The 72089-nt window shown below is 34.4% G+C and overlaps 4 protein-coding genes, 1 long non-coding RNA gene and 1 other non-coding gene across 9 annotated transcripts; 3 read left to right on the plus strand and 3 right to left on the minus strand.

Annotated features, from left to right (window-relative positions):
- Positions 1-14639: 14639 nt before the first annotated feature.
- On the minus strand, positions 14640-16091 carry LOC148576852 (protein FAR-RED IMPAIRED RESPONSE 1-like). Its single transcript, XM_088502800.1, has 3 exons — positions 15818-16091; positions 14787-15478; positions 14640-14693 (listed from the first exon to the last, which is right to left on the minus strand). The coding sequence occupies exons 1-3, from the start codon at positions 16089-16091 to the stop codon at positions 14640-14642; spliced, it is 1020 nt and encodes a 339-aa protein (XP_088358926.1).
- Positions 16092-36601: 20510 nt separating this feature from the next.
- LOC107618225 (uncharacterized) lies at positions 36602-38379 on the plus strand. Its single transcript, XR_015902732.1, has 3 exons — positions 36602-36728; positions 37425-37858; positions 38031-38379. It is a non-coding gene; the product is annotated as an uncharacterized LOC107618225 (long non-coding RNA).
- Positions 38380-39411: 1032 nt separating this feature from the next.
- Positions 39412-43121, plus strand: CP31B (chloroplast RNA-binding protein 31B). The gene is made up of 4 exons (XM_016334151.3): positions 39412-40036; positions 40194-40295; positions 41661-41942; positions 42753-43121. Exons 1-4 carry the CDS (start codon positions 39536-39538, stop codon positions 42813-42815), a joined length of 948 nt encoding a protein of 315 aa, XP_016189637.1. The 5' UTR covers positions 39412-39535; the 3' UTR covers positions 42816-43121.
- A 538-nt stretch (positions 43122-43659) lies between these two features.
- Positions 43660-47325, minus strand: LOC107630878 (protein-L-isoaspartate O-methyltransferase 1). Of its 4 annotated transcripts, none has more exons than XM_016334164.3 (4): positions 47116-47325; positions 45204-45474; positions 44538-44702; positions 43660-44187 (listed from the first exon to the last, which is right to left on the minus strand). In XM_016334164.3, exons 1-4 carry the CDS (start codon positions 47119-47121, stop codon positions 43940-43942), a joined length of 690 nt encoding a protein of 229 aa, XP_016189650.1. In that variant the 5' UTR covers positions 47122-47325; the 3' UTR covers positions 43660-43939. The 4 variants fall into 4 exon arrangements, with proteins under 4 accessions (XP_016189650.1, XP_016189643.1, XP_088357580.1 ...); XM_016334157.3 differs by having other exon boundaries at positions 45204-45533; positions 47116-47312; XM_088501454.1 differs by having other exon boundaries at positions 45204-45943; positions 46685-47312.
- Positions 47326-51617: 4292 nt separating this feature from the next.
- LOC107630891 (centromere protein X) lies at positions 51618-53425 on the minus strand. The gene is made up of 6 exons (XM_088503293.1): positions 53348-53425; positions 53152-53200; positions 53032-53072; positions 52257-52296; positions 52069-52122; positions 51618-51984 (listed from the first exon to the last, which is right to left on the minus strand). The coding sequence occupies exons 1-6, from the start codon at positions 53369-53371 to the stop codon at positions 51881-51883; spliced, it is 312 nt and encodes a 103-aa protein (XP_088359419.1). The 5' UTR covers positions 53372-53425; the 3' UTR covers positions 51618-51880.
- A 78-nt stretch (positions 53426-53503) lies between these two features.
- Positions 53504-53575, plus strand: TRNAT-UGU (transfer RNA threonine (anticodon UGU)). The gene has a single exon. It is a non-coding gene; the product is annotated as a tRNA-Thr (tRNA).
- The last annotated feature ends 18514 nt before the right edge of the window (positions 53576-72089 follow it).

Raw genomic sequence — 72089 nt, forward strand, 5'->3', positions numbered from 1 at the left:
TGATTGTTACTATCTTCAGTACTTCTTTTGCATGGAGGAATACTATTCTTGTTAATTAAAAGTTGATCATCATTTATTAACCACATGAACATTTTTCGGTTCGGTGGCCTTTATGATTTTGGTTTTGTGCATGAATGAGTTTCGGTTCGGTGGCCTTTGAGATTTTGATTCTGTGCATGAATGAGTTTCGGTTCTGTGGCTTGTGGCATTTTAATTGACTTGATTAAGATATACATGCTTGTGCTTGTTGATGTATTCAATGAAGTATTGACCAAAATTTTTCATTACAGCAAAACAGAAAAAGAAAATGGCAACAATGAAGGAGAAGCCACATTATAACGTAAGTAGATTAAATATATTTATCCGCTTTCATTCGAATAATATCTATTTTGTATTATAAATATATCCTCACATTCTGTTTCAAAATTTGCAGAAAACTCATTATTGCAGATGCCAAACAAAGCCAATAGCAACAGTATACAGGGAAATGAGTCAAGAAAAGAAAGACATAGTGGAAGAAATAAGATTTGGTGTCCTGACAAATGTCCCAGAAATGAATGTCTCTAATACCCTGTTGAAAGAATTGCTTGATCGCTTTGATGAAGAGAAAGGATGCCTGAAAACTCTCCAAGGCAGAATATACATAACTCCTTGGAAAGTAGCAGTTGCCCTGGGTATAACCAATGGAGGTAATACACTTTCCACTTACTGCTTATTTTCAGTTCATTGGTGTCCAAAAAATTAAACTCAGCGTTTTTGACTGATTTTTGCTATTAAAATATTGTAGGGAATCGTTTTCCTGATAAGGTTGATTATAACAACCTTAATCCAGTAGACAAGGAATGTGCTGGATATGAGCGTAGAAGGGGAGAAAAATCGAAAAAAAATTCAAGAGAACTTTTGTTGTCTTCATACAAAAGTGCTTCTTGCTCCTCACAACAGTAAGTGTGGCCTCCCCAATCCATAAGACACCGATCTTTTTTGTGGACTACATTCGAAAATGGGATTGGGTGAAGCATGTTCTCAACTTCTTGATGAAAGGAGTTGAAAACAAGAGAAACGGGAAGAAACAGTCTGTTGATGGTTGTGTTTTTGTATTAATGTTGATATACTTCCACGAAACCAAGTTTTCCCGCCCGTTTGCACCTGATACTCCCCCTGCACCGTGGGTGGCCTATTGGACAAGGCAAATGATGCTTGAACGGATTTCATCCGAAGCAACAGAATTATTGGTAAATACTCTACTAAAATTCCCCCAAAAATTTACTTTCAAATGCTTTTAAAATACTCTACTAACTAAATAAACTTCTGTTTTATGTTATAATTAATTTATTTGTCCTACTTGCAATTGTTAGTTTGTTCATTTGAATGTTTCTACATTAAGAAATATTTTCTTAATGATTAAATAGTTATCATGTACTATTCACCATATGAATATTTTTCGATTCGGTGGAATTGCTTCGTTTGGTTCACCGGATTGTTAATGTATTTTCTTGATGATTAAATAATTGAGTCCTTGTTTCTGTTGTAGGGACTTCTGTACAGAAAGGAAAAAAAAAGAAAAAAAAAAACAAGTAACTTGGACAAGAAATAAAAAGGAAAGAAAATAAAAAAAAAAACTGTCGAGATGGATTCTTCTTCGGAAGAAGAAAGATTCTCTGAATCTGAATCCGAAAGCCAGTAAGTTTAATTTTGATATTGATTTCATTTAACTTGTATTTGCTTAAATTTGTTCTTATGCTCTTGTTCATATGTATTGCAGAGAAGAAGAAATAAAAAAACCGAAAGAAAGAAAAGAAAACAACCACCGAAGGTGGTTAAAAAAGAAACAAAAAAAACAAAGCCTGTGCCGATAGATTCAGAGAGCACAAGCGAATCTGAAAGCCAGTAAGTATTGCGTAATTTCTGTGAGACGTTTTGTTGATTGCATATGTATCAATTTTTGTTCAGCAAATGAATTAATTTCAGTTCGGTGAGCTTCTAATTTTCGTTTTAGCACTTTAATTTAGTTTGGTTTGGTGGTGTCTGTCAGTTTGGTTGACTTCATTATTAGTGTCTTGTCTCCGGTATAAATTCGATGTGTTTGTATTCTAGAGAAAATGAAATCGAGAAAACACCCGTAATAAAAAGAAAACAACGCAAAGGGTGTCAAAACACAAGCCCAATCTGACAAGGAGTAAGTTTCTCGAATCACATTTTCTTTTATTGATACTTACATTTTAGGTTCCTTGATACTTATTTTATGAACTTTCAGAACTGAACAAGCAAAAGACAATGCTGCCGAAAGAAGAAAACGAGCATTGGAGATGATAAGGGAAAAAAGATCAAAGAAAAGAAATGATGGAGCTCAGTTAACAAACATTGCTCCGGATCACTTTAACTCAGCAGAGGCACAAAATGAATTCTCTCAGACATAAGATTCAGTTTATTATTCCCGAGTTCTTTTTCTTTCTTTGCTTACTTTTGCTACAACCTTTTCTAATTCCTCTAGATTGAATTACTAATATTTATTTATCTTGCTTAGAGTGCCGACTGTAAATCTGCATAGCGAGCAACTATTACAAACTCAAGGAAGCTCTACATCTTCTGTAAATGCCGCGAGCAATACCAAGTAAATTGGATCACTGCATATTGTATTTTCGGTTCAGTGGTTACCCAAAAATAAATTTAATGTGTTTCTAGATCTCTGCTTTGAATCTTGGTTTCTAATTTTAATTTTTTATCTTTTTTTTTTTAGAAAAAAATACGCTGGAAAGCCCGGTAAAATATTTTAGAAAAAAAATTTCCCAAGAAAGACTTCTAAAACTCCACCAGTGTAAGTTAAAAATATTTATGTTACTCTTTTAGATTTAGATAATAATTCTTGTTTAATCAAGAAAAATGTGTTTAAATGTCACTAGAGCTACACCTTATTCTGAGCTACAAATCATTGAGTTTCGACAAGAAACTCGTTCTCAACCATTGGAAGTGTGAGTTTTTCAATGTGCAAATTCCTATTTTTCAAAACAAATTCTAATTATTCAACATTAACTTTATCCTTGTTTACATTTCTTAGACCTCCTCTTGCATTGTCTCTTTCAAGTTCTGTTCAAGAAGAGTTGATCAGAGATGACTTCATCTATGTCCCTCCACAAAATGAAACACAACAAACTTCTAATAATGAGTAAGTTAATAAATATTTATTCACCACATGAATCTTGTTCAATGTTTACTGCTTATACATGGTTTAATTATGGTTTAGTTGAAACCAGAAAAAAATTAAATGTGTTCTTGTCTTTGGACTCTCTTTTGTTTATTACAGCTGCCCTCCAGAACCTAAAATGCAGGGTGTTACAGTGTCTCTTACGTGTTCTGTAATTGAAGACTTAATGAAAGATGACTATGTCTATCAAGTTTCTGATGAAGAATAAGTTTCACATGAAAATTCTTTTTATTAATTTTAATGGTATAGGATAATAATTCTGGGTTGTTATTGAACTATTTTCTGTTTAATGCAACAGCCCTACCAAAGAACAAGAGCAACAATCTAAAGAAACTCCGGTGGCACAGCAATCAGAACAAGAAGCACCTGTTAATATGTAAACATAAAATTCTTTAATATCACTTTTGTTTAATATAATTTCGGTTCACTATATGTTTGGATTTAGGTTCACTATTACTTTGAATTTTGGTTCACTATAATGATTAATGTCATTTCTGTTAAATATCATTATTACATATGATAATAGTTTGGGATAATGATAGAAATATTTACTGTTTAATGCAGCAGACCTCTGGAACAGCAACAACATCTCTGCGAAGAACCAACAGCGCAGCAATCCAAACAAGAAGCACCTGTTAATGTGTAAGTTTTACTGCTTATATAAATACCGATAATGCTTACTGCTTATACATGGTTTAATTATGGTTCAGTTGAAACCAGAAATGAATTTAATCTTTTGTTGTCTTTGGACTCTCTTCTGTTTCTTATAGATGCCCTCCAGAACCAAAAAAGCAGGGTGTTACGGGGTCTCTTACAAGTTCTGTTATTGAAGAGTTTTTCAAAGATGACAATGTCTATGAAGTTTCTAATGAAGAACAATCCCAAGAACCTCCAGTGGCATGGCAATCAGAATAAGAAACTCTAATCTTGTCATCATTTGATAGGTATGTTACTTGCTTTTCTTTAATATCATTTTTGTTTAATATCATTTCGGTTCACTGTATGTTTAGATTTAGGTTCACTATGTGTTTGAATTTCGTTTCACTATAATAATTAATATCATTTTTGTTTAATATCATTGTGAAATATCTATCATCTTGCAGTGTTGCTCAATCTAGGCAAAGGGAAAATGAAAGGCCTTCCTTTAGCCTTGGGATAAGTCAACCAGCATCTCAACCAACTCAGCCCTCTCAAGAGAGTGTTTCACAGCTTGAAATCCTCGCAGAGGCGGTGGTAGATGCTAGAGTGATAGCAGCATTAAAGTTTGCTAAAGCAACAACTTCAGACCCAACCTTACCAGCTGCTGAAGTTTTCAAAACCCCAGAGAAAAGATAAAAATCTCGAAGGACTTGATCGAAAAATGTTATCATTGGATGACACATGTGAAAAAGACAAATGACAGTAGCAACGAATATGAAGCAATATTCATCTTGAAACATGAGGTGCTTTATGAGGGGTTAAGAGAATATTTCATGTCTCTAATGCCCAAGGAACAAGTGCATGCCTCGATAAATTCTTTCCCAATTGCGTTAACAATAATAATTTTTCTAAACACTCTTATACAGCATATCTCATAACTTTTCTTCGTGTAGGTTGTCAGTATACATAGCATGATTCTCAACCAAATCAAAGTTTGGCGATATCAGGAACAAATATACATTGTGTCGCTGGATATTGTGGTAAGCTAAATTTTTTATTCACTGCTGATTCCTGTTCGGTTCAGTCAGAATGTTAATATTGGTTCACCTGATTCTTATGTGTTCTGTTGAGTCTTTTGCATGAAGAAAACTTTTCTCTTGATGATTGAATGTTTTTCACGTTCTTTTATCTTATTAAGAGATTCCTCTCATGTACAGAATAAATGTTTAAATATGAATTTTCACGAAAGACAATCCTTGTCCATTGTTCATTTTGCTGAATTTTATGTTGGGAATACATGGCGTGGAGTACACTGATAAGAGGACAAACAAGGCCTATAGGTTTGATATTGAGCAGTATGCCCACCACCGCCAGTTTCTTGACAAAAGGAAACTTGCATCGCATCCATTTGTAAGTTGTAATTTCTAAAAATTCTTTGATAATTCTCTTGTTTGCTATTTTTTCGACTGAAATATTCTATAATTTTCCGAAACTTCAGCTATTTGTCCCAATTTGCAATGGAGGGCATTGGTGATTGTGGATTGCTGATGTCAACAAAAAAATTCTATGTCCTTGACCCTATCAATAAGCTGCCAGAACATATACCTGATTCGAGGAAGAAACTGAACAAATTTGTTGTAAGTTATTTTCTTGTAAATTATTCAAATTATTCTGTACATGAGAGGAGTTCGGTTCACTGTTGTTGGTTCTCTTTATTTACTTTTTTTGTCTCTTTTAGGGTTTAATAATTTCCCAGATGAGGGTGTACGCTGGGGCGGAACTGAGTTAGGATTTATGGTGGTAAAGAATTTTATAAAAACAGTCGCGTTGTAGATATAGTCTCTAAACCAACAGAAATCCCTTCGTACAAACGTTTTGGTTGTCACAAGTAACAAACCCCTAAATAAATTGATAACCGAAGTATTCAAACCTCGGGTCGTCTTCTCAAGGAATTGCAGGGAGGTAAGTTCTTATTATTGGTTATGAGTTTGTAAATTGGGGTTTTGAGAATGAAGAACAAGTAATTTAAATGGCAATGGAAATAAATAAATAACTGTAAAATAAATAAATAACTGTAAAATAAACTTTTGGTAAGGTATGAGAAATTGGAAATCCTATCCTAGTTATCCTTATCAATGATGATGAAAATTGAATCTTAATTCCACTTTGTTAACCTTTACTAAGGCAAAGGAAGGTTAAGGGATTAATTGGTTTCATCTTCGGATCCTATTTATTTCCTAAGAAAAGATTGGGATTATTGAAGTTCAATTTAATTAACAAAGATAACAATTATCAATCATGTTTGAGTTTGATAACTCCTGAGTTACTGATTTCTTAACCAAGACCAAAAGAAGAAAAGTAAATCTACTGGAATAAAAATGTCTTCAGATGGGAATAACAATAATATAAATAAAAGAAAGCAATAATAAACTGAAAATACCTCAAATTGCATTAAGTAAAGAAAATCAATCTAAACATAAAGAGTTCATAAAATAAATTGATAAATTAAATAAAAGGAACATTGAACCTGAGAAGAAGTTGAAATAATCCTAAATCCTAAAACTAAATCCTAAGAGAGAGGAGATAACCTCTCTCTCTAAAAACTACATCTAATCCTAAAATTGTGAATATGAGAGCATGATTATGAATGGATGCATTCTCCCACTTTATAGCCTCTAATCTGTGTGTTCTAGGCTGAAAATTGGGTCAAAAATAGTCCAGAAATTGCTGGGAGCAATTTCTGTTACGTTCAGGTCGTGGGAAGGTGACGCGGAGGCGTCGTCCACGCGGTGGCGTGGATTGAAGTTCGCAGATGCGACGTGGGCGCGTCATTCACGCGTTCGCGTCGCCTAACGTTGGGGTAGCTTTGGCAAATTATATATCAAATCGAAGTCCCGGATGTTAGCTTTCCAAGGCAACTGGAACCGCATCAATTGGACCTCTGTAGCTCAAGTTATGACTATTTGAGTACAGAGAGGTCAGGCTGGACAGCTTTAGCAGTTCCTTCAGTTTCCTGTATTCCTTCCACTTTTGCATGCTTCCTTTCCATCCTCCAAGCCATTCCTGCCCTGTGATCTCTGAAAACACTTAACACACATATCAAGGCATCTAATGGTAATAAAAGAGGACTAATATTTGGTAATTTAAAGCTAAAGAAGCATGTTTTCAATCAAAGCACATAATTAGGAAGGCAAATGTAAAACCATGCAAATAGTATGAATAAGTGAGTAAAGAGTTGATAAAAACCACTCAATTGAGCACAAGATAAACCATAAAATAATGGTTTATCAACCTCCCCACACTTAAACATTAGCATGTCCTCATGCTAAGCTCAAGAGAAGCTATAAAGGAGTGAAGAGGACTGGTAGAATGTATGAAATGCAACCTATCTATATGAATGCAACTACATGCAAAATGTTTCTACCTACTTGGTTAAAAGTAAACAAATCTTTCAAGAAGAAATATGAACTGGATTTCACTAATTCAAATCATGAAAATGAAGTACAAATAGACTTGTAAGAAGAAAATAGCTCATGAAAGCAGGGAACAAGGAATTGAGCATCGAACCCTCACTGGTAGTGTATACACACTAATCACTCAAGTGTTTAAGGTTCGATTCTCTCAATTCTCTACTAACCTTGCTTTCTAAGGCTTGCTCTTCATCTAACAATCAACATAAATTTAATGCACAGATACACATATCAAGAGGTCTTTTAAGGGTTGTAATGGGGTTAGGGTCAAGGTAGGATTGTATTTGGCCAAGTGGACTAAAATCTGAATCCTTAATTAACTTAAACTTTCCACCTAACTTTAGACAATCCATGTAATCAAAATACAAAACCTAACTGTCCATTAACCATGTTTTCTACATATTCATGCATTCTAATTTCAAGTACAGTACATATGCATTGCTTTCACCACTTACTTTGGGGCATTTTGTCCTCTTTTTTATTATTTGCTCTTTTTCTTTTCTTTTTCTCCTTTATTTTTTTCTTTTTCTTTTTCTTCTTTTTTTTTTATTTTTCTCAATGCATATGATTAAATTATTGAATGCATGAACACGTCCTAAACATTTTTTTTTCATATTTTAATAAAGATATATAACACCCAATTCTTAAACCAAATGTTTCCAAACCCACTTTTCCCCACACTTAATTCATGAGCACTTTCACTAATCTAAGCTAACCAAAGATTCAAATTAAGGACATTATTGTTTTCCGCTTAGAGTTAATGATGTGCTAAAGTAAAGAACAAAGGGGTAAAATAAGCTCAAATTGGTTTGCAAAGGATAATGAAAGGTAAGGCCATATGGGTATGTAAGCTCAGTGAAACAAAGGCCTCAATCATGTAAGTGTATGCATACATCAAACCATGGAAATATAGAATTAAGCAAGACAAAGATCACAATTTTAGAGAGAAAAACACACTAAAAATAAAATATTGGTTGATAAAATGCAACCAATTCAAATAGGCTCAAAAATCTCACAGGTTTTGTGTGTTCGAGTTCTAAACCATGTTCTAGTATAATATTTCTTCAAACAAGTGTAACATTAAATTTTATTCAAATTAGTGAAATGCTCTAAAAGGTTTCTTGAAAAAGAAAATATTACTTCAACCAAGTGGTAAAATATGCAAAAAAAAAATCAAACAAACATGCAATTGCAACAACTAATTACAAAGAAAATTTAAACATTGGTGTTGAGACAAGAAAGTACTAACCCATGGAGATCGGTATCGACCTCTCCACATTTAAAGATTGCGCCGTCCTCGGTGCATGCTAAGATGTACAGGTGGATGGGGGTTGTGGTTCCTCAGCTGGGGCTATTTTTGTTCCTTTCCTTGCCGGTGGTTTGGGAGTAGCTTTCTCTTTACCCTTCTTGGTGGCCATCCTGAAAAAGGAAAAAGAAAGCAACTTTTAAAGCTAAGGGTTAGAGCAAGGAAGAGAGCGGGAAAGGTGGTAATCAATGCACAATAAAAGATGAATGATGTCAATACATGGTCATGACTACATGTGAAAAATCATCAACGGAAATATAGCAAGTGCATGTAATGACAATTGAATGCAAGATGTTTATTGGCATGCTGGCAAAGGCATGAGTAGCATAGATCAAGCATTCAATATCCACGTTAGGTTACCAAGTCTTTCAAACTAACAACATGTTTGTAATAACAATTATATTTAAGTAATAAAATATAAAAAGGGTTTTGTGAAAAGCAAGCATTTAGAGTAGTAGATAGAAAGAAATCGAAAAAATAGTGTACAATGACATACGGGCTTTTTCACAAACACATAGCAAGCATGGTAAATAAGCTATTGAAGGTATTAAATTGAACATGCAAGCAACCCTTTAAAAAGTAATATATAATTGTCAAACAATTTCATAATAACTCACAAGAAAATAATTACCCAATTAAAAATTTTTTTTTGAACACCAATATAAAAATAACAAATTTAGAAAAGAAAATAAAAATATGCACAAAATAAAAAAATGCAATGAATGAAAATATGCAAATAAACTAAATAAAATAGAATGTAAGTGAAAAAGGATGAGAAGTTAAAAAAATGAAGTAAAAAGAAAGTAAGAAAGGAGAGAGAAAGAAGAGAAGATAGAAGAAATTAGGAGTAGAGAAGAAAAGATAAGATAGTTGGCACGAATCTGGATAAGTTGTAGGACGCAGGCGACGCGGTCGCGTGGGTGACGCGGTCGCGTGGTGCGCGATAAGGTTGGGTGATGCGGACGCGTGGGGCACGCGATCGCGTGACTCGATTTGTGCTAGTGGCGCGAGTGCAGCCTCGCGGTCGCACAACTCTCTGTTCAAAACTTAGTATTGCCAAAATCCAGGGTGACGCGGTCGCGTGGTCGACGCGATCGCGTGAGTGGCCATCATGGGGATATGACGCGGACGCGTGAGCCATGTGACCGCGTGGTAAGGTGTGTGCGATCAGCACCAATCCAGCACCACTCTCGCACAACTTTCGGTCGTGCACCCTTTCTTACGTCGATTTCCAGGTCACGCGGCCGCGTGGGTGACGCGGTCGCGTGGGAGCCATTTTTTTCACATGATGCGGACGCGTCAGCGACGCTGCCGCGTCGCGTGCATGCTTCTCTCTCTTTTTTATATAATCTGAAAAAAATGCAGAATGCAGTGTTAATATGAATGTGATGCAAAACTCCAGGTTCAATATAACAAAATAAAATAAAACTCGAAAACAAATAAAACTAAATAATAATGAAAAAGGAACGATCATACCATGGTGGGTTGTCACCCACCTAGCACTTTTATTTAAAGTCCTTAAGTTGGACATTTGGTGAGCTCCCTGTTATGGTGACTTATGCTTGTACTGATCCAGGAATCTCCACCAGTGTTTGTACTTCCAGTGGCCTCCGGGATCCCAAACTAGGTGTAGAAAGCCTTCAAGTAAGTTAAAGCAAGTGACAAGACCCCAAGAGTGCTGATTTCTAGATTGAATTACGGGGTCCCAGACTTTGCTTTTATACCCATCTTTGTGTTGAGCATCATGATTCCTTCTGGGTGGTTCAGCTTTAGAATTCTCACTAAAGCGTCCAAACAACTTTCTAGACCCATTCAGTTGAGCTTTATACCAACCTTTGCGTTTAAACTTAAAGCTTCCAACCATAATGAACCTTGCAGGACAATTCTTACCACTGGCCATCTTCCTCTTACTCTTAATGCCACAAAGAGCTCTAAGTTGACCATCCGTCTCCAGTAGCCCATATTCAAGTGGAATTAGAAAGCTAAGGGATATGAATTTTACCCACTTGAATGTTGTGAAGGATGATGGCAACTTAGGGGGAGGGGTCTCCAATAACTTTGGCAAGGTGATTCCAAGCTCCACTCCCTTGTGCTCTTTGACAACTTCCACCTCTTTGCAAGCTTCTTCAATTTCAACCTCTTCCTCTTGGTAGCTTTCTTCCAATTCAATCTCTTCTTCATTGCTTACCGAGGGCATGGGAGGTTGTGCTTCTTCTTCTTGAATTTCCATCTCTTGATTAACCTCTTCAAAGTCCTTAGCCATGTTATGACTTAGAGGTTGTACACCCTCCTCAACATCAATTTCAAACGTCTTTGAAGGAGGCTCTGTGACTGGACTTTCCAATGGAGGTACAGCATCTCTTAAGTCTGCAACCACTTCTTCCTTTTTAATAATTGCTGCTTTGTCCAGTTGTTTAAGTAAAAAATAGTACTTATCCTCGATGATTTTCTTTTCATGACAACGCCTTTCAACTACTCTTTCATCTTCAAGGTCTCTCCTACCTTTACCCGTAGGGCCTCCTCTACCTCCTTATGAAGTATGGATTCACGAAGATGATTCCTTCTTTCCTGTTCCATATCAATAGCATAATTGGGATCATCTTACTCTTGGATTGATGGATGTGGGTGCTCTTCCATGGAGGGTGGTGATGGGATAAAAAGATCATTATGTGGTTGAAAAAAATTTAATGAGGAAAGAGAAAAAAAATTTTAATAACTAAAATAAAAACCAATAACCTCTTAATTTATGAAAAAGCAAAAATAAAAACAAAAATAAAAACAAATAAACAGGTAAAAAGCAAATATTTACAATAACCAATAATAAGGCACACGTTTGCAATTCCCTGGCAACGGCGCCATTTTGACGTTAGGATTTTATGGTGGTAAAGAATTTTATAAAAACAGTCACGTTGTAGATATAGTCTCTAAACCAACAGAAATCCCTTCGTACAAACGTTTTGGTTGTCACAAGTAACAAACCCCTAAATAAATTGATAACCGAAGTATTCAAACCTCAGGTCATCTTCTCAAGGAATTGCAGGGAGGTATGTTCTTATTATTAGTTATGAGTTTGTAAATTGGGGTTTTGAGAATGAAGAACAAGTAATTTAAATGGCAATGGAAATAAATAAATAACTGTAAAATAAATAAATAACTGTAAAATAAACTTTTGGTAAGGTATGAGAAATTGGAAATCATATCCTAGTTATCCTTATCAATGATGATGAAAATTGAATCTTAATTCCACTTTGTTAACCTTTACTAAGGCAAAGGAATGTCAAGGGATTAATTGGTTTGATCTTCGGATCCTATTTATTTCCTAAGAAAAGATTGGGATTATTGAAGTTCAATTTAATTAACAAAGATAACAATTATCAATCATGTTTGAGTTTGATAACTCCTGAGTTACTGATTTCTTAACCAAGACCAAAAGAAGAAAAGTAAATCTACTGGAATAAAAATGTCTTCAGATGGGAATAACAATAATATAAATAAAAGAAAGCAATAATAAACTGAAAATACCTCAAATTGCATTAAGTAAAGAAAATCAATCTAAACATAAAGAGTTCATAAACTAAATTGATAAATTAAATAAAAAGAACATTGAACCTGAGAAGAAGTTGAAATAATCCTAAATCCTAAAACTAAATCCTAAGAGAGAGAGGAGAGAACCTCTTTCTCTAAAAACTACATCTAATCCTAAAATTGTGAATATGAGAGCATGATTATGAATGGATGCGTTCCCCCACTTTATAGCCTCTAATCTGTGTGTTCTGGGCTGAAAACTGGGTTAAAAACAGCCTAAAAATCGCTCTCAGCGATTTCTGTTACGTTCAGGTCTCGGGAAGGTGACGCGGAGGCGTCGTCCACGCGGTGGCGTGGATTGAAGTTCACAAATACGATGCGGGCGCGTCATGCACGCGTTCGCGTTGCCTAACGTTGAGGCATCTATGGCAAATTATATATCAAATCGAAGCCCCGGACGTTAGCTTTCCAACGCAACTGAAACCGGATCAATTGGACCTCTGTAGCTCAAGTTATGACTATTTGAGTGCAGAGAGGTCAGGCTGGACAGCTTTAGCAGTTCCTTCAGTTTCCTGTATTCCTTCCACTTTTGCATGCTTCCTTTCCATCCTCCAAGCCATTCCTGCCCTGTGATCTCTGAGAAAACTTAACACACATATCAAGACATCTAATGGTAATAAGAGAGGACTAATATTTGGTAATTTAAAGCCAAAGAAGCATGTTTTCAATCAGAGCACATAATTAGGAAGGCAAATATAAAACCATGCAAATAGTATGAATAAGTGGGTAAAGAGTTGATAAAAATCACTCAATTGAGCACAAGATAAACCATAAAATAGTGGTTTATCAGGAATCCTTAATGGAGGATGGACTAGGAGAGGAAGCAGAGTATATCCAATTGAATGGTCAACGTACAAAGTAAGAATCTTTCTCTTCTATAGTGCTATTTTTAATGTGTTTTATTTTGTATACTATTGATCGTATTATACTCAATTCTTGCTAAGCTATGATTGTGGAATATACGTGATGAAATGGCTCGAAACAATTGATCCACAAAAAATCAAAAGTGGAAAGAGATATAAATATAAAGCTTGGATACAAGTAAGTACTTTCTTTAGTGATTGATTCACCACATAAACCATTTTCGGTTCAGTGGCCTTTACAATTTTGATTCACCAAGTGAATGTTTTTCGGTTCGGTGGCCTCTTTTTAATTTGTTCAGGGTTTAGGGTTACTGTGATTGCATTTTTACAGTATAACTAAGGCTTTGAATGAAATTTGTTGTTATTTAATGTGATTTTGATTTACTTGATATTTAATATGTTTAAGGTTTAGGGTTATTGTGATTGCATTTTTATAGTATGGTTAGGGCTTGAATGATATTGTTCTTATTTCATTTGGGTTCATTTCTTATGTAATTAATTCATTTCAATTGAAATGTAGAATGAGATTGATGACTTCAGATACCAATATGGTCCAAATCTTCTATTGCATGAAATGAACAAAATCAGAGACCAAGTGATTTGGGAATCTGAAGTAATAAGACTCTCCAAGTCATCTGCTATCATCTCCAATCCTTATTGTAAATTCACATCTGGGGATTTAGATAGCAAATAGCATATACTAGTTGTAATTAACAATATTTTGTTTAACTTGTTAAAAAAGCAAACAATGCTTTTTTCAAATGTATATATGTCAATGTTAATGTATATATCTATTCTTAATAACAATGTCTGTATCAAATGTTAATATTTATATTTGATTCAAAATGGATTACTCATCTGAGATGTTAATTTATATATCTATTGGAACTGTTTGGCTGTTGTTTTATTCCAGGTTCTCGATGAGTGCAATCAGTGTATTTACCAATACATTACGAATGCCAAAAGAACACAGCGAACCGAAATTAATACACTGGGTAAACCGAAAGTTGTAAACACACTGTACGAAAATTCGAAGACCTAAAACGTGAACCCTAAACCCTGAACCTTGAACCTTGAACCATAAACCCTAACCACTGAACCCTGAACCCATAAATCCTGAACCTCTAAACCCTAAACCCTAAACTCTAAACCCTGAACTCTAAATCCTAAACCCTAAACTCTAAACCCTAAACCCTAAACACTAAACCCTAAACCATAAACCATGAACTCCTAAAACCCTAAAACCCTAACCCCTAAAACCTTAAACCATGAACCCTGAACCCTAAACCCTAAACCCCTAAACCCTAAACTCCTAACCCTAAACCCTAAACCCTGAATCCTGAACCCTAAACCCTTGAACCCTAAACACAGTGAACCGAAATTAATACACTAGATGAATAAAAAAACTTCATATATCAATATAGAATTTCACAAAAAAAGTGACTATTCATTAAAGACTAACAACATCCAGAAAATTAACCCTGCTATAACCATGGTGAACCAAAATTTGCTCATGGGTGAACAAAATTGTACATTAATAAAACTAAAACTTATACAATCCTCTCTTGGATAATTCATATCTGGTGCATTGTAAATAGTGGAGCTTGACTGAATCGATGATCCGGAGTCTAAAAGGTTCAACTACAAAAGACATAATTAATTGTATATTAGCAAAATGAACAATTGAATTTTTAACTAATCAAAAAGCAAGTCAATTTTACCTCGCTTGGAACTGTCTTTTTCTTTTTCTTCATGGCATTTGAGATCCTTTTTTCCAAGTTTGATCCAAGTCTGTTCTTGGGCCGACCTCTTATTTTGACACGTGGTGGGCTTTGAAGGTCATTCACATTGCTTAATGTCGCTTCTTCGTGGGTTAACAAACTGTTTCCTTTGCTTCTCTCTTGATATTCTTCCATCTCTGCCATGACCTTGTCAAATGCTCGGTGCGAAATTCCGGTCAACTCTTCAGACTCGAATACAAATTCACATATATTATGCGAGTGAAACACCAATTCGTCAAATCTCTTACTTCTTGACTCCAGTAGAGGTTCATCTTGGCTGCTCTTGATGTGTGTATGCCTCCTCTTTATGTTCTTGCTCCAGCATTCCAATATGTATTTCGGTGCCACATTATCCACTCGCTCAAAGCTTAGGACGCTTAGGGAATGGCGGCACAATATGCCCCTAGACTCAAACAGCAAGCAATGGCACTTTACATCTCGTGATACTACATCGTAGGTGACGACAAACTTGTTGAATGTGGAGTTGGAAACCTGCTCTATGACTTCATATGTTATGAAACCTAAGGTGGAATGCATTGATCTTTTGATACAGTTCACTTTACCTCTGAATTGAGCTTGAACTTCCTTGAACTTCTCATGGGTATATACATGTTGAAACTGTGCCTCTATTGCTGATTTTGTTACGCATGGTATCACGGTGTGAAAATCTGTAACATCGAATTCTCTCTCTGCTTGCTAGGCAATTGTCGTATGGCTTCACGAATTGTCTCAAGGAGCTATTCCGTGTGATGAACTTGTTGAAAAATGAATGCATGCTCTCACTCCTTTGTGTGCTTCTCATCCCGGCCCAAAAGTGGTGATCCAAGTAAACTAGAATCCCTATATGCTGATCCTCGTACAACTCTGTAAACCAAACCCAACCCATAAGGTGTGGTGAACCGAAAATAGTGCATGCTTTGGGAAAAAAGATATATAAGCATGAAAATAATTTGAATTGAAATCTCAATTACCTGAAAGCCACTTGTTGCCTCCGAGGCCGTACTTTATGAGGAAATCGATCCAGTTTCTGTCAAATGCTTCTTTTGTGTACGAGTTCCAAACAACATGGCTCATCTCTTGTTCAATTTCATTGTGTCCCTTGTAGCCATTTAATTTGCTTGGGATCTTCTTCATAATGTGCCAGATGCACCAGCGGTAAATTGTTGTTGGCATACACAGCTCAATTGCCCTTTGAATCGATGCGCATTGATCGATAAGAATACCTTTTGGTGCCTTTCCTCCCATGCAACGTAGCCAACACTCAAATAACCATTTGAATGATTGGATGTCCTCATTTTTCATCAGTGCACATCCAAGAAGTGTCGACTGACCGTGGTGATTCAAGCCCATAAAAGAACCTAAACCAAATTGTATCTGCATAAAAAAACAAGCAGACCATGGTGAACCAAAATATATACATGAACTGAACATAAAAAACATATATGAATGAACCGAATACCTGTTTGTGTTATAGGTGGTGTCAAATGAAATCACGTCTCCTAAATAATCAAATGCAGCCCTGCTTCTTGCATCAGCCCAGAATGCATGTTTAATGCAGTGATCACCTTCAAGGTTGAGCTCAAAGAAGAAATTTTGGTTCTTCTCTTTCATTCTTACTAGGTACATCCCAAATTTTTTGGCATCGTCTTCTTCGGAAATATTCCGTACTTTCCTTATGATGTAATTCCTCACATCCTTTTCAATAAAATCTAGTTCACGGTGGATGCCAGCTGCTGTCACAAATGATTGGTAAGTTTTGCTCGGTCTGATTCTGGCTTCCTCATGGGTTTCGATGGTGTGACGCACAAACATGCTAAGCTCCCTGTGTTATTTGATTATCTTAGCCTGGTCTGGACAACAAGGATGTGAGTGATTCAAACAACTTTGGAAATTGTCCAAAGACTAACATCATTCATTATGTGTACGTAAATTCTGGCCGGACAATTTAACCCAGTTGAAGGGTTTGTCTTCAAAGTTGGAGATATCTTGGATTTCCACCTCCCCTCTCTGGTGCATACAATTAGTTGATTCTTAATCTTGTCTCCGTCCTGAGTCGTGTTCCTTATTTTTGTAGAAAAGCCGGCAAGTTTGGAATAATGGTTGTAGAACTTTCCAGCTTCTTCTAGTGTCTTGAAAATCATTCCCACCTTTGGGACAAATTTTTCATCCACAACACAGTTGGTTTGCACGATGAACTGAAATCTTAAATACGGTGAACCGAAATGTTAATTACGATGAAAGAATTATATAGTGCTTAGAGAATAAAACAGAATATATTCGTCTAATTTTTTTTACTCCTTTCTGCATACCGAACCGAACACATGCACATGGTGAATCAACTCTTTAGTACTTATCGAACCGAAAAGTTACTCACAATTACTCACAGTTACTCACACACAGTTATTCACAGTTATATATTATCAATTCAATTCAATTCAATTCAGATATAGATCACCTCAGACATTCAATTCACTTCAAATAAAATTACAATTTCATTCCATTAAATTAGATTCAAAATTCAATAAGTCAAACCTCATCAAATTGATACGTTTTGAAAGAATTATCCAAATCGCACTCATTCAACTGATTTGAAGTTGATTCATTCATTGTTTCAATTCAGAAGTGCAGATCGAAGAAGAAAACAAAGAAGAAGATGAACGACGAAGCTAATTACGTTGAAATCAATCCAGATCCATAATGCAGAGAATAAAAACGTGAATAAAAGAGAACAACGAATTTAATTATGAAGAAGAAGAAGAAGAAGAAGAAGAAGAAGAAGAAGAAGAAGAAGAAGAAGAAGAAGAAGGTACTTGGATTACGTTATATAAAAAGGTTTACATTGAGAAAGGTTTACGTTGAGAAAGGTTGATCACGCAAAAGAAGGATTACGTTATATACGTTATATGAGGCGCGTGTAAAACAAACGAGTGTGTGTATGGGGGAAAATGTGTGGAGTGGAAAGTACTTGGATACCATCCATGTAATTTTTACATGGATGTAGAGCTTTTTTGAAAAAATTTAGTTGAGTTGACTGACTTGATCTCATTTAATTATTTAAATAAAAATATAAAATATTAAAATTTTAAAATTAAATTTAAATTATATATAAGGTTTTAAAAATTTATCAGTAATTTTAAAAATTAGACCGATCATCAAACTTTCTAGTCACTAATTTATTGGTTTAACTAATTCAATTGTGATTTAATCGAAAAAAATTTTTATAATAAAATAATAAATAAATACTCTAAAACATAACTATAGTATAATACAAATCTTAAAATATCTTTCAAATTTAAAGCACTATATAAAATATCATCAACCAAAGTCTTATGATCTTATCAATGTACAAACTCAAAAGTAAAATAACAAAAAAAAATATCCAAATATAAAATATCAACATAAAAATTTGTCATCAACGATCAAAATTCACAAAAATTTGCTGCAGATTTGCTACGTTGGGCTCATCTTCACTTTCATTTCTACCCTCTTGAACAGAAGAATTTAAAGATGCAATATAAAAATCACTATTATCACTACCACTTTGATATAAATCAGCATCAATATCACCAAATAAAATATACTTAAACAACAATAAAGTCTCATTTTCTAAAATAACTAATATAAAAATAAACATAAAATTAGTCAATCGGCAGATTCACATAGTATCACACTATCACATAACCTATTAATTAATTATCTAAAAAATTCAACAATTCACATAACTTATAATCTAATTAATTCACAGAGCTTATCCAACTGCTGCATATCTCAATCAACCATGGTATAAATCAATATATATATATATATATATATATCTATTAAAAAAACATCAATCAATAATAAAAAATCAACCCTAAATAGCAATAACATAGGACAACATCAATCAATTTAACAGTAACAATAAAAAAAATACAGCAACAATTAGAGAAAAAATAACAAAATTCGGTCATTAAACTTGCATCAGAAGACAAACAGCAATAATCACCCAATTCATTAAAAATTAATATAGAATAACTAAAAAAAACTCACCTCCACCGTTCCATTGGAATTGACACTTTTACCGCACGCACTACACAGAGAAGATGGAGACAAAAAAGTGAGCCACGGTGAATATGGACGACAAAGAGCGCAGAGCCATAGATTAGCAGAGGCACGATGATACAGAGGAGCCGGCGAGAAGAACGACAATGAGACACCAACCGTACAATATTGATGTTGAACTCTACCTCTGGCCTCCGCCATTTGAGAGTGAGTGAGTAGGTTAGGGAGGGGCTCCTTGAAGAATTAGGAATTTCTTTAAAAAACAAAAAAGATCAAAACGACGCCGTTTTAGGGGAGTTAAAGAAAAATTCGAACCAGTCCAAATTTTACAAATTCGTCAGTTCACTGATTTTCATCAAAACTAGCTAGATCAAATCTGTTTCTACCAGTTCTTTTTCTTCGCCGATCCTATGTTTAGGCCAGACCGGTTCCAAAGTCGATTCACCAATTTTTTAGTCCGACTGCCTAGGTCGGTCCGATTTTTACAACAATGGCAGGTAGTTTCTTTTATGCTAGGTCAGGTTTATAATATTGATATAGGTCTGGGTAGTTTTTTTAATTAGACCTTGAAAAAATAAAATGGCGGGCCCTTTAGGCAAGCTCGCCTATTCCATCGAAACCGACCAAAATCTATAGGCTAGGCTGTGCAGGTTAGACGGATTTTTTTTATTATAGTAGTCTAAAATTTCTAATCCCACCCGTCTTTTTTGGTGAGTTATCTAAGTCGACTTGATGGATTTTGGCCTATTTTCTATCTTTAATTGGATGGTTTAGGATCGTTGATAACATCGCTCATAAATTGTTTGCCTCACTAATACCATATAAGTGATATTGAGAAATGAAAAAAGAATAAAAATAGAAAAAGTAAAGAATTGGAACAAATTGCAGAATTGATTTCTTATTATTGACTTGATGAATGGGCAGAGAGTTTAGCTATTTATATCTAATAGCTAACTAACTGATTTAGTTAGAAAATATTTACTAATCAAGATTCCTAACGACTATAATGAACAGTCATATAGCTAATAGATCTTTTTTAATAGAATTGTAATCTAGAATTACTTTTCTTTTTTGATATTCAAACTTTTAATACTTTTAGTAGAAGTATCACTATTTAAAAATTATGTTTAAACTTTTTATTCTTGTCCTAATGAATCATTGTTAGTTGATTAAACAATACAGTTATTTTTTAATTATTTTTTATCAATATTCATAACTTTAATGATGGTTTAACCTTTGAATTTGACATTATATGGTGTTGGTTTTTTTTTTTCAGAAACTTTTAAACAATATTTTTAAATAATCAATCTACCATAGATATCAAATTACTTTCAATGATAAAGTTGTCTTCTACTTTTTTTATTTTTTTAAAAATTAATATCTTTTCAAAAATGTCTGTTGTAAAATTTAATTATTGGTCAAGAGTACGATAGAAAAGCAAAAAAATCTCTACCATTATAATAGTAATTTTTTGAAGTTTCATGGAAAATATAAGATTTTTTTCAAAAATTTTAGCTTCCTGAAAGAGTTTATTGCAAAATTAAAATTTTGAGCAAAATTTTTTTGTATTAATTTAAGAAACTTTGTGTCATTGGAACTAATATTCGTAAAAGTTATTAGTTTTTGGCTTATTAGTTTAGATAATTTTAAATTTTTTTCTTTCATTATCTTTTAAGTTTACTTGATGATTTTATCGGTTTTTCAGCCAATGATTTAAAGTGTGGCCAGCTAATAACTTAGTAAAAAATAATATAGATAAATTCTTTTAAGTGGTTTCCTAAAAATAAGAGTAAATAGTCATTTTCTAATCATAAAAGATTGAGGCATTCACAAAACTAACTGCAAATAATTTAAATAAGAATAGTAACTGATGTCATGAAAACTGTCTTTCAACAATTTTCTATCGGTAAGTGCACCGAATTGTCGTCAAGTAAAAAGTCACTGTAGAGTGAAGTCGAATCCCACAGGGATTGGTTGGTTGATCAATGTTAATTGGAGAATTGTTCTAGTTGAACTAAATCCGATTTGAAATTGGGATCGCAGAATGTAAATTGGCGGGAAGCTTAAATTGCAAGAAATTAAATGAACAGAAATTAAATTACAGAATGTAAGAGCAAAAACTTAAATTGCAAGAAATTAAATGGAAATGGGAAAATTGAGCATCTAATTAAAGACAGAATGTAAAAGAATGGGTAGATCAGAGATGGGAAAGCTTATTGGGGTCAGGAGATGTTATAATTCTCCGGATCAAATTCATTTTCATCTCTTCCTCAATCAATGCATTCATTAATCTCCTTGGCAATCTTAGGTGATTGGATCCCAATTCCTTGGCAATCCAACCTCTCTAAGCATGAACAATTGTCCAATTCCTTGATTTAAGTGCTCATGGGAAGAGATGAGGTATGGTCACTGATTATACCACACATATTCATAGATCAAAGTGTTGGTAGGATTACATGTCACGATATCCATCCAAACCCCAATCTAATCCAATGTGAGAAAGCATTTCTAGCATGATCTCCTCATTCCTCTTCCAAGATTCAAAGGAGATCCAATTATGGATAGCTTCTTTTCCAAGACAACTATCCACTGGGATGAAGAACGAAAGCTTTCTAGCAAGATCAAGAGAAAAGAAAGAAGAATTATGAAAACTAATATTGATCCATTGAATTACACAAAGCTCCCTAACCCAATGAAAGGGGTTAGTTGTTCATAGCTCTAAAAATGGAAAATGAAAATAAAAAGTACATTGCAGAATTAAAAAATTGCCGAGAAAGTAAACTTGGGCAGAGTTTCAGTACTCAGTATGTCAGCCCCCAGTAAAAGAAAAGAAAGTACATAAGACTAAAAGGGAAAAGTGCAGAAAGAAATAAAGAAAGTACGAAAGAAACTAAAAGAAAAGTGTAGGAAATGAAATCAGAGAATTGAATTCCCAGAGCCCCATCAGGGCCTCCCAGAGAGCTCCTTTCAATCTTCAAAGTTCCTCTATTTATACTCCTCTTCTCATCCCAAAATGGGTCTTCAAGTACTTGGATGTGGGCCTTGGCCTTGGTTGAAGCAAGCTTGGAGTGGCTGTTAGTAACGTTGACAAGGACGTTGGCTAGCTAATGTTCATACTTGCATGGGTGCCAATTCGTATTGAAGTTGGCCTTAACGTTGGTGAGCAACGTTTGTGCAAAAACGTTGAGTCAAACGTTGCTTTTGAAAAGAGTGTGCGTTGCCGCCAAGATTTGACTCAACGTTGGTGCACCAACGTTTTTCTATCCACGCGTGCGCGTCGCCCACGCGTACGCGTCAAAACAGCATTTTGCGCGTGTGCGTCGCTCACGCATTTGCGAGTCTGGCCAAAATCTGCATCCACGCGTACGCGTCGCCCACGCGTACGCGTCGATGCAAGTTTTCCAACTCCAATTTTGGGCTTCTCGTCAAGAACGTTGGTCCCAACGTTGGATTGCCAACGTTGCCTCCAACGTTCGCTTGGTCACGCGTACGCGTGACCCACGCGTGCACGTAGCTCATGCATATACGTGAATTACACTTCCACGCGTACGCGTCGCCCAAAATTTCCAACTTAAATTTTAGAGATTTTATCACAGACGTTGGTGTGAAGACTATTGTCGATCTAGAATTTCTCAAAATAGAATATGTTCTCAAATCCAAAACATATAAACCAAGAGTAATTAAACCTCGGGTCGTTCTCCCTAGGATGCAATTAGAAGTGTCACTCTTTCGGTTGTGGAAGCAAAAAGGGTTTTGTAATCAAAGAACGAAAGATTAAAATAACTTAAGAAATAAAAGAACTAAGGAATGATCAAAATTGGCATCAATGCAAGTAAAGAGAAAATTAGGTCAAAACTAGTGAAAATGCTATAAATGCATAAAAGAGCCTTGACTTGGGAATAAGAGGATCTAAGGAATCCTATCATCGGCATAACCACAACTATGATAATTATGATGAGTCAATCTCACCTAGTTAACCCCTAACATCGAGGAGTAAGTCAAGCAAGCATAATTGACCTTAATCCATAAGTCCTAGCTAACTTACCAAACTAGTTGATAAAAAGCTAGCGTCAATGAAAAAAGGGTCAACTAACTACCCAAGAATTACCACTAAATATCGGACATTATGACTCTAGTATCCTAGGAACTCAATTCCCAAGCCAAGGTATAAAAATCTACTCAAAACTCATAATTGGCATTCTCACAAACACCTTGTGTGCATAAAAGTAAAACATGAAAAATTGCAAGGAAAAATAGAAAACTATAACCAACTATCAACAATATTAACAAGAGACAAGCAATCAAGTATAAAGAAAGCATAAGATATGAAATTCATTAATCAAAACTTCAAAAAACTCAAAATTGCAAATATGAACAAAGTAACTTGAACCATAGGAAAATAAAAGTAAAGACAATGTAATTAAAGAAGAAATTGAGAGTGCTTACAATTAAAGAAGCAAAATCCATAATCAAAGCTTGCTATAAAATGCTACATGAACCCTAATTAAAACCCTAAGAGAGCTCTCCCTAATCTACACTACTCCTACTCCTACTACTATTGAAAATGTAAAAAAATAAAGTTCTAAGTCCTAATTCTCCTAATGCCTTCATATGTGTTGATATCCCCTTCATATAGCACTTCAATTCAGCATTGGAGCTTCTAAAATTGGGCTAAAAGCCCTCAGAAATCGCGCAGCACGTGTTTCATTAATGAAACCACGTGCAAGGTCCTGTGCGTACGCACAGATGTGTGCGTACGCACACATGCTAAATCCTTTTTGTGCGTACGCACGCTTACTTGTGCGCACGCACACTTGTCTGTGTGTGCTTTTCCTTGTTTTCTTCATGTGTTCTCCCTTGTACATGCTTTCTTCCACTTTTGCCTAGCCAATCTTGTCAAAATAACCTGAAATCATTCACAAAACATATCACGGCATCGAATGGCATGAAAAGTGGAGTTAAAATCACTAATTTAGGCACAAAAACGCATGTTTTCACATTTAAGATCAATTTAGGGACAAAACACAAAGTATGCTATTTTGGTGCTTAAGTGTGAGTTTATGTGATGAAATCCATTCAAATTAAACTAAAATATATAAAAAAATATGGACTCATCAATTTTCCCACGCTTAAACAATAGCATGTCCTCATGCTAAACCAAACAAGGAGAATAATCAAAGGGGTAATCAACTTATTGAATGCAACTATCTATATGCATGCAAGTATGTATATACTATATATCTATCTATAATATAATATCCTATGAAATTGGTGAAAACAAACAACCAAATTTCCAAGTAAGAGTATAGACAAATAGGGCCAAGCAAAGAAATAATTCAATGCAAGCAAAATCCAAAGAATTGATTCAAGTTTCAAAATGAAGCAACTTGCAAGAATGCATGATAAGAGAGGTGTGGAAACATAGAATTGAGTAATTGAACCCTCACTAGGTGTGTCTACACTCTGATCACTCGGTGTCTAGGGTCAAATCACTTAAGTCTCCTCTAATCATACTTTCAAGGGATTGCTTTTCATCTAACAATCAACAACATGTGATGAATGAATGCAATTATCATGAGGACTTGTTAGTATTGTAATGGGGCTAGGGTTAAGGTGGGATAGATATGGCTAAGTGGACTAAAGAATTGGATCTTTGATTAGCTCAAGTATCTCACTCAACCTATATCAACCAAATCACAAAAATACATTATAATCACCCATTACTTCTTTTCATACACATTCATGCCTTAGTTTCTATTCAAAACACATATGCATTTCTTATTCATTTTTTTTCTTTTCTTTGGGAAAACCTTTGTCCTCTCTTATTATTTTTTCATTCCATTTTTTTTCTTTTCTATTTATTTTTTTCTTTTTCTATGACAAATGCATATGGTAAAAGCAAATTGACACATGAATGTGCACCCATTTTTTTCAAATTTTCAATAAGTACCCAAAACAAATTTTTGAATCACTACCAATGTTTCCCAACATTCCCCCACACTTAATTGAAACACACACCTCAACCTAAGCTAATCAAGGATGCAATTCAAGGTAGATCATGGGTTTTCGCTTAAGGTTGTGATGTGGTGATATTACAAACAATGGGGTGAATAAGGCTCAAATGGGGGTTAACAAAGGTAGATGCACAAGGTAGGCCATATGGGTTAAGTAAACTTTAATCAAAGATGGCCTCAATCATGCTCAATGCATTCAAACATCAATCATCAGAAATAAAGAATCAAGCAAAATCAAGATCACAATCATAGAAGAGATATAGCACACAATGAACAAAATTAGTGGTTAGAATATGTAACCACTCATTATAAGCCCAAAAACTCACAAGGCATTTTGTTCTTTCCTCTTCTATGTTCCATAAAAATCATTCAAGCAAGTTTAAAAATAATTTTCCAAATCAATTCAATAGAATGCCTTAAAAACAAAATTCTTGGAACTCTTTGTTGTTTTTCACCAAAATTATTTCCTATATGTATGTATGTATGATGTGATGGATGCAAATTTCAAAATTTCCTAGTTCTTTTTCCTAATTTTCAATATTGAAAAAAATTAACATGAACAATTAGGACAAAATTAAACTAGGTACTATACTATTCACATCATCCAATTACAACTTCTTTCTATAAAATATATACCAAGAAAAAGATGCAAAAATGCAACATGCAATAGCTAGATATAAACTATGATATATATACTAAAAAAAATGCAATGCAACAGTCAAACACTCCAAATATCTAAAAGAAACATAATAAAAAAAACAAAAATAAAGTGCAAAGTGTTTGGAAAAGAAAGTTTACACCCCAAAATGACGAAGCCTCCCCCACACTTAAGCGATTGCACGGTCCTCCATGCACGAACATGATTCGGGGGGAATGTCTCTCAAGAGATCCACCTTCATTTGGCGGATGCGGGGGCTTGGATTGTGTAGAAATTGCCAAGTCCAATGTATGCTCGGCATCTCCATCCACGGTGTCCTCCTCCTCTCCCGGCTCATCTCCTTTATGTCTCATCCTTAAAAAGAATGAATAAAGTATAATTAGAACTCATAGGGCAAGTAGCACCAAAAGGTAAAGGAGAGAGCAAATAAGCATCTAATTGAGGAAGTTGCATAGTGGTGTGGTATGATAAAAAAATTGAGCCGTGTGTGTATTCCAATTATACGCGCGGTTAGAATGCACACAACGGATGGTTAAAATGGCATCCACACAATAAAAAAGTAAGCATGAGTTCCTCAACTAAATGGCCTAAGATGCAAGCAATGAATGAGCATCAATTAAGCATATGCAAACTTAGGCAACTACAAGAGTGAATTGAATGTAGGAATTATTGGATATTGAGGTTGTGCAAGTGAAAGCGCAAAATTAATAAAATAGCATAACAAGCAATAACCTATTCAATGATAAAAAGAAAATTACTTATTCATCCTTAGGAAAAATCAAATAATCACATGGTTAAGGTGTTTGTTACAAAAGGTGACAAACTTGATAGAATCAAGTTAAGTCAACTCAAACAAATGCAAAGTATTAACAAGAAACAAGGACCTTGTGATGTGATTATATTGACTCAAAAACCATGATGAACAAGCAATTCAATTCAATTCACTAAATTCAATATTCACTTGTTAAAAATTTCACCAAAAAGAAGTCAAATGTCACTCTTGCATATCCATTTGGTGCTACCAACTTAAAGCAATAAACAACAAGTACATTATTGAAAATGTAACCATTCAAAGGTGCACAATTCTGAATTAGAATGCCAAACAAGGATATAGTCTAACACATATGGTAGCTACAACACATGCATTAAACAAAAAAGTTCATTTAGACATTTAAACAAACACATGGAGTACAGTGTACATGTTCATCAATTTCAAGCCAAAATTCAAGCATGAACAACCCACAAATCAGAAATTGAACACTTGCAATGCAACAAATAAACAATTAAGCAAAACTCAAGCTAGATTATCAAAACTAAAAAAAGAAGATAAAAATTAAGCAAGTAAATAAACAAAACAAAGAAGAGTAAAACAAGAAAATTGAAAAGATGAAGAATAGAAAAGAAAGGGATAGGCAACAGTGTCACTTGTGTTAGCCACTGCAAGATCACGGCGACGGAACTTCCCCGGAGAAGAGAAGAAAGCGAGAAGAAAAAGAAAGAATAAAGGAGAAATAAAAGAAAGAAGAAGGAAAAGAAGAGGAAGAAAAAAGAAGAAACAGAAAAAGAGAGAAATGTGGTGGTGGTGGTAGTGGCTCCGGCGGCTGCGGTCAGACGGCGATGGTGGTGGTCACCTGAAGGGGCTGGGGTGGACGAACAGCAGCAGCAAGGAGAAGAGAGAGGAAGACTGCTGGCTGAACAGGGCATCCTTTCTCATTAACGCCCATAAAGTGTGCGTATGCACACTAGCAAAAATTTGGGGGCGTTCATACGCACAGGGCGTGCGAGCGCTGCTGGCAGAGAGGGTCTCAAGATGTGTACGTGTGCACAGGTATGTGCGCATGTACAGAACACTTTTTTTTTTGAAATAGGGCAAAATGACCATGTGTGCGTACACACAAGGGGGCGTGCGAACGCACAGAATGAAAATGTGGTGGGGTGCGCGTGCATAGAGGGTGCAAGCGCGCGCTGTGAACAGAGCGTGTTACAACGGGTGTGCGTACGTACACTGCTGTGCGCATGTACACATGGGGAAAAACAGGGGAAGTGTGCGTATGCACAAGGCTGTGCGCATGCACAGAACTCTGTTTCTGCAACATTTTTAACGCCTCTAAGGCACCAACCATGATATTAATCAAGGGATTTCAAGCCCAAAACACATCATTCATCAAAAACACATGATCAAACATAAAATGCAACTAATTTAAACCTAGAATACAATCAAAGTATGCTAATCAAAGAGACAAAATTCAATAAACAAAACTAAAAGAAAGAAGGGTTGAAAGGATATTACTATGGTGGGGTGTCTCCCACCTAGCACTTTAGTTTTAAGTCCTCAAGTTAGAATTTTGGTTGGAGCTCACATCAAGGAGGCTTGTGCTTCCATCCATCCTTGAGTTGCCAACCATGCTTGCTCTTCAAAAATCCTCCGGGATCCCATACGAAGTACATTAAGCTCTCAAGCAACCTCAAGGAGGAATTTGGGATCCAAAATTGTTGGTTGTAGAGTTGTATGCTCAGATCCCACACTTTGGTTTCTCTATCATCCTCTTGTTGACTTTCACTTGTACCCTTGGATGAACAACCTCTCCAAGCACCTTCGAAGCACCCACTTGAATCTTGTAATCCTCCCAAGTGGACCTTGCACCGTTTATACTTTGAATTCCTTTGGTAACCAATACCCATTCCTTTACCATTCAACACTCCAAGAAGCACCTTAAGTTGGTGATTCGTCTCCAAGAGAGCTTATTGGTATGGGCCTATGAATCTCATGGAAGAAATTTTTACCCACTCAAATTGCCCTTGGATTGGAGTCACCCTCTTGGACTCTTGCATGAAGGCCTTCACTTCTTGGATGATCACCTCTTTCTCACTACTCCTTTCTAGCTCTTCCCTTTCTCTCTCAAACTCCAAGGGGAAAGCTTCCTCAAGATCATTGAGGGGGTTGACCAAGGTGGACAAAAAATCATTGATGATGCAATCCACTTCTTGATCAAACTCCCACAATTCTCCATTTACCCCTTCTGGTTCACTAGTTCTACCTTCCTCCTCTTGTGATTCAAGCCTTAGCTCCTCCTCCTTTTCTTGAGACTCCATGTTCTCTTCCTCTCTACACTCCTTACTTGATCATCCACCTTCTTCAAGGGGGATGTCTTGAGTGGTTGAGCGTAGTGAGGCCAAGCAGTTCACCACTTTGGCTATGGTAGCAATGAACTCTCCTTGCTTCTTTTGGAACTCTTCTTGCTCTTGGAAGAATGCTTGAAGGTCTTGTTGTTCATGGGGCAAGGGTTGGCAAACTTCATCTTTGGGTGGAAAAGAAGGTTCAAAGGTAGGGAGAAAGGTTGTAGAGTTGGGAGGTGTGTTATGTGGGTGAGGGTATTGAGGTGGTTTATAAGGGTGTGGTGGTTCATATGGTTGGTGGCAAGGTGCATAGACATTTTGATTTCATGGAGGTGGAGGGTGTGGTACTTGAAGGTTTGGTGGTTGGAGGTCATGTAGGGGGTATCTTTCATATCTTTGGATTTGGTATTCACATAGGGGAGAATTTGTCTCGTTGTAGTATGAGAGAGGTGTTTGCCATGAGTGTTGCTCATACACAATTGGTTCCTCCCTGAATTGATTCTCCCACTCCATGAAGCAATCCCAACTTGAATTCATCATACCCTACAAAATACTCACAACCAAGCTCCAAGCAACAAGGGTGATAGCTCATAGAGAAAGTAGAAAATAAAAGCAAACGACATTAATAAACAAGAAAAACAAACACATAGATATTAACAAAAACAAACAAACAACCAAAAAGTAAGATATTTACACTATCAACATATTTACAACAACCAAAAGATAGCACTCAATTGTATTCTCCGGCAACGGTGCCAAAAACTTTGTGTGAAGACTATTGTCGATCTAGAATTTCTCAAAATAGAATATGTTCATTGCAAGTATAGCCTAGACCAACAAACAATTCTCTCAATCAAAGTTTAATTTTCAAATCCAAAACATATAAACCGAGAGTAATTAAACCTCGGGTCGTTCTCCCTAGAATGCAATTGGAAGTGTCACTCTTTCGGTTGTCGAAGCAAAAAGGGTTTTGTAATCAAAGAACGAAAGATTAAAAGAACTTAAGAAATAAAAGAACTAAGGAATGATCAAAATTGGCATCAATGCAAGTAAAGAGAAAATGAGGTCAAAACTAGTGAAAATGCTATAAATGCATAAAAGAGCCTTGACTTGGGAAAAAGAGGATCTAAGGAATCCTATAATCGTCATAACTACAACTATGATAATTATGACGAGTCAATCTCGCCTTGTTAACCCCTAACATCGAGGAGTAAGTCAAGCAAGCATAATTGACCTTAATCCATAAGTCCTAGCTAACTTACCAAACTAGTTGATAAAAAGCTAGCATCAATGGAAACAAGAGTCAACTAACTACCCAAGAATTACCACTAAATGTCGAACATTATGACTCTAGTATCCTAGGAACTCAATTCCCAAGCCAAGGTGTGAAAATCTACTCAAAACTCATAATTGACATTCTCACAAACACCTTGTGTGCATAAAAGTAAAATATAGAAAATTACAAGGAAAAATAGAAAACTATAACCAACTATCAACAATATCAACAAGAGACAAGCAATCAAGTATAAAGAAAGCATAAGATATGAAATTCATTAATCAAAACTTCAAGAAACTCAAAATTTCAAATATGAACAAAGTAACTTGAACAATAGGAAAATAAAAGTAAAGACAATGTAATTAAAGAAGAAATTGAGAGTACTTACAATTAAAGAAGCAAAATTCAAAATCAAAGCTTGCTATAAAATGCTCATGAACCCTAATTAAAACCCTAAGAGAACTCTCCCTAATCTACACTACTCCTACTCCTACTACTATTGAAAATGTAAAAAAATAAAGTTCTAAGTCCTAATTCTCCTAATGCCTTCATATGTGTTGATATCCCCTTCATATAGCACTTCAATTCAGCATTGGAGCTTCCAAAATTGGGCCAAAAGCCCTCAGAAATCATGCAGCACATGTTTCATTAATGAAACCATGTGCAGGGTCCTGTGCGTACGCACACTTTGCTGTTTCGTCACTTGTGCGTACGCACAGAAGGTTGTGCGTACGTACACATGCTAAATCCTTTTTGTGTGTACGCATGCTTACTTGTGCGCATGCACACTTGTCTGTGTGTGCTTTTCCTTGTTTTCTTCATGTGTTCTCCCTTGTACATGCCTTCTTCCACTTTTTCCTAGCCAATCTTGCCAAAATGAGCTCAAATCACTCACAAAACATATCACGGCATCGAATAGCATGAAAAGTGGAATTAAAATCACTAATTTAGGCACAAAAACGCATGTTTTCACATTTAAGATCAATTTAGGGACAAAACACAAAAGTATGCTATTTTGGTGCTTAAGTGTGAGTTTATGTGATGAAATCCATTCAAATCAAGCTAAAATATATCGAAAAAAATGGACTCATCAATCGGTTCACAAATAAAGAACAACAACAGTTGGGGCAAATTTAGGGGAAATAGACTAACTTATTTACGAAATGAGAACTTCTGATTACAACAAATCACTAAAGTCCATTAATAGATAGGGTTAAATTAGGCTAGGGTCACTAGGAAGCTTCGTTTGGACCACCTAGAAGCAGATAGTGCTTCACGGTAGAGGAGATTGAGTAATTGAACAGCACTGAAGCATAGATCGGGATCCGTTCGCGTTGAGGTTCACCATAAGAGAGGCAATGGACCACATAGGGTAACCAGCGATTTAGATACATTGTGTCGATCACGTTGAGTTATTTACGGTTCGATAATGTTGATGGAGGTTGGTGGAGGTATGCTCCCGAAATTGGTTTCAACTGGGGGATCGTGCCTTCGGCGTGGCTCCGAACTGACGACAGTTTGATGTTGCAATGTTTATGGTGTGCGATGTGGGTATGAATATACAAAAGTTAAATTTTTGATTTTGTTATGCATTTAATGTGGGCAATTGCTGTTTTTAAGTTGTGGAGATTAAAATTAAAATGGAAAAATAAAAATTTTACGGAAAATTGTCTCCTTTAATGAAAAGTGTTCAGCTTTGAAACCTTTATTTGATATGAATGTAGTGATGAAATATTGGAAGAGTAGATTTAGACCCATTTGTAATCCTTCTCTACACAAGATGATGTGTGTAGTTTTTCTGCCTCTGTTGACAATAGTTATAAGTTTTTCATGTTGGATGCTGCCATTTAGAAAGGTACATAGAGGAATTGGAATTGGAAGTTATTAAAATTTGTATTGAAATTGCTGTGTATTTTTACTGATGCGTGAGCATCTTTTCTATATTTTCTTCGTATTTTAGATATAGATTTGTTAAGTTTTTATGAGATTTTAGTGTTTGAGGCCTGTTTGAATGCTACTTTGATGCGTATTGTGGTTTCATTAATTTTAGGAAAGATTCGGGCAAGTTTGACAGAGTTCGTGTAGAAGAAAAAGGAGAAAATTGGATGCTATCAAGCTGGCGCTAAACGCCGCTACTTGGCATTTGGCGCCAGGCACCTCCTCCTTCGTGTAAGCTTGTTGTCAAGTTGCCGCCAAATGCCACGACTCGGCGTTTAGTGCAGTTGTCTCGTAAATAGTTCCCCAAACCACACGCTAATGGTGCTAAACCCCAACCTTAGTGTTTAGCGCTAGGAAGACAGTAACTCACACAACATTCTCTGTCTCAGCGGCACTAAACGCCGAGACTAGCGTTTAGCGCCAGTAGCGCATTTTTGGAGTTCAAGGAAGGATTTGTGGCTTTAGTTTATTTTTAGTTTCTTTTTATTATTTATTTTTCTTTTCATTATGATTAAAACAAAACACAATCTTTTAGGTTTTAGAATTTATGATTTTATTTTATTTTCAAATCAATTAGGTTAGATATAAAAGGAGAAAAGATTCAGCCCTTTGGGCTCTCTTCTCTTCTTCTTCCTCATTCCTCACTTTACACAATTTGAGAATCCAAGTTTTCTCTAAGCCATGAGCAACTAAACCTCCTCTGTTAAGGTTAGGAGCTCTATTTATTTTGATGGATTAACACCATTGTCATTCTACTTTTAATTAATGCATTGGTTTAAATTCAAGGATTGCTTTCGTTCTTCATCCTAGGAATTAGAGTATATTGGAAGATAACTCTTTTTCTACTTGAATTCTTGTTGAATCTTGGAAAAGTTAACTTACTTGAATAACAGCTTGAAAGTAAATCCTCATCATTCTCTAATTACTTGGACTTAACATGATATGTGACATATAATCATCTTATCTTTGGGTATTTAGGGTTTGTGTGATTAATAAACTAGAATTGGACTTAAACATTTAATCTAAATTAAGTGACGAAGGAATTGGCAGTTGATTAGGTTAGAGGAGATTAAATTACTAAGGAATTTGGGTTTAATCAATTAAAGTTTGCCATGAATTGAATCTTGCATGATTAAAGTAGTTGGTAAGAATTGTTAATCTGGAAAGTAAATATCTCTAAAGCCTTAACTATTCTCTCATATAATTCTTACAACCAATTTACTGTTTGCTTTCTTAATTTCTTGAATTACTTTTTAATGCAATTGAACTCAACACTCCTTTTTGTTTGTCTAACTGAGTAAATCACTTAACTATTGTTGCTTGGTCCATTAATTCTCCTGGGATCGACCCTCACTCACCTGAGGTATTACTTGGTACAACCTAATGCATCTGCCGGTCAGTTTGTGGTTTTCAAAATTCGCACCAAGTTTTTGGCGCCGTTGCCAGGGATTGACTGTGATTGACAACTACCCGTTGTTTGATTACTTAGATTAGACATTTTCTTACTCTAAGAAGACGCCTACAACAGGCGAGAGCTTATAGAGCTATTGAGAATCTCAAGGATAACTTTGAGACAAAAGCTAAAGAAATCATTATAGAGGCAAACAACAACAATAATGTTACTATCCCTAATGCTCCCAATGCTCCTGAGCAACCTAAAAGGACACTTGGTCCTTACACTGCTCCTAATCCCACCTTCTATGGCAGTAGCATTATTGTGCCACCTGTGAATGCCAATAATTTTAAGTTAAAGCCTCAACTCATTACTTTGGTATAACAAAACTGTCAGTTTCATGGACTCCTGCAGGAAGACCCAAACTTATTCATCTCTAATTTCCTACAAATTTGTGATATGATGAAGACCAATAAAGTCCATCCTGATGTCTATAGGTTGCTGCTCTTTCCGTTTGCTATATGGGATAGAGCCAAATAGTGGCTTGACACACAGCCTTAGGAGAGCCTAAATACATTGGATAATATGGTCAGCAAGTTCCTGACTAAATTATTTTTACCTCAGAGGCTGACCAAGCTCATGATGTTCAGACTTTTAGATAGAGAGATGGTGAGTCTCTCTATGAATCTTGGGAGAGGTACAAGGTAATGCTCAGAAAGTGTCCTCCTGAAATATTTTGAATTGGATACAGTTACAAATATTCTATGATGGAGTTACAGAGGACGCCAGGATGTCTTTGGATAATTCTGCAGGAGGTTCTCTTCATATAAAGAAGACCATTGAAGAGGCTCTAGACTTGATTGAGATTGTTGCTAACAACTAATATTTTTATTCTTCTAAGAGGACCGTCGGGAGGAAAAGAGTCATGGAACTAGATATTTTAGACACACTTCTTGCTCAGAATAAATCCATGTCTCAACAAATAAATGCTATTACTCAACACTTGGGTGGATTGCAAGTCTCAGCTATTAATACCCAAGATGCTTCTTATGACATGAGTGGTGACTTTTCTCAATGTGAGAACTATGATTATGGTCAATTTTTTCCTGAACAAGTCAATTACATGGGCAATTCCTCTAGACCTCCCCCCCCCCCAATAATGATCTTTTTTCCAAGTCTTATAATCTGGGGTGGAGGAATCATCCAAATTTTGGGTGAAAAAATCAACCACAAAGGCAACCGAACTTCAACAACAACTCTTCTTCTCAGGGCAACTTTAATCAGAATAACTTCAATAACAACCATCAGTTTTAGCCCTCTCAATAATATCAAGAACCTTCTCATTCTCAGAAATTATCTGACTTAGAATCTATAATTGCAGAGCTCTCCAAGAGTACTCACAGTTTTATGTAGGAAACCAGAGCTTCACTCAGAAACTTGGAGATTCAAGTGGGTCAGTTGAGCAAGCAAGCACCTGAGAGGCCTCCTAATACCTTTTTCAGTGATACAGTGCCTAACCCATGGGAAGAGTCCAAGGCCATACATTTGAAAAGTGGTAAGATAGCAAGTTCAGAAGCAAAAGTTAGTGAGGAGCCGGTTGAAAAAGAAGCTCTAGAGGAGGCCAAGGGCCAAGAGGAACACGCCCCTCCAAGGCACCTGGATAACCCATTCCTGGTTGATCTTGAGCAATATCCAGTGAAGTCTCCAGCACCTGAGTACAAGCCAAAAATGCCATATCCTCAGAGGCTTTAGAAGGCATCCAAAGACAAGCAATTTTTAAGATTTTTAGAGGTCTTCAGAAAGCTTCAAATTAACATTTCTTTTGCAGAGGCTCTTGAGCAAATGCCTCTCTATACTATGTTTATGAAGGAATTATTGACCAACAAGAGGAATTGAAAGGAGAGTGAGACCGTGGTGCTCACAAAGGAATGTAGTGCTATTATTCAGAAGGATCTCCCTGAGAAGATTCAAGATCCGAGAAGCTTTTTTATTCCTTTCACCATTGATGATATCACTATTCAGAGGGCATTATGCGATCTTAGGGTTTAGGGTTCACTGTTTAGGGTTTTTGTGTTCTAGGATTTAGGATATACGGTTTATGATTTAGGGTTTACAATTTAGAGTTTTTTTTCTAGGGTATAGGGTTTAAGGTCTAGGGTTTATAGGTTTAGGGTTTGTGGTTTAGGATTCAAGGTTTAGGGATTAGGGATTATGGTTTATGCTTTAAGGTTTAGGGTTCAACTTCAGGTTCGAGGGTTTACGGTTTATAGTTTAGGTCATAAGGTTTACGACTTTACGTGGTTAGTATTTAGAGTTTATGGTTTAGGGTTGATGATTTTGGGTTTACGATTTAGTGTTTACGGTTCATGGTTTAGGATTTAGGATTTAGAATTTAGGATTTAAGGTTTTAGGGTTCAAGGTTTGGGATTTATGGTTCAAGGGTTATGGATTAGGGTTCATGGTTTAGGAGTTAGGGTTTATGGTTTAACTTCAGTGTTTATGGCTTACGGTTTACCCTTTAGTGTTTAGTGTTTAGGGTTTAGGATTTATGTTTTATACTTTAGAGTTTAGGGTTTAACTTCAGGTCCGAAGGTTTAGGGTTTAGGGTTTAGGTAATAGGGTTTATGCAATTACAATTTAGGGTTTATGGATTAGAATTTAGGATTTATGGTTTAGGGTTGAGGATTTAGGGTTTACGATTTATGGTTCATGATTTAGGGTTTAGAGTTTAGGGTTACAGAGAAAGGCAATGTTCATCTTGTTGTTGTTACTATTATTATTATTATTATTATTATTATTATTATTATTATTATTATTATTATTCTACCATATACAGGTAGAGACACGAGCAGGAAGACAAAGACAGACATAGAAACAGAAGGAGACATAGACCTAGAAAATACATATCGAACATGTGATGATCATAAATACTTTTGTTAATATTTTTTTTGTTGTCCTTATAGTTGATAAATATATTATAATTATCAATACTCCTATTATTATTATTATTATTATTATTATTATTATTATTATTGTTATTATTATTATTGTTACCATGTTACTACTATTATTGTTGTTTTCCTTTTATATCTTTTTCATGAACCATTAATAGTTTATTCTGCATGCTTCCTACTTAGGCCCTTTAGTATAAAAAGTTGCTCATCTAAGCAAAACAAAAAAACACACCTACCAAAGAATATTACCCGCCCTAAGCCCAAGACTTATGGTCGGGTCAGGTTTTCATTGTACCGCCTTGGCCCATGAGCAAACAAAAAAAAGGTTTAGTGAGATATCATTCACACACACTAAATGGCATTAGTTGTGGACTCCATTCTCCATCATCATATTACCAAGTTCACTTTGTCGTTTTGGCTCCAACTACCAAGACGTCTGTTAGAAGAATTCCTGATTCAATTTCGTTACTCCAGCCATGAAGACTAACGAGGTAATCCCCATTGCTTCCCTTGGCCGAATACTAATTAATCGTTGTTTGGATTTCGTGTCCATGTCCGTCTCATAAAAAATAGAAACAAATATATCCAACGACTACCTTCCTCAGTACATATCACTTGTTTTGTACATCATAAAAACACAATTTTCTGTTGCATCTTTGTTCTTGTTCCTTCGAATTTTTTTCCATGGATAGAAAAAATTCTAATTGGTCTGATTGTTCCTATTCCAGTGTTCATCTTGTCATAAACCCAAAAACTACACTGTTTGTAGAATATTTACTGGACATCCACTATCTTGCGTTTACTACCTTCTCTACATGTTTGTTCTAACTAATTGGTTTACGGTATTTTACCATTTCATAAAAACCTAATTGCACTGACTGTTTGCTTTCCTTTGTTCTTTTTGTTCTAAACTTGAAAGTTGCACTGACTGTAAATTGACTCAGTTAAGATCCACTATTCTACATTTCATACTTTTTTTGCATGTTTCTACCCTTTGCTTCCATTTTTTTCTCCTATCTGATGAAACCCTAACTGAACTAATGTTTAGGGTTTCTTGGTTCTTGTTACTCTGAACCCAAAAATTGTACTGTTTGAAATAAGATACCGGAGCTCAACTATTATATTTTTTTTACTATTTCAGTTGACCAATAGTTCCACCCTGAACCTTATTTTCTGTTCTGTATTAGGCACACATGTCCTCCTCCAGGGGCAAGGGTAAGCGACCGACAACGAGTGATCAAAACCTGGTGGTCCCTGATGGAAGGGATGTCCATATTCAGTGCTTTTGGAAAGAACGACAAAATGTCAGCATCGCATTGACGCGAGGTTGGCCACAGTTCTATCGAAGGTATCAAATCAATCTGGACTCCATGCTGTATTTCCAACACATAGGCAACTCTAATTTCCAAGTGCGTATCTTCGACTTTTGTGGCCGCGAAAACACCTACTATCCCCGCCATACCAACAACCACGGTATCAAAAGCAAGGCACTTACCAGCATGTCAGATGTATCAATAATCCTTCTTTCGACAAAGCTAAAGCCATAGCTGAAAAATTCTCCACCTAATGCCCCTTCTTCGTGATGGATCTTACTGGCCCCATCTTGTCTTCCCACTTGTTGGTAAGCCAAACTAATTGCAATCTATTCTTTTAATACTATTCTCCCAACATTGTTTACTTGCACTAATTAGTTTTCTTGTATGTGGCTTCATCAATAGTATCTATCTCTTAATGATCTTTTGCTATATTACAATTAGTCGAATGTTCCTCATCTAAATCATTTCACTGGTCAGAGGCACCCAGTTTTCCTTGCACACGGCTACATTGATGTTGAAGCAACCTACACTGGATTTAATGGCACATGAAACGTTAGCTTTGGAGTAATTTCTGGAGGTTGAAAAAACTTTGCAATTTTGTGCAACTTCAAACCTGGAGGTGTTAGGGCCTTCAAGGTCATCTTAGTTAAATCGGTCACAATCCTTCAGGTCCGATGCCACTAGGAATTTGCAAGCTGATGAATATCTATCCTTTTGTTATTAATTACACATGCATTATGTAGTTTATGTTGGTATTTAACTTTTTAAGAATTCTATTATTTAACCTACTTATTCCTGCCAAAACAATACATTTTGTTTTTTGCTACACTGTTACTATTATTTCACCTATGCAGGTGCTTTATTTACTAACAATTTTTATGGCTGCTACTACAGCCTAAATCGCGTTACAACTTTCATACTCATATTCACGTCCATCTTCAACCTTTTTCTTTGATTACACTAATTAACACTTCTTTAGTTCAATAATATTTTTCATTATTAATCTTCTGTAATGTCATGTCTTTATTCAATAAATTATTAACTTTGGTATAAATTCAAATTTAAAAAAAACTACAAATATTTTACATATACCAAGCCCCAAATTAAAATAATTCTTGAAATCACTTGAGGTTTATTATTAAATTTTTTTGGTTTCCTTCAAACTTTTCTAAAAATAATTCATATGTCAATGTAGAAGATGAACTTGTGCAGAAAAAATTGGGTAACGTCATTAAAATATGGAGTAGTGCTTGGGTGGGTTGTGGATAGTAATTCAAGCTGGTTTTTGGAGATATGAATTTGTATTAGAGTAATTTTTGGGTGGACTGTGAGCACAGGCCATGTGGCTAACTCTAAAAAAAAAAAAACATTAATCACGCATCAATACTTCCTTCCAACAAAAAAAAAAGTTCTGAAATCATGATCCAACCGATCATCTCATGTACCGGTTTGTAATTACGTTTAATGTTGGGTCAAATCTAACAATACTAACATCTTATATTCTACAGCAATCTATGCCATACATTAAAAATTTTTTTGCATAGTGCTTTAAAGACCACATTATATTTTTTCTACCAAAAACATCCCCTTAAATTATTTATAAATAGTTTTGTATTTTTCATAGTTAAAAATAGCTATTTACTCTTAAAAATAATTATAACAAGAATCAAATTATTTAAATACATTAATATACACAACAATTAAATAAATCTGTAGTCACAAAAAAAATTAAATAAATCTGTTTAAAAAATTGCATGTTATAATTAAATTAATAAAAGAAGAAATAACAATATTATCCGTTATTATTTAATCTGTCGGAGAATTTTCTTTTTTTGAAAAAATATTTATGATTTTGGTTGCCGCTGACACAGTGACGCATCTCTATTTGTCTCTGTCTTTAAACCTTTCATTTCAATTGATTATTCACCTTATCCTCAATCGTTGAGGAGTTGAGGTTCTTCTTCTTCTTCTAGCTCCTCTCCATGGCAACCATGCCTCTCTTCAAGTCCTTTACATTGGCATCACAATCATGGCTACTCTCTCCCCCGTCACTCTTTTACACCAAACCCAAACACTGCCCTTTTCACTCACTTCGTCATTCTTCTAGACCACTCAGATTTCAAGTTGCATCCTTCAATTCTTCTTCGTTCCTTTCACTTTCACGCTCTCTATGCCTCACCACGAGGACCATTCATCATTCTCCTATGCTCACCTTTGTCGCACAAGCATCAGATTGGCCTCAGCAACAAGAAGTTGATGGTGAAGAAGAAGAAGCAACGTGGGAGAACGAAGGCGAACCCAAATGGGTAAACCAAGATGATGAAACTGAGGCTGTGATTGATGGTAGTGAGGGAGAAGGGGAAGGTGGGTTTGATGAAACTTCTGAGGATGCAAAACTCTTTGTTGGTAACTTGCCTTTTGATGTTGATAGCCAGAGACTTGCCATGCTCTTCGAGCAGGCCGGAACGGTGGAGATAGCCGAGGTGAGACTCCTTTTGATGAATTCCCTTTTCTGATTTTTGTTTGATGGTGTTATTTTTGTGTTTATGCTTGTGTTTTTTGTTTTAATTTCATAGTTTCAACTTTCAAATTGTGACTGCTGTTTGGTTCTGAATTGTGGATCTTGCATTGTGATGTTAGGTAATTTACAATAGGGCAACCGATCGGAGTCGCGGGTTTGGATTTGTAACAATGAGTACAGTTGAGGAAGCTGACAGAGCTGTGGAGAAGTTCAGTGGCTATGTAAGTTATTATTTACATGTGTACGTGTTTTGAGGAGGATTGCTAGTACCATAGAATTACAGAAAGTATTGTTGCAGATAGTAGAGTTGTAAGTAGAGTAAACTACTATTTCTATCCATGAAAGTTCATAACATTGATAAATCTACGTATGAATAAAATTGTTGGAGTACTTTTGTCACATAGAAATCATCTTTTGTGGGTCCAAAACTAGTTTCGTTCATTCATGTAAATTTGTAAGCGTTGTAAAGTTTTATGGTTAGAAATGGGAGTTTACTCATTGTAAGTAAGAAGCACTGTCAATTATTGAGTACTAATTCATGGATTGGTTTTGAAAATTTTAGATACTAGGGTCAAGGACAATAGTAAAGAGTTTCACATAATTTTTTTATCTTGATGTTTAGTAAAGCTTATAAGATAATTGTTGCAAAGCATGCATCTATGTTGTATATTATAATGAGAAAAGTCTCAAAATTTACTTGGTGCATGCATGGTTATCAAACTCTGATGAGTTTACTAGTTTAGGCCCCCAAATCAAATTTACAAGTTGAGCTTTACAATTTGAAGTTTACATAAGCTATTTGAGTTTACGTGAACTCTTGGGGGCATATGCCCCCGCATAGATCTCAGCAAATTCCTCACAGGTTGCTTCTAGGTGTGCATCAATAACTGCAGAACATGGGAGATCAAGTGTAGCATGAAATCTCGTTTGATCTGTTTTGTTTTTTTCTCCAATGTAGTATATATTAGGTAACCAACTTCGATTTTATACCTGCCAACCTTTTCTTAGTAGTATGTTATTAGCTCCTTTTGAACCTCCAACACTCCTTTTACTCAAAGCATTTTGCCAATTTCTGAAGAATATTGGACAATTGTACAATTTACTGTATCAATGAGATGGGGGAAGTATTCTCACTTATTTTGATTATCTTCAAAGTAGTTAACCCTAGTCTTGCTAATCTTGCTAATCTTGCTTGTTGGTGTACATGCTTTATCTTTCATTTTGGTTGTTCTCTAATGATGCTCTAGTCTGTACTTTCTTGGAATTTATGATCACCATGAATTGGGAGGAATTTCAGAATAAAACTAGTTGACAGATTTTGCCGTACTCCTTACATTTACTGAACAAAATAAAACTGAAACTTTACAATTAAAGTAATGATTATGTGTGTGTAAGGCAGCATTTGTGCCTGTAGAAAGGTCTTTTGAAATTTCTCATTTTTCTGAGTTCAAATGTGTGTCTTACATGTGAAATGCCCAAATGCCCTTTAGTCCTTTACTGGAAGCATGACATGTCTTATTAATGTCTTCTTCCCTAATGCTGCTTGTTGCGGCTCGTTGAGACATGAGATCCTTCTTCTATGTCAGGAGTTAGATGGAAGAACGTTGACTGTTAATAAGGCTGCTCCAAGAGGATCGCAGCCGGAGCGGTCACCGCGCACCTTTGATTCCTCGTTAAGAGTATATGTTGGTAACTTGCCTTGGGATGTTGATAATATTCGACTAGAGCAAATTTTCAGTGAACATGGTAAGGTTGAGCAAGCTCGGATAGTGTATGACAGAGAGACTGGTAGATCACGTGGTTTTGGCTTTGTCACAATGTCCAGTGAGACTGATATGAATGATGCCATTGCTGCTCTTGATGGCCAGGTATCACAAAAAATTACATTCTTACTTTAACAATGTCATCGTGCCTTCATAATTAAACGGAACTTTTATGTTTTGGTCTGCAACTACAATTCCTATTTGCTAATGCAGTGTGCTTTGCAGTTGCAATTATGCATCACGGCAGTAATTGCATCTGTGATCACAACATCAATTTAAAACCGTTACACACTAATGTTCCTCTATATTGGTAGCACAACTTCTAAAGTTTCCTCCTTTGTTTTTTCAACAAATTACCCTCACTTTCTGTGATTATAGGTGAAGATTTTGGAACTTCCATTTATTCATAAAAGGGTTAAATTACTCTGTTACCTTTTATAGTTTCTCCAAATTTGTAATTAGGTCACTACATTTTAAAAGATTTTAATTAGTTCTCTATATTAGTTTTAAATTTGTAATTAGATGCTTTTTAATAGTAAATGTTAGAATGTTTTCATTCATCTCACACCAATAGCGAATATACCTCAACCTATTCTATTAAATTAAACATTTTTGAAACGACAAATATGTGATTATAAATTTAAAACTGGTGTAGAGACCAAATTAAAAAACTTTTAAAGTGTAGGGACTCGATTACAAATTTAGAAAATGAAATTATAAGAACTAACAGAGTAATTTAATCTTCCCTTGTCATTTAAATAATAATGAAGGTGATATCTTTGTATTTTGTTAGTAAATGATAATACTGAAGACCGTTGGAGATATAACGCTAACCTTTCTGAAATAAAGGTTTAACAAATAAAACTAAGCATTGTGAGGACTACTTGTTGCTTATGGTTGGTTCTGATATTGCAGAGCTTGGATGGGCGGTCACTCAGAGTGAGTGTTGCTGAGGATAGGCCCAGACGCAGCTTCTGAGTCATTATCCGAGTAATTATCCTGTGTGTGTATGTGCTGCTTGTTTATGGCTGAGGACATGTCAATCTTGTTTTTATTTTTCTTCTTTGGCGGCTGGTTTAAGGTTAGATTTAGTGATTTACAAAGTGTCAATCTTGTTTTTTAATGTCATTGTTAATTAAACGTCCAGAATCCAGATAATGATGATGATCAAGATGATTATAATTCCATCTCTGGAGATTTTGTAGAAACTCTTTGTTGTCTTTTATTTTTCATCATAATCAATGGTGAATGTAATCAATGAGTTGCGAATGAGTTCTTACGTTATCAGCATATCGTTCTGACATTACTCTTGCACAAAATCTTACAAGTGCTTAATTTCAAGAGGATGTCAACGATTTAAGTACCGGGATTTAGTGTTAAGCTGATCCTTTATCAACTTATCCATTCGTATCTGTTACAGATAAATCCATGAGTTTGGTTCTCGTTGCATTTGGTAGTTTTAGCATTTAGCATAAATGCTGCGAATTTTTTGTGAATAGTTGAATTACAAGTTGGTTGTAGCTTGACACACCTTGTCAGCAACAAGTAGTTAGATAGAAATAATTTGGAAAGTTGAAAGCTTTATCAAGCAAGCAAAAGCTTTGAACTTTGTAGATCCAATTAAGAGGTAGCACCACGAACCATGGAAGCGAGCTATAGATTGTCAGTTTGCTTACATTATTACATGAACTAACATTTCACAAATAATAACAGCTACAAAACCGGTATAAATAATTAACTATAACTTATTTCGAATAGTATATTTAACTACTAATGAACCGAAAGGAAACCATTAACAATTGACTAATGATGTAAAATAAAATTTGGAAAATCTATATCAACAGATTGAATATATAACATACGTTTTGGACACTTGAGACTATTTACATATAGAAAATACAATTTTGTTAATTTCATATATATATAGAGAGATAGATGGATAGATCAGAAAATAGATATTCATGAATTTATGACACCTCATCATCAGCATGAACTCATTCTTTTTTCAAGACAACAAACTCTAGCTATATAAATTCTGGACAATATACGGTACAGCCAACCACTTATCTCCACAATTAATTTGTTCCATCTATTTCACTCCATTAACCTTGCAGTTGAGCTTCTTTACTGGTTAGAGGCACATAACGAACAGAAGTCTCCGTCCGGATACTGATGGAACCATCAGAGTTCTTATCCACAACCTGCAAATCCTGAAATAGGACGCCAACAGGAATCACCATTCTACCTCCTGGCTTCAACTGGTCAATAAGTGGTTGTGGAATCTCCTTGGCCGCTGCCCCAACGTGAATGGCATCGTAAGGAGCAAACTCTGGCCAACCTTGCCTCCCATCTGTCAACGAAACGATTCCTCAAACATTCAAAATTACGGATGCAATTGAAGCAAAACTAATGTAAATTTATCACCATGGACAACGAAAATGCTCAACACACAGATACATCAAATAACAAGAAATAATTGCTTGCGCTCATCTGTACATTCTACTTTAGTTAGCTCAACCGCTTGAAACATACACATCTACTGACTCCAGGACTAGTTAAAATAAAACTATTCAACCGATGACCTAAAATTGCGTCTTCACCCACCAAATCATAAAAAGTAAATGCAGGCTATATCTTCAAATGCATAAAATGAAACTGTACTTTTGCTGTCCGAAAATTGAACAAGTTTAGAAAGCATACCACCAGAATGCACAGAAAGGGAACCATCTTTCAGTAGTGACGCAGCAGCACTCTTCTGAATATTCTCGGTTGAGGAGGAAACCAATTCAGGAATATGCTCCACACCAACAGCACGGCCTTGTGGTCCAACCATCATTGCAAAGCATGCCGTCAAGTACCCAGTTCCTATAAAGAGGCCCAAAGTATGGAAATATGAGCATAAATGTAGATAGAGTACACAGCAAAGAAGCAGTGAATTCAATATCAAAATAAACATTTAATTCTGCATAGAACATCTTGACGGATACAATATCTATACCCACCTAGAATTGGGACTAATGAAATCCATTTGAGATACCTTTTCCTTGTCAGTAAAGAAAGTCAATGATTTTACATCTTACAATTATGGTAACTAAATAAACTGTTTTCTGCTCAACCTTACAATTATGGTAGCTATCAATGACAATTATCATAAATCCATTAGTAATCAATCTCATCAAACTGGGACTGTAACTTCAACTTTTCATCCCATGCAGTCCATGACTTATCAAAAAAGTCCAGGAATGGCAATAGCAATGGAATAAAAATATAAAAGAAATTTAGGACCCGGTCTAATAAGCACTTTCTATTGCTGTTGAATACTTAAAACATTATGTTTAAATAATAATTATAGTTCATGGACTATACCAGAGCCAACATCCAGCGCATGCATCCCGGGTTGTAAATTCTCCTCAAGCAATTGAAGGCAGGTGGCATGCATGTGCGGCGCAGATATAGTGGCATTATAGCCTATTGGGATTGGGCTGTCAACATAAGGTGGGGTTCCATTGGGTACGAACAAACCTCTATCAATAGTTTCCATTACTTCAGCTACCTTTCTTGATTGGATTATTCCATAACGCTGCAAATTCTCCACCATCCCTTTGTTTTGATTTACGGCATTCCCAGACCAATATTGCTGTACTTTGTGCAATATCAAGTTTAGTTTGGACTTTGGATTCATCCTTGTGTATTTATCTATTTATTTTATCGAACATACAAAGTGAATAAGAAACATAAGCAAGTAACATTGCTGTTGTGTTCTTCCTTTTGTCTTAACTCACCATTTCCTTGAGAAAAGGGAAAAGAGAATCAAGGGCTTAATTCATGGTCTAAAAAAGGGGAAAACATACAAAGTAATAAAGTATTCATCAAAACTCAAAAGCAACCGCCACATAAACGTTATAAATCCAGACTGAAGAGTTGGTGTAGTGGTTAAGCCTCTATGGGAAGTTCTCGGAAATGAATAATGTTGATTACTTACTACTTGAGGAAAATGGTCAAACTCAAACCCGTTGAAGATCACCCAAAAATATTCCGTTTATAAAACATATTCAAAATAAATCAAGTTCACTCACTATGAATAACTGAGTGAAAGATTTTCTGCCCTATTTCAAGTAGGGGTGCACATGGGCCGGGTGAAGCCGGGTTTGATGTGACCCAGACCCGATCCGAAATATACATCGGGTTTATTTATTAGACTCGAACCCAACCCTAGACCCGATGAAACCAATACACTTTCGGGCCACAATTATACCGGGTGAAAACCGGGCCGTTAACATTACATTACGTTGATACCTTTTTGTAAGCTAGCATGTAAAAATATCTAAATTTTCAAGACTCCAACTATTATTTAACATGGTAAAATTCACTTAAAAAAATATAACAAGAACCAACCCTTCTTTAAAATTAAAGCATAACCACAATTAATACTAAAGCAAAATCACAATCAATACTAATATTGTCTAATAATACCAAATATTTAAATCAATACAAATAACACAATATTATGCATTAGTCTAAAGTCTTATGCATTCTAAACATAAAACATTAACTTATAGTTTTATAATGACTAATAAAACAAAATATTAAAGTTTACAATACTTAAATTCCATATAAGAATAGTTATGATCCATCACTAATAACACAAAATATTAATTGTGTATGATGACCTGGCCACCGGGCCGACTTCAGGTGACCCGAGCTATGGCCCGGACCCGACCCGAAATAATGACCGGGTCTATTTTTGAGACCCTTACCCGGCCCTAAACCCGATGAAATCACACCAAATTAGCCCCTAAAGTGTTCGGGACCGGGCCGGGCCTTCGGGCCGGGCCGGGTCTGTGCACCCCTAATTTCAAGGGAAATCAAATTAACAGTAAAGCACCATAACATACCTCAGAAAATAGGGAAAAGCAAAGCAGTGAAATGATGTTTTTTTCTTTTTAGGTGTCTCTCTGGCAAGGAAACTAAAAACAGAAAAGAAAAAAGAACCCCCCCCCCTCCCCAAAAAAACAAAAAGGAAAAAGGGAATAACAAAGCTAAGCTAAATCAAAATACAAAACATGCATAAGCTCAGTTCGAGGATCCAGGAGTGGAATGATGATTGAAATCAAATTAGTAACGAGTTTTCTATTTAGACGTTTAGTTAAAGAGTAAATATTGAAAGCAATGTTAAGGATTCCGTGACAACTCCAAAAAATAAAATAAAATTAAAGAACGATTACGATCAACAGAAACATTGAGAAAGACAGGGGGATAGATTAAGAGGTTACATTACCTCCATCCTATGGGAGAGAGTGTTTCCCGTCGCGAAATTAGGGTTTCTACTTACAACACACAACAGAGAGAAAGAGAGTGATCGAGCTGAGTAGCTAGCTAGCCGACTGACACACGGGAATATCGCAATCGCAGCTTCCTACAGGGATCAAATCAGAATAACTGTCTTTAGCGTTTAGCGTTTCGGCCTTCTTTTGAGAGGATGAGAAATAGGTCTTGGATTTTTTATGAAGAGTGTTATCGAGAATTTGAAAATATATTTAAGTGATCTAGTTGATATGGATGCATATATGAGAGAGTTTTTAAATTTAGACTCACTATGAATATGTTCAGATTTTGAAGAGTTCAAAAATAGAAATTTAAATACATTTTTAAATTCTCAAAAGCTTAAATATTTACAAACCAAAAAATCAGGAATTGATTTGTCTTTTTCTCTTAAATTTTTGTATTATACAAGATATCAAATATAAATGATTGAATTATATTTTAATATTTTATTTGATTTAAAATAAAAATAAAAATTTAAATAAATAAAATTATTAAAATATCCTTAATTATTTTAAAAAGAATAAAAAATTTTACCAGTTTTTTTTTTTAATTTCTATCTTTTCCTTTTTTTTTATAAATTATCGTATTATACTTTTTTTTGTTGTCATTATCTAGCTCTTCTGCCTCCATTATCTTTGCTGAAGTTCTGCTTTTTCTCGCTAGTGACTATGCAACACGGTAATGTCTTTTAGTTATTTCGTTTTATTTTTTGTACTCGTTGATGGTCTGTCGTGCCGTTTTTGTTCTATGTTCTCGCCACGTCGCCGTGTCGCCCTTGTGCCCAATTATTCTTCTCTTTTCTATTTTAATTTTGAAGTCCTCTTTTGAATTTAATTTTGTTTATGAAAATTTGACAGCACAATACACACTCGTCAGAGACTGCAGATACTCTTTTGAAAGTAATTCTGACTCAACTGTAAAAATAGGAGTAATACCCCAACGTGAAGGATCTAGTTTTTGAAAAAATGTATATATGCTTTGATGGATGCAAGAAAGACTACAAGATTAAATGTTGTCCACTGATAGAATTAGCTGGAGCCTTTTTAAGGACTCAATTTGAAGGATAAATTCTTCCGCAGTTGAACAAGATGCCAACAACCCCATATATGTCATTGCCTGCGCCATTATAGACGTAGAGAACAAAGAGAATTGGTGATGGTTTTTGGAGCTTCTATTAGATGATCTAGGTGACTATAAGCAAAATGGCTGGTGCTTTATGTCGAACATGCAAAAGGTAAAATTTAATGTTTAGCTCAATTTTATCTACTTTTTTATTACTATTTGTGACGGCTGATATGAGAATATAATGTCTAAGTTTTTGTCTAAATTTTTTTGTTCTTATAATCATTTGCTTCAAATAATTTGGACAAATTCTAATTCGATTGTAAACTGTTTTAGACATACCATGTGTCTATGCAGGTGCTATAATTGCTAAATTGAATGAGAATATTAAAGATTACTGTCACACTTGGTTGACCATAGTTTCTTATAGAGAAACATATATTCATTCTCTGAATTTTATTTATGGACAAATATTGTGGGAGAAGTCTCAATATAATAGGTCTCAAGCTCCAAAAATTTGGAGGAAGCTGAGTCCTTTGAAAGAGAAAAGACAAAAGGATGTAGATGAAGAGCCTTTAGAAAGTAAGATGAGTAAGACTGGAGCAACCAAATTGAATAGAAAGTACAAGGAGTTTACTTATAGTTATTGTGAGATAAAAGGTCACACCAAGAGAAACTACTCCTACAAAAAGGCTGATGATATTGCAGCCGCTCTTGCTACTGCAGTAGTTGTAATTTCTAAAAAAAAGGGCTTTTAATGCAAATCAAACCACAGAGAATGAGTTTGCACGAGAGACGATGACCCTACTCCAACTACTGATGTTACTACTTCTGAGGTTCTAACAAATATTGCTACTTATTCAAAGATTGTGCTATTCTAGCTACTTTTTTCACAACTAGAAGATGAAAAACAAGTAATCCACCCAAGTTGCTTTTACATTTGTGGAATTAAAGTTTATTTTAATTATTTATTTACTTTAATTATGTCTCAACCTGATTTGGACTTGTATTTCACTCATTAAATTATAGATAATTCCGAAAAGAAAGCCCAATAAACTGCAATATAAAAGAAAAGTATTTCCAATTTCAAATTCAGCAAGTTATGACCTAATACAAAGAGTAAATTCTAGAATATTTTTAGGAATAACTAATTTCATGAAGTTTGTCTTTACAATGAGTCTAGGATTTAAACTTCCTAAAAAGAAGTGATTTATGTCTAGAAGTGATGGATTATTCTAATTAGGATAGTTGTGTATTTTAATTATCTTGTATCATTGGAATATAGTTATGTTGTTTGTTACTTGTCTTTTCATGTTTTTTTTGGATTATATTTTGTTGCTACTCTATTATGTTTATTTTGGCCAATTTATAACAAACAATACCTTTGAATATTGGTTATGCATATCTTTTTTTGGATCTAAATGTAGATACTTGAATTAAAGTTTACGAATAGTACTAATAGCCTGATAGGTTTGATATTTAGTTTTACTTCTTGACAGTTGCATTAATATATATGTACGAGAGTAGCTAAAGCATGCTTCTTTTTAATATTTGCTTTTACAATGTTTTGGTTTATAGTACTCATATACACTATTAATTACACACTTCTAACCACATTTAGTCACATTTACACTAAACACAATACTCACAAACACACAAACAAATAGCCAAAGTTAAAATATTAATTTATAGTTTCAAACACCTCATTTCAGTTTTTATTGTATTAATTTTCATACTAAATTTATTTTTCAATTATCATCATTATTTTTCTTCTTCGTCATCTGACCACATTAAAAAAGGCCACACCACATCCTCCTAGAACTTTGTCAATCCCTCAACAATCAAGAAAAAGAAAATTTTTTTAAAATACTGATAAATAAAAGTACCAGTAGTAACACATTGAAGAAGAAGATATTAAACTTATATTATAATTTGGACATCTACAAAAGAGTTTCTTAACATTAACATCCGTCCTAGACCACCAAAACACTTGATGTATTTCGTAGTCACACCAATCAAAAATCTTTTCCAATCTTCGACATTTACAGTTCCTCACAGAAGTGCCATAGAAACGTGATCTTGTAAAGCTCCCTGAAACTTGGCTTCCTGAACTCATCATATTTCTAACAAAATTTCAAATGCTTTGGGAAAATAGGACTACAACTTAGAGTTTTAACATCTTTGGATGGATTAAATTGAGTAACATTAATTTTTGCTACATCATTTAACCATTACACTTTTATCATGGTAAATTGAGTCCCACGTAGATACACACTTTGGTAAGTCAACGTGCCACATCATATCCTCGTTAATAGAATTTTCATTAATGGTGTTACCAGAGATAACTCCAAGAACAAACATGAGTCACAATTCAATATTTCAGAGTCTTAATTCGATAAATTGAAATTTGGAGTCGAAATTGAGGCCAAATATAAATTTTAAGGGGCAAAATAAGTTTTAACTCTTCCCAAATTTTCCTTCACACACTCACTCCTATGCTCCTAACATGTGAGCCCATTCCTTAGATCCAATTTGTTCACAGTACTAAAAAATATAAGAAAAAAAAAATAAAGATCTTTTATCCATATCTTAAGTTAGGCTAGAATTAGACAAAAAAAAAATTATAATGTTTATAATTTGATATTTAATTTTTTAACTTATTTTTATAATAAATTTTAAATATTTAAAAATAATTTATTTATTTATTTTTAAATTAAATATTAATTTTTAATTTTTTTAATAAATTAAACACTACTTTTTAACCACCATAGCCATCATCAATTATTAAACAGCGAAAGAAGATACATCTAAATGTACCAGAAAAAAAAATATGATTTGGGAGACCAAAATACTCTTTAAAAAATAATAATTCTGTTAAATACATCATTAGGAACATTGCACTCCTTTTTTTTTTTTTTTAATTCGCATGTTAATTCAACTGTGTTAACATTTAATAAGGATAATACGGGGCGTATGTGCCACACCATGCATAGCACCACCTAAGAGGAAAATGTAACTTGCAGACTTCGTGTAATTTCTGCGTCATTTGATTAACAGAGCAGTCAGAGTTTAATTTATAGACAGATGTTCAATAAAGTTTAACTTCTAAATGTATTAATTTATTTTTAAATCTTTAAAGAACACTTATTCCCTGTATCCATTTTAAATACATTTGAGCTTAGTTGATCACTTATTTGGACAAATTTAGGTTACTTTTTAGAGAGTCTAATCCTTGACACCTAAGGCTTGACTCACAAGCTAACTTTATCGAGATATATTGATTTAAGCTGTTTCAATTATTTTAAGGACCCAACTTATTTTCGATATAATTTATGCATCGCATTCATATATAGATGTATAGTATTACATTTTAATATTTATCAAGTCAACTCATGAGCTACTAAGTCATTATTGTCAAAGATGAGCACAAGAAAATCGTCCCATCTCCATTGCTAACTATACATTCGTTAATCAAGCAGCAGAAGTTTAGCCCCCCCTGTGAAAAAAGTTGAAAATTCTCAACCCACGTTTTTTCACTCTTACATGTGGGGAATTAGATGGTATCAAATACATCTTCCATCAACAAAGCATAATTGGTTTTCTAATAGATAATGATAGGGGGCACCAGAAGTTACAAACAAGTATCTTAAAATGCTTTAGAAATCTAGAAGTAACTGAGGCAGAATAAACTCCAAATGAGAAGGTTCTATTTGAGTACTTCCCTCTGCCTCCGCAACTGCAGCAGCCCGCTGAACAGCCTCTGCATAAAAAAATGGCTTTTGTCAACATGATACACACTATATACAGTCATAACAAGCATGATTGTTTCTCTTTAAGTACGGACCTGTGACGAAAACCCGAACGAGTTCACAAGAAAGCTTTAGTGCATTGCCATTGACTGTATCAGAAAACACGGACGCATGTGTATCTTTCAAAATGTCCAGTTTGCCATAGTAATGTAACTATAGCATGACATGATAACAGAACTTCTACCAACTAAGAATGATATATATTGCAAATGGGTATCAGTACCAGAAGTTGGCCGACTCTTCTTGGAAGTTCCAGCTCCTGCCTGTAGCAATAAAAGACGCGCAGATTATTGACACATTTCCAATAGTAAATAGCTAACATGTTATAGATTGAAGAAGTTACTTTGAAAATGAAGTTATAGGTGAATAGTTCTACATAATCCTACTATCACAAATGTGATAGAACCTAAGTAATATAGAGGGAAAAAACAAAAGGACATGGAAACACTTGAAGCAAATATGGTCTATTCCTAAGTATATTAAGAAAGAAGCATTACATAGATCTCTCCTGAATTTAGGCGATATAACACATGAACACAAAACTAATTTTTTTTGTCATGCCTAAACTTACCACCCCATACATGTTTATATGGGAATTCAGTGTCACATTTTATAAAATATAGTATAGTATACTCGTACAAAAGATAAGGTATTGTGTGTAATATTACCTAATCTAACTATGGACTTTCTGAAACCTTATATTTTGTGTTTACTAAACGGATCTCTGATCTATAAGGAAAACTAACACAAACTTCATTGCAAACCATAGAAATGTCAAAGCCCATAGTTTCACATTATCATGGAAAACATAGAGAAAAAGATTAGCTTAACATTTTCAATTTAGTTTCGAAGAGAATACACAAGATCAAACACGAAATTTGTGCCAGTAACAATTAAACTGTTAATTTTGTTTAGTCTAACCACAAACACAAGTCAACAAAAGGAGAACTCAGAAATTGACAATAAAGTAAGAAACTGGAGATAATAGAGTTGCTAACCTCAGAATCCAACGCTTCGTTGGCTTCGATTCTTTCACGCTCTGCAAAACGGAAACCATGAATATTGAAGTTAATAATTCCGATAAACCAAAGAATGAAATGAAAGAAGAAGAGAGAGACCAAGGGTTCGCGCGGTCCAAACGCGCTTCAGAATGGCATGAATCAAAGGCTGCAACAAAAAAATGCAAGTAGAAACTAGAAAGTTAGGTCTTTGAAGTACAATTGAAATTTCGCCCCCCCCCCCCCCCCCTCCCAAAAATTGAAAGCGAAGAGAAACAGATATTAAACGGGAAACGAAGGATTTTCGAGTTTTTACACACTCAAAGGCTGCTTCCCCCATCGCAATGTGATTACAGTAATCAGATTCACTCGCATTGTTGCAGAGTTTGGAGGGATAATATAATTAAAAATAAAATACCGAATTTACCGATATATATCAAATACATTAGTTTTAAAAATATATTAAAAAGTGGCCCCTATAGCTCAGTGGTAGAGCGTCAGTCTTGTAAACTGAAGGTCTGTAGTTCGATCCTGCATGGGGGCAGTTTTTCAAATTTTAGTTTTAAAATTAAAATAATTTAAAAATTAAGAATAAAAAAAATTTATTTTTTATGTTGTTAGTATATGTAATAAAGATATTTAATTTTTAGTTAAGAATAAAAAATATTTAAAAATAAATATAAAATTTATTAAAATTAAAATAATTTAAAAAATATTTAAAAATAAATATAAAATTTATTTTTTAGTTTTAAAATTAAAATAATTTAAAAAATATTTAAAAATAAATATAAAATTTATTTTTTAGTTTTAAAATTAAAATAATTTAAAAATTAAGAATAAAAAATATTTAAAAACAAATATAAAATAAAAAATATTTAAAAATAAAATTAAAATAATTTAAAAATTAAGAATAAAAAATATTTAAAAACAAATATAAAAATTAATTATGTTGTTAGTATATGTAACAAAGATATTTAATTTTTAGTTTTAAAATTAAAATAATTTAAAAATTAAGAATAAAAAACAAATATAAATTTAATTTTTAGTTTTAAAATTAAAATAATTTAAAAATTAAGAATAAAAAATATTTAAAAATAAATATAAAAATAAAAAATATTTAAAAATAAAATTAAAATAAAAAATATTTAAAAATAAAATTAAAATAATTTAAAAATTAAGAATAAAAAATATTTAAAAACAAATATAAAAATTAATTATGTTGTTAGTATATGTAATAAAGATATTTAATTTTTAGTTTTAAAATTAAAATAATTTAAAAATTAAGAATAAAAAATATTTAAAAACAAATATAAAAATTAATTATGTTGTTAGTATATGTAACAAAGATAAATATTTACAGATCCCTAAAAAATGTTATCGACAAAACAGTCTCTGAATAATGTGAAAATACGACAAAAAGAAATAATATATATTATATTTTTTTGTAAGTAATAAAAAAAGTTTCACATTTAACGAACAACTTATCCATTAGATCTAAATTTATATTTGAATAAATATTTAGAAAGTGCTAAAAAAAATTGGAGTAAAATTTGATCTTAAAATTTTTCTTTTTACTTTTTAAAAAAATATGGTCATTCACAATATTTTTTTTTTAATTTACTTGACAAAAAATTACCAAATTTTAAGAATAAAAAGATCTTATTTTTCTAATAATGATGCAAAAAATTTGTATCAAAATTTGATTTCTAATTTTTTTAGAATATATATTTAATATCTAATTCTTTTTGTCGCGTTTTTAAATTTTTCAAGAACTTATTTGTCGTTAGTATCGGTTGGGATTCGTTTTGATAGTAATATAAATTTTTGGGTAGCATTTTGGTAGCTTATTCATATTTATAAATATTATTTACAAATAACTATTTATAAACAATATATAAATTTATTTATTTATTCTTTTAACAATATTTAATTTAAAACAAAGATAAAAATTTATATTCAAAACATTCTTTATCTTCATACATAATTTTAATAAACAAAAAATATTTTATTTTTTTAATTTTATATATTCAATTTATTAAATTATCTTTAATTTTAAATGATATAAGTTACTTTTTTAAGAAAATTAAAATAAAAAAGATAAAGGACTCCCGAAAAAGGATAATATTAAGCTTCATATTCTTATGTACGAGAATATTGTAGTTCATTATATTATATATTTCTTTATACCATAGAATAAAAAGTAGAATTCTATATATTTTTTTGTTATTTATTTTACTTTATTTTGATTGTCTAAATTAACTTATATATTGTTAATTTATTTTTTATTATTTATGTAATATTTTTTCTCTTTTGATAGTTGTCCATTAATAAATGTTAATAATTTTGTTTATTGTATTTTAATACATTTATTTCAATTACACTCAATAAATTGTTTAAAGACAAACCTATTTTTTTAAACCACTTCTTGATTATATGATTAGAATGGTTTAATCGGGAGATAATGATCTTAAAATTTTCAAAGTAAGGAAAAAATACAAAAAAAAAAAACTTAAAAACTTAATAAAATAAAATAGTTTAAAAAATAGGAGGTATATGAGAAAATAATAAATTAAAATTTACATTGCCCATGAGATAGAAGAAAAAACAGAAGGAAGTAATCATGAAGATTACAACAATAAAAAATATATAACACAAAGTTTAAATATTTATTGAGTTGTCAAGTTATTTAAAAAAATTAATTAATAAATATTCTTATGTTGTCATATCTTTAATATTATATGTCAATTTAATAATAAGTAAAAAATAATATTATTCAATATAAAATAGATTAAAAATTCAAAAAAGAATTAACAAAATATAAAAGAGACTTTTTCATTCTAGTGTTGGTAGGTGCAAATTTTTTGGCGTTCTTTATATGTCGATTATTTATCAAATAATCAGTAACATATGCTAAATGAATAATATTAAATTAATTATTTTTTACAATATAATATATTTATTTTAATTTAATTATAAATAAATTTACATATACTTAAATGTCAAATTTAGTACTTTACATAATTAATGATTTAAAAAATTAATATATTAATGTTTTATCTGTAACAATCCTCAATTTTAAAAAATATAAATATAAATAAGTTATAATTTATTTTATAAATTAAAATTTTTTATTTTTAAAAATTATTTTATTAAAAATAATTAAATTAATTTATAACTATTTGAATTGAATTAAATTCATATTCTTATATATTTTTGTTATTATAAAATATTTTACATAATTAAAACTATAATTTTAATAATTTATAAATAATAAAAATTATATATATTTTTTACTTTAAATAATTGATATTTTTAATTAAAAAAAAAAGAAAGTGGCCGAAGGTCATTATTATACATATATACCATTATATATATTCATTATATATATACGTATTAAAGAAGGAAAGAAAGCAAGCCGAATGTTTGCACATATTTGTTCGTGAGTGTGTTTTCTATGATTGTGTGTACTTGTGATTGGATTCTGTATTTTATAATTGATGAATTGGCTCGTACTTTGTTGACTGTTGTTGCTGACCAAGTATGTATAAAATGAATATAGTTATACACCCTGAACGATTAGGTTCTTGCTAGTAAAGAATTTTTATAAAAATATAATCGCGTTGCAAGTATAGTTTCTTAACCAACAGAGAATCCTTTTGTACAAAAGTTTGGTTGTCACAAGTAACGAAACCCAATAAAATTTATAACCGAAGTATTCAAACATCGGGTCGTCTTCTCAAGGAATTGCAGGGAAGTATGATTTATTATTGGTTATGGAAAAAGGTATATTTTTGGGTTTTTGAAATAATGAACAAGTAATTTAAATGGCAAGAAAAATAAATTAATAATTATAAAGAAAACTCTTGGCAAGGTATGAGAACTGGAAATCTTATCCTAGTTATCCTTATCAGGTGTGATGAGAATTGTTGTTGCTCCCACTTAGTTAACCCTTACTAAATAAAGGTAAGTCAAGTGGATTAATTAACTTGACTCCTCGGTCCTAGTCAACTCCTATGGAAAGACTAGCTTTAGAGGGATCCAAATCAATCCGCAATCCTAATTTCCAATCAACTACTGAGTTTGATAACTCAAACGTTACCAATTACTTAACCAAAATCAAAAGGGAAAATAAACCTAACTTAAATTGAAAGCATCATAAATAGAATAAAACAATCATTAATCTGAAATACCTCGAGTTATATTAAATAGAATATTCAAATATTAACATGAAAATGTTCAAAAGCTAAATTGGCAACATAAGTAATTAACAAATAAAAGTATTAGAGTATCTAAAAGTAGAAGAAAAACATAAAGTAAAGGAACATTGAACTTGGAACTTGAGAAGAAGTAATCCTAAAACTAAGAAAAATCCTAATCCTAAAACCTAAGAGAGAGGAGAGAGCCTCTCTCTCTCTCTAAAACTACATCTAAAACCTAAAATTGTCAATAATGAATGTTGTATATGTTGTCTATGTTGTTTTTTATGAATGAATAGATTCTCCTACTTTATAGTCTCTAATCTGTGTTTTCTGGGCCAAAAACTGCGTCGGAAACAGCCTAGAAATCGCTGATTGCGAAATCTGCCACGCTGGTTTTTCGTCACTACGATATGTCTGCGTGAATCACGCGTTCGCGTCACTTATCGTCAGAGCAACTATGGCATATTATATATCATTTCGAAGCCCCGGATGTTAGCTTTCCAACGCAACTAGAACCGCATCATTTGGACCTCTGTAGCTCAAGTTATGATCGTTTTAGTGAGAAGAGGTCAGGCTAGACAACTTTAGCAGTTCCTTCAGTTTTTTGTATTCCTTCCACTTTTGCATGCTTCCTTTCCATCTTCTAAGCCATTCCTGCCCTGTAATCTCTGAAAACACTTAACACACATATCAAGGCATCGAATGGTAATAAGAAAGAATTTAAACATAGCAAATTTAAGGCCAAAGAAGTATGTTTTCAATCATAGCACAAAATCAGGAAGGAAAACGTAAAATCATGCAAATCATATGAATAAGTGAGTAAAGAGTTGATATAAACCACTCAATTGAGCACAAGATAAATCATAAAATAGTGGTTTATCACACCCCAACCCTACTAAGAACTCCCAGTTCTTACCCCCTATCTTCACCCCTTTCAGCTACAGGTGCGAAGGCTTATTGCGAAGCAGCGAGAGCACAGAGGAATATGTTTACGAGTTGAGTTGTTAGAATTTGTTTTTCCCCCACCTCGTTAGTTAGAGTTTTATTTAGAGGGGTAGGTTCTGTAATTGCTTTTATATGTATCACTAAAATGTATTATGAATATTAAGTATGTGAAAATGTGTTGTTTGTTCTTGTTAGAAAGTTATAAGTTTTAGTAACAACCATCGACAGATTTAAGCGTAAAAGCTCAATATTACATAGATAATAAAATGTATTAGGTTAATAACGCCTTACTTTTAGTGCGATCATAAGGTACTAAAAGTTAAGGTGTTACATCATCAAACCATTAGTAGCTACAAACTTTTTTTTCTTTTATATTCTAATCAAATAACTAGATCATATGTTAAACAAGTGATATTATAGAATATAAAATTAATAAATTTTTTAAAAATAATATTCATGTAATTAAATTTTAAATACAATACTCTATAAAATCAATAATTTAAATATTAAAAAAATAATATTATCCCATACAAAGCAATTAAAAAAATAGACTAAATTTAAAAGTAAAAATTCATATACTCAAATTTTAAATAAAATATTTTATATAATCAATATTTAAAAATTAAAAAATAATATTATTTCATGCAAAATAATTTAAAAATAAAAATAAATTAACAAAATATTTATGAAGCTTCTTTGGTCTATTATTGATAAGTACGGACATATCAAAAAATAAAAAAATAATAATTTTTTTAAATTAAATTGATAAGAGAGAAAGATAGTGCACCATCTCCATATGTGAAAAAAATATAAAATATTAATTAGGTAAGTAAATTAAAGAGAAAGAAAAATAAAAGTAAAAAGTTATGGGTGAAATTAATAATTGTGCTATAACTAAATGAAATTTGTAACTGCAATGAATGGAGGCGAGAGAAAGATAGAGGCGATACAATTAGGATGTTGAAGGACGGAGAAGCGCGACAACAATAAAAATATAAAAAAAATGCATCTAGTGGTGAGAGGAGAGATAGCAAGAATAGAAGAAATTATAAAAAAAAGGAAAAACAATAAACTTTTTATCATGACAAAAAAAAACTAAGAAATAACAAGAATAGAATAATTAGAGTGAGAACAAATACAAACTAAGATTAATATAAAACTAAATAAAACATAATTTGAATAAATACATGAGAACATAATAAGATTGAGCAAAAACTATTTTTTATCGCGCATTAAATACTTTCTTACATCCTAATTATTCTTTCCTCCTTTCATACATGGCTTGAAAAACCAATCTTTGGAGTAAAGAATTGAAGAAGAGGTTATGCGTGATTTTAAATTATGTTGGTAAGGTCAAAATAAAAAAGAGAAAATTGGATACCAAACTCTATATATTGAAGTAGGGCCTTCTCATTGGCGAAAGTATCTGGCTTATCGCTCCGGCGACCCGAAGGACAAGGAAGAATTCCTCGAGGGGTCGAGGATGATGTAGTCGACTTTTTGCCTTTTCGGCACATCCTGAAAAAGATAAAAAGAATAGCATTTAGGCCCAGTTTGGATAAACAACTTAATTAAGTTACTTTTGAAGAAATAGCTTAAACAATAAATGTTTATATTAAAAGTAGCTTATAAATAAGTTATTTTGTGTTTGATTTTTTTAGTTCTAAAAGTACTTATTTTAAGAGAAAAGTAATAAAAAAACTTTTTATTATGAGAGAAGTCATTTTTTTAACTTCTCTTTAAGCACCAAAATAGTTTTTTAGAAAGTTGCAATTTTGCTTTGAAAATTGTACTAGACATTAATACTATACCTTTTCATAAGTTAAAAGTTAAAAAAAGTCACTTATGAACCTATCCAAACGGGCCCTTAAGATCACAAGATAAGTGGTATAAAAAGACAAACGAGGAAGCAAATACAATATCAACAAATAACAGACACTTAATTGAGGAAAAGTTCATAAAGGTGTGGTTTAGTAAAAGACAATGTGTGTATTCTAAATGTGCGCGTGATTAGAATACACACATTGTCCGGTTAAAACGGCGATCACATAATCAGAAATTAAAGCCCAAGCTTCTCAATTAAGTGACTTAAGTTGCAAATCGCATGATAAACAAAGATTGAAGCATAAGCAAGCTTAAGCAAACACAACAAAAAGGGAATTGAATTCTTTAAGAAAATTGATATTGAAGTTGTGCAAATGAATGTGCAAGGTTATATAAGGTAGCACAACAAACAATAACCACTTTAATCAAGGAAGAGACCATTTATTCATCCCAAATAATAAAATAATTACATGAGTAAAGTACTTGATTTGAAGCAAGTTAATTTTGGTTAAAACTGTGTCAAGCTGATTCAACAATTTCAAAACATCAAGAACAAGAACTTTGTTATGTGATTGTAATGATTTGAAAATCATGATAAACAAAGAAGTCAATTCAATTCATTAAGTTCAATACACTTATTAAAAATTCATCCATTATGCAACAAAGTATGAATGTTCAACCATTTGGGTGTTTGCAAGTCAAACCATTGAATAAATGCATTGCCAAATTCAATTTCAAACATCAACATCACCTCAAAATTACACAATTCACTAAAAATTTGCCAAATAAGAATAAAGTTTAAGACTTATGGTGGCCACGACATATGAATCAAACATAAATTTCACTCAGGCAATATGACAAACACTTGGCGTGTAGTGTGCATAATCAACAAATTTGAACCAAATTCATGTAACATAGAACCCAACAATCAACAAACAACACTCGCAAATCAAGTAACAAACAATCAACCAGTCTAAACCTAATATACTTACTAAAATAAAATACTAAGATGCAACTTAAACTAAGCAAAAGAAACAAAACGAACAAGAATAAAAACCTGAATAATTAAGAGATGAAGAATGGGGGGAGATATTGCAGTGGCACTTGGATACTGTGACTGCTAGAGTCACGGCGGGCTGGGCTTTGCCAGAAAAGAGCCATGCAAATCCAGTTGCTGAGGCTGGAATCAGAGCTCGAAGGTGAATGAAGGTGGAGGAAGAAAGAGAAGAAGAAAGAAAAGGAGGGAGAAAGCAACAGTGGTTGCCGGCGATAGTGGGGTCGTCAGACAGAGATGGTGGAAGGAGGTGGTGAATGGTGGTGCAAATTAGGTGATAAGGGTTGAAGAAGAAAGAAGAAGGGTAAGGGGGTATATGGCGCAGGAGAGTTTCTTTTCGAATTCATGCCTAATTCGATGTGTGTGTATACGCACACTAACCCGTGCGTACGCATAATAGGGGAAAAATGCAGGGTGGCACGTAAAAGCGTGTGCCCACGCACCCGGCAGGGAGGTTGAAAATGGTGTTGCATATGCAGAGCTGTGTGTGTATGCACACTAAAGAATTTTATTTTTTATTTTTTTTTGGGAAAAAGGTCATGCGTGCATGCGCACGGACGTGCACGTGGTAGGGAGGCCGTAGAGGGGGTCGCGTACGCAACTATGTACGTGTATGCGAAAATCAATGGAATGGGGGTATGTATGCATACGCACGTTTAAAGGCTCTAATGCCACCAAACAAGACATCCAACATAGTTTTTTAACCCTAAAACATATAGTAACTAAAAAACACATGATCAAAACTAAAATTCAATCAAACTAAGCTTAAAATCAACTAAACCTAAGCTAGCTAAGAGAAGCAAAATTCAATGAACCAAAGCTACAAACAAAGAGAAGTTAGAAAGATGTTACTATGGTGGGTGTCTCCTACCTAGCACTTTGGCTCAAAGTCCTTAAGTTGGACATGCATGATTTTAATGATCCCCTCTTGGGGCATCCCCAAGGAGGAAAATCTCCAACTCCTTGGTATGCTTTGCTTGTGTGTGGTAAGGCTTCACCCTATGACCATTGATCTTGAAAGTTGCTCAATTAAGAGGGTGAGCCACTTCAACTACACCATACGGTCTTGGTAGCACGAATCCCCACACCTTCGTACTAGTGTACCAGCAAGTGTACTAGGTCGTCCAAGAATACCTGAGCGAGTCAGGGTCGATCCCACGAGGATTATGGCTTGAATCAATCTATGGTTATCCTGCAGATCTTAGTCAGGAAGATCAGAAGGAGTTGGTTTAACTTTTTATAAATTACTTTTTATATCAAATATTTGGATGTTAAGTAGGAATAAGAAATTAGATGGAATAAAAAAAAGAGTAATTAGAACTCATAAGTTGTGTAAACTGTGAAAAGAGCGATAGGAATATAGTTGAGGATTGGAGTTGCTTTGTCTTTCTGAATTAACTCTGGTATTACTGCTTCCTTTGCTTGTGAGTGATTTCTTCAATGGAAAGCTATATGTGATTGACACTGGTTTGAGCAGCTGCCAATACTCCTCCCTCTAAACCCCAGGTTTAGTGTGGATCCATTCTGATTGAGGGTGAAGCTTCTGCAGTTCATTCTCCTTGATGATCCTACTCAAAATGCCACAGACAAGGTCAAATCTTTCGAATCGGAGGAATGCTATGCCTTTGGTTCTAGCCTCTACTACAGAGACCCTAATCTCCCTGGAAATTGGCTGAAGTGATGTTTCAAGAAGTCTCCAACGAAGTTGTGGATTAGCTGTCTGAGAGACGTATATTCAAGCTGGCGGTTCATCATTGTCCGATGAAAGATGCACTCTGAACCCATGTAGAATGTGATAACCTTATGCCAATTCAACGCATTCATAGTGATGAAGAAAAAATATACATCTTAGAATTAATCAAACACGGATCGAAGAGAAATAATAGTACTTTTATTAATTCATAGGACTCAGCAGGGCTCCTCCCCTCAACCTAGGAGGTTTAGAAACTCATACTGAAAGTAAAATACATTGGTGAAAATGAAAATAGGGCTGAATATCCTTAACAAAGAGTAATCTTCTACTTTAAATACTAAACTAGTGACTAGTAAGGGTAAAACAGTCTGTCTAGTGCTAAAATCTACTTCTGGGGCCCACTTTATGAGTGTTTGGGTTGAGCTTTGATGAAATCCACGTGCTTAGGCTTCCTTGGGCGTTGAACTCCAGTCCTGGCACCTTTTTGGACGTTGGACTCCAGCTTGGAACCCCTTTCTGGCGCTAGACGTTAGAACTGGTCAGATGGCTACGTTGAATGCCAGTTTTGGGCCTTCTAATTCAAAGCAAAGTATGGACTATTATATATTTCTAGAAATCTTTGGAAGTCATCTTTCCATAGTTGTTAAGAGCGTTCTATTTGGACTTTTGTAGCTCCAGAAAAACTCTTCCGAATGCAGGCAGGTCAGATTTGGACAGCATCTGCAGTGCTTTCTCTGTGTCTGAATCAGACTTCTGCTCCAACTCCTCAATTTTAGCCAGAAAATACCTGAAATTGTACAAAAACATAAAAACTCATAGTAGAATCCAAAAATGTGAATTTAACACTAAAACCTATAAAAACTTAATAAAAACTACTAAAAACTATATGAAAGTGATGCCAAAAAGCGTATAAAATATCCGCTCATCACAACCCCAAACTTAAACCGTTGCTTGTCCCCAAGCAACTAAAAACACAGTAGGATAAAAAAGAAAATTAAGATACAATAAATTTCTAAGTTTCAAATGAAGCTTAGTTACAATCAGACGAGCGGGACTTAGTAGCTTTTTTATTCTGAATAGTTTTGGCATCTCACTATCCATTGAAACCCAGAGATGTTGGCATCCTTAGGAACTTAGAATCCAGATGATATTATTGACTCTCTTAGTTAAGCTTATTTTGATTCTTGAACACAACTTTTAGAGTTTGGCCGTGACCCTAAGTACCTTGTTTTCCAGTATTTCCACCGGATACAATAATGCCACAAACACTTTAACTGGGTGAACCTTTTCAGATTGTGACTCAGCTTTGCTAGAGTCCCCAGATAGAGGTGTCCAGAGTTTTTAAGAACACTCTTTTGCTTTGGACCACAACTTTAACCAATCAGTCTCAAGCTTTTCACTTGACACCTTCACGCCACAAGCACATGGTTAGGGACAGCTTGGTTTAGCCGCTTAGGCCAGGATTTTATTCCTTTGGGCCCTCCTATTAATTAATGCTCAAAGCCTTGGGTTTTTTTACCCTTACCTTTTGGTTTCAAGGGTTACTGGCTTTTTCAATCTGCCCTCATTTTCCTGCATTTTTGGGCAGTAATGGTTTTTTCTGTTTTTTATTTTTATTTTTTTCTTTTCGCCATTTTTCTTTCTTATTTGCATGCATATAAATTTTTTTCTTTTGCAACATGCTTTTTCTTTTGATTTTTGCTGCTTTTTCTTGCTTCAAGAATCAATTTTCATATTTTTTAGATTATCAATAATATTTTTCCTTTTTCCTTGTTCTTTCAAGAGCCAACCTTCTTGAAATTTCAACTTTAAATATACACTGTTTATTTCATACATTCAGAAAACAAAAGCAAATGACACCACATCAAACTAATTAAACTAATCTTATTTTAAACTTGAAATTCATGCATCTCTCAATTCTTTTCAATAATTTTTTTATTTAAGCAAGGTGAGAGATATATGGAACATTTTACAACTTTAAGACATCAATGCAAATGATCATGCAACTAGAACTAGAGTACAGATAAATAAACAGATAGAAAATAGAAAAATAACAGGAAAGGGGTGTAAAGAGAACGAATCCACCTGAATGATGGTGGCTAGTGCTCCTCCTTGAGGATCCAATGTAGTGCTTGATCTCTTCAATGTCACTCTTTTGTCTTTGTTGAGGCGGCTGCACAGGCTCATGTGCATGCTTTCTAGTTTGCTTCATCCTCTTCTTCCATACTTAGGATTAGAAGTCAAAAAGCAAAGCTTTTGCAACACCAAACTTAAGAGTTTTGCTCGTCCTCGAGCAAAGTAGGGTAGAAGAAGGTGGGGTAGGTGGAGCTTCTGTGGGACCTACTGGTCTTGAGAGGTTAGGAATTCCAGATTTTCTGCTCTCTTTCACTGGCGTTTGGACGCCCAGGGGATGTTCCTTGGCTGGTGTTCAATGCCAGCAATGCTGCCCATGATGGGCATTGAACGCCTAGTGAGGGCTTCCTTACTGGCGTTCAACTTTGACACTCCCTCTAGAGTGCTCTGTTTTCACTGCTGTGAAATTCTGTCTCTTGACTGATGCACATGATCATGACTCTGACAACTGAAAGGAAAAACAACATGAAAGAAAATAAATATAGTTGAGTAAGGTTGGGTTGCCTCCCAACAAGCGCTTCTTTAGTGTCTTTAGCTGGACTTCACTGTACTTAATTTAGTAACAGTGTTGAGCCTTCTGGCTCTATATCTCCTTCAAGGTAATGTTTGACTCTCTGTCCATTGACAGTGAACCTGTTTTCAGGATTTTTTCCTTGAAGTTCTATGTATCCGTAAGGTGATACTCTTGTAATCACATACAGTCCCTTCCAGCGGAATTTGAGTTTCCAAGAGAATAGTCTGAGCCTTGAGTTGAAGAGCAGAACTTTCTGCCCTGGTTCAAAGACTCTGGAAGCTTATCTTCCTGTCATGCCACCTCTTTGCCTTTTCCTTATAGATCTTTGCATTTTCAAATGCATCTAAGCGGAATTCATCCAACTCATTTAGCTGGAGCAACCATTTTTCTCCTGCTGCTTTAGCATCGAGGTTGAGGAATCTAGTGGCCAATAGGCCTTGTGTTCTAGTTCCACTGGCAAATGACAGGACTTTTCACATACTAACTGATATGGTAAAGTTCCAATGGGGGTTTTGAAAGCTGTTCTGTATGCCCACAGAGCATCATCAAGATTTCTAGCCCAATCCTTTCTAGAGGCACTTACTGTCCTCTCTAGGATTTGATTTATTTCTCTATTTGAGACTTCGGCTTGTCCATTAGTTTGGGAATGATACGGTATTGCTACTTTATGGCAGACTCCATAACGGCTTAGGACAGAATCTAGCTGTCTGTTGCAGAAATGAGTTCCTCCATCACTGATTAGTGTCCTAGGGACACCAAATTTGCTGAAGATATTCTTCTGAAGGAACTTCATTACTACTCTTGTGTGATTAGTGGGTGTTGCTATTGCTTCAACCCATTTAGACACATAATCTACTGCCACAAGGATGTAGGTGTTTGAGTATGAAGGCGGGAATGGTCCCATAAAATCTATGTCCCATACGTCAAACAACTTAATCTCTAAGATTTCTTGCTGAGGCATGCTGTGATCATGAGGAAGGTTGCCAGTCCTCTGGCAACTATCACAGTTATGGGCGAACTCTCTAAAATCCTTAAAGAGAGTAGGCCAGTAAAAGCCACTTTGGAGTACCTTAGTGGCTGTCCGCTCACCTCTAAATTGTCCTTCATAGTCAGAGCCATGGCAATGCCATAGAATTCTCTGTGTCTCTTCTTCAGACACACAGTGTCGGATTATTCCATCCGAGCATCTCTTAAAGAGATATGGCTCATCCCATACGTAATATTTTGCATCATGCATGAATTTTCGGGCTTGCTGCCTGGTAAACTCCTTGGGAATGAACCATATAGCCTTGTAGTTTGAAATGTCTACAAACCAAGGTACTATCTGGATAGCATAGAATTGCTCATATGAAAATGATTCGGATATGTCAGTGGGGGGAGAAGAACTCCCTGCTACTGGCTCAATTCGGGACAAGTGATCAGCCACCTGATTTTCTGTCCATTTTTTATCTCTAATTTCTATATCAAACTCTTGCAGGAGTAAGACCATCTTATAAGTCTGGGTTTAGAATCATGATTAGTGAGTAGATACTTTAGAGCAGCATGGTCAGTATAAATAATGACCTTAGACTCTACTAGGTAGGATCTGAACTTGTTAATGGCATAAACCACTACAAGTAGCTCCTTTTCTTTAGTAGTGTAGTTTTTCTTCGCATCATTTAATACGTGACTAGCATAGTAAATGACATGCAGAAGCTTGTCATGTCTCTGACCTAGGACTGCGCCAATTGCATGATCACTTGCATCACACATTAGCTCAAATGGCAAGTCCCAGTTGGGTGTAGAGATGATAGAAGCAGTGACAAGCTTGGCTTTCAGAGTTTCATAGGCATGCAGGCATTCTTGGTCAAAGACGAATGGAACATCAGTGGCCAAGAGATTACACAGGGGTTTGGTGATTTTAGAAAAATCTTTTATGAACCGCCTGTAGAATCCTGCATGTCATAGGAAACTCCTGATTGCCTTGACACTAGTAGGTGGAGGCAAGCGTTCGATCACCTCCACCTTTGCTTGATCCACTTCTATCCCCTTATTTGAGATCCGATGCCCAAGAATAATGCCTTCAGTTACCATGAAGTGACATTTCTCCCAGTTTAGAACTAGGTTTGTTTCTTGGCATCTCTTCAGGACAGGTCAGATGATCAAGATAGGAGTCAAACGAGTTTCCATAGACAGAAAACTCATCCATGAATACTTCAAGGAACTTCTCTACCATGTCAGAGAAAATGGATAACATGCATCTCTGAAAAGTGGCAGGTGCAGTGCACAGGCCAAATGGCATTTGTCTGTAGGCGAATACGCCTGATGGACATGTGAATGCCATCTTCTCTTGATCCTGTGGATCTACTGTTATTTGATTGTACTCGGAGTATCCATCCAAGAAGCAATAAAAAGTATGACATGCTAGTCTTTCTAGCATTTGGTCAATGAAGGGTAAAGGAAAGTGATATTTCCTGGTGGCGTCATTGAGTCTTCTATAGTCAATGCACATACGCCACCCTGTAACTGTCCTTTTTGGGATCAGCTCATTCTTTTCACTGTGAACCAATGTCATTCCTCCCTTCTTAGGAACAACCTGGATAGGACTCACCCATGGGCTGTCAGAAATGGGATAAATAATCCCAGCCTCATAGAGCTTAGTGACTTCCTTCTGCACTACTTCCTTCATAGCTGGATTCAATCGCCTCTGTGGTTGCATCACTGGTTTGGCATTATCCTCCAGCAGGATTTTATGCATGCATCAGGCTGGGCTAATGTCCTTAAGGTCACTTATAGTCCATCCAAGGGTGGTCCTATGTGTTTTAAGCACCTGAATTAGTGCTTCTTCTTCCTGTGGCTCTAGTGTAGAGCTTATGATCACAGGATAGGTCTCTCCCTTTCCTAGAAATACATATTTTAGGGAGGAGGATAGTGGCTTAAGCTCAAGCTTAGAAGGCTTCTCCTTTTCCTCGTTTCTAGAGGTTCCTCTGACTTAGGCTGAGTATCATCAAGGATATCTTCTAGCCCTTCCTTGAGGCTTTTGGCCATGTTGACCTCTTCCACCAGAGAATCAATGAGGTCAATGTTCATACATTCCTCATGAATGTCTGGGTGCTGCATAGCTTTGACAGTATTCAGGACAAACTTTTTCTCATTGACTCTTAGGGTTACTTCTCCTTTTTCAACACCAATGAGGCTCTATCCTGTAACTAGAAAAGGTCTTTCTAGGAAAAGGGATGCACTTTTGTGCCCCTCCATGTCCAATATCAGAAAGTCAGTGGGAAAGGCAAAGGGTCCAACCCTGACAATCATGTCTTCAACTACTCCTGATGGTATCTTAATAGAACCATCAGCAAGTTAAAGGCACATTCGGGTTAGTTTGACTTCATTAGTCAAACTAAGCTTCTTTATTAGTGAAGCAGGTATTAGGTTGATGCTTGCTCCAAGGTCACATAGAGCTATCCTTGTACAAGCATCACCTAGAGTGCATGGTATCATAAAGCTTCCAGGGTTTTTAAGCTTTTCTGGTAAGCTGTTCTGAATGATTCCATTACATTTTTCAGTGAGGAGGACTGTTTGTGTCTCTCTCTAATCCTTCTTATGACTTAAAATGTCCTTCATGAACTTTGCATAAGAAGGTATCTGTTCAAGAGCTTCTGAAAAAGGGATCTTTATCTCAAATGTTCTGAGATACTCCGCAAAGCGGGCAAACTGTTTATCCCTTTCCTCTTGACAGAGTTTCTAATGATATGGCATCTTAGCCTTATAATCATCAACCTTGGTTAAAGGAGGCCGAATGCCTTGTATGCTAGAATAGGGGTTATTAGCTTGCTTAGGTGGGTTGTTATCACTGAATTAATGACCTCCCTTGCTTGGGCATTCAACGCCCATGCTGCTACCACCCGGGGCATTTGAACGCCCAGTCTCTTCCCATTCCTGGTATTCAATGCCAAGAGGGATACCTCTCTGGGCATTTGAACACCCAGTCTCTGCCCTTTCCTGGCATTCAATGCCAAGAGGGATACCTCTCTGAGCGTTTGAATGCCCAGTCTCTGCCCTTTCCTGGCGTTCAATGCCAGGGGTGGTACTTCTCTGGGCGTTTGAACTCCCAGAACCCTCTTGTGCAGAGATCTGGTTATCCTCTATGGGATTTTCATTTTTATTGGGCTGAGGTTGGGAGCTTAAGGTTTTCCCACTCCTCAGTTGAATGGTCTGGCATTCATCTGTTATCTGCTTAGATAACTGCTGCCTTGTTTGGCTCAACTGGGCTTCTACATTTCTGTTAGAAGCCTGAGTTTCTCGCAGAGCCTCTTGCGGTTCCATTATTTGCTGGGCAAGAGCTTGCAGTTGCTGAGTCAATGGGCCATCCTGCTATGGAGGGTTAGGTTCAGCAACTACTGCCTTAACCTCTCTTTTTATAGAGGCCTCAGGAGATGAGTACAGATGCTGATTAATGGCAACTGTCTCAATAAGCTCTTAGGCTTCTTGAATGGTCTTTCTCATGTGTATGGAGCCACCAGCAGAGTGGTCCAAAGACATTCTAGCCATGTCTGAAAGTCCATAGTAGAAGATGTCTAACTGTACCCATTCTGGAAACATTTTAGTGGGACATTTTCTTAGCATCCTCTTATACCTCTCTCAGGCATCATAAAGAGATTCACCATCTCCTTGTTTGAAGCCTTGGATGTCCAGCCTCAGTTGGGTCACCTTTCTTGGGGGAAAGTATTGGTTTAAAAACTTGTTCACTAATTGTTTTCAAGTTTTTAAACTAGTTTTAGGCTGATTATCCAACCACCTTTTTGCTGGTTATCCAAGCACCTTTTTGCTTGATCCTTTAAAGCAAAAGGAAAGAGCAATAACCTGTAGACCCCTTGGTCCACTCCATCACTGTGTACTGTGTCAGCAATCCTTAAGAAATCTACAAGGAATTCTGTAGATTCTTCCTGAAGAAGTCCAGAATACTGGCAGTTCTACTGCACCAGAGCAATAAGTTGAGGGTTTAATTCAAAACTACTAGCTCTGATTTGAGATATGTTGATGCTTCTTCCATAGAAGTCAGCATTGGGATTTGTATAAGATCCTAGAGTTCTTCTGAACTCTTCATTTCCACTTGGGTTCATGATTAAGAAAGGTAGAGGGTGAAGAATGAAGAAGATAGAAGGAGTAGAAGAAGAGATAAGATAAACAATAATTTAAATTTTTTTTACCGAAATTAAAATTAATTAACTAAAAGGAAAAATATTCGAAAAAGAATAAAGAGATGTAGAAGAGAAGTTTACAAAAATTGAGAGATAGAAGAGTTAGTTAGGAAGTTTTAAAAAAGAGAAAAGAGAAGATAAGTAGCTAATTAAAAAGAGATTTGAATTTAAGATTTGAAATTTGAAAATTAAAATTAAAATTTTGAAAAAGTCAGTAAGATAAGATAGATATTTGGAAAAGTTTTGATTTTTGAAAAAGTCAAATTTTGAAAATTGAAATTTAAAAATTAAAAATTGAATTTTGAATTTTAAATTTTGAGAATAGAAATTTGAAATTTAAATTTTGAAATTTTAAAAATTAAAATTTTAAATTTTGAAATAAGATAATATAAGATTTTGAAAAAGATATGATTTTTGATTTTGAAAAGATTTGATTTTTGAATATTAAAATTAAGATAAGATAAGATAAAAAAGTTTTAAAATTAAAATCTGAATTTTTAACTTAAAATTTTGAAAATTACTTAAAATAAAAATAAAAAAAGATATTTTTTTTAATTTTTGAATTTTATGATGAAAGAGAAAAACAAAAAAAGACACAAGACTTAAAATTTTTAGATCTACTGCACCCAAATTTTTGAAAATTTGGAGGAAAACACAAGGGGATACCAAACTTAAAAATTTTAAGATCAAAACACATATAAGACTCAAGAACACTTTGAAGACTCACACGAACACAAAGAACAAAATTTAAAGACTCAAAGAACTCAAGAACATAAAAAGAACACCAAACTTAAAATTTTTAGAAAACCAAGACAAAATTTTCGAAAAACACAAGAAAATTAACAAGAAAACACCAAACATAAAAATTGAAACAAGATTTAAACAAAGAAAAATTATTTTTGAAAAATTTTTAGAAAGAAAGACTTGGAGAAAACAAAAATTCAAGCAAGAACAAATATAAAAGACTCAAACAAAGAACAAGGATTAAACAAATAAAATAAAAATTATTTTTGAAAAGCTTTTAATGTTTTCGAAAATTTAAAGAAGAAGAAAATAAAATTAAAGGACTCAAATCAAAGTTATACTCTTGCAAAAATCAAAGACTCAACAAGAACATAAACAAAGTATCTCAAATAGAAAGCTAAGGATGTTTGAAAATAAACTGCATGAAAAAGGTTTTAAAATTTTTATAATTGAAAAACAGAAAACAAGAACATGCAAGACTCAATACCACGAACAAATATTGAACAAAGAAAAGAAAAATATTTTTGAAATTTTTTTTTAAATTTTTCAAAAATTAGAGAAGAAGAAAATAAAAATAAAGGATTCAAATAAAATAAAAACTCAATTAAAAATGATAAAAAAATAAAGTACCTGATCTAAGGAGCAAGACAATCCTTCAGTTTATCCAAACTCAATAATCTTTGACAACGGCGCCAAAAACTTGGTAGCACGAATCCCCACACCTTCGTACTAGTGTACCAGCAAGTGCACTGGGTCATCCAAGTAATACCTGAGC

This window comes from Arachis ipaensis, chromosome B1 (assembly GCF_059453495.1).
Source record: "Arachis ipaensis isolate K30076 ecotype BB chromosome B1, ASM5945349v1, whole genome shotgun sequence".
In the NCBI taxonomy this organism is placed as follows: Eukaryota; Viridiplantae; Streptophyta; class Magnoliopsida; order Fabales; family Fabaceae; genus Arachis; species Arachis ipaensis.

Excerpts from the sequence above, each read along its gene's own strand:
- LOC148576852 (XM_088502800.1), bottom strand. The coding sequence starts at position 16,091 with ATGGGAGGAAAGGCACCAAAAGGTATTCTTATCGATCAATGCGCATCG. Across the intron at positions 15,479-15,817 it reads AGGCAACAAGTGGCTTTCAG|CAATAGAGGCACAGTTTCAA; the intron begins GTAATTGAGATT and ends TAACAAAATCAG. Across the intron at positions 14,694-14,786 it reads AAAAGACAGTTCCAAGCGAG|ACTCCGGATCATCGATTCAG; the intron begins GTAAAATTGACT and ends TGAACCTTTTAG.
- CP31B (XM_016334151.3), top strand. The coding sequence starts at position 39,536 with ATGGCAACCATGCCTCTCTTCAAGTCCTTTACATTGGCATCACAATCA. Across the intron at positions 40,037-40,193 it reads GAACGGTGGAGATAGCCGAG|GTAATTTACAATAGGGCAAC; the intron begins GTGAGACTCCTT and ends TTGTGATGTTAG. Across the intron at positions 40,296-41,660 it reads TGGAGAAGTTCAGTGGCTAT|GAGTTAGATGGAAGAACGTT; the intron begins GTAAGTTATTAT and ends CTTCTATGTCAG.
- LOC107630878 (XM_016334157.3), bottom strand. The coding sequence starts at position 45,519 with ATGAATCCAAAGTCCAAACTAAACTTGATATTGCACAAAGTACAGCAA. Across the intron at positions 44,703-45,203 it reads TGCGCTGGATGTTGGCTCTG|GAACTGGGTACTTGACGGCA; the intron begins GTATAGTCCATG and ends GCCTCTTTATAG. Across the intron at positions 44,188-44,537 it reads CCTTTCTGTGCATTCTGGTG|ATGGGAGGCAAGGTTGGCCA; the intron begins GTATGCTTTCTA and ends TTTCGTTGACAG.
- LOC107630891 (XM_088503293.1), bottom strand. The coding sequence starts at position 53,371 with ATGGGGGAAGCAGCCTTTGAGTGT. Across the intron at positions 53,201-53,347 it reads GGGAAGCAGCCTTTGAGTGT|CCTTTGATTCATGCCATTCT; the intron begins GTAAAAACTCGA and ends TTTTTGTTGCAG. Across the intron at positions 52,297-53,031 it reads ACGAAGCGTTGGATTCTGAG|GCAGGAGCTGGAACTTCCAA; the intron begins GTTAGCAACTCT and ends TTATTGCTACAG.